The sequence below is a fragment of the Cannabis sativa genome, chromosome 6, assembly GCF_029168945.1.
Source record: "Cannabis sativa cultivar Pink pepper isolate KNU-18-1 chromosome 6, ASM2916894v1, whole genome shotgun sequence".
NCBI lineage: Eukaryota > Viridiplantae > Streptophyta > Magnoliopsida > Rosales > Cannabaceae > Cannabis > Cannabis sativa.
In genome coordinates this window covers 60,894,917-60,960,645 of record NC_083606.1, presented here as the reverse complement: position 1 = coordinate 60,960,645, position 65,729 = coordinate 60,894,917, and the positions used below count along the sequence as shown (strand labels likewise).

Sequence of the window (65,729 nt, the reverse complement as noted above, 5' to 3'; positions counted from 1 at the left end):
AGCACAAGGGATTGTGCATTAACAATCAGTGTTCTTGATTGTTGTTGGTAATTCATTACTAATTGCTGTTAAGGTTGTATTTGATTCCTTTAGAGAGAATTGGAAATTGTAATATGAACCTTTGAGAATTAGTGGATGAATTTACCCTGGTTCGGGGAACCCAAGCACTAGTCGGCTGAGATGTGTTCTCAGTGCAGATGAAGCTTGTAAAATTCCTGTGTTGAATCTTTGATTTTGTTCTTTTTATATTCAAGCTTAAATCAAGATAAAATCAATCTAAATATGAAAAAGATAGGTTAGACAAGAACTTGGGCTTACAAAAGTTACAGGAAAGGTACTTATTCAGTCAAAGGAAAGTTCTATACATTTTTGGCACCATTCCAAATTGCCTAAACTACTAGTGTTAATTTCCTGATTAACCAAAAGTAGTTCCCAAAAGTATAGAATCCAGTATCCCAAGAGAGTAGACATATAGAGAGGAATTTCACATTATCAATAATTTTGTGATTAAGGAAGAGTAATGGTGGAGAAAAGGTTGTGTTTAATTCAACCTTTCAGATCCTATTACGAGGAGTTTACTACTACTACACTTGATTTGTATATCAAGGTGTTGAGATTATTTGAAACGCACTTTTTTGTTTTATATTAGTGCAATTGGGAGTTTGTTGGGTTTTATGCCCTAAATAAAACTCATTTCAATATAATCAGATTTACTTATTAATATAGATCAGAAATATCATTTAATGTTGCATGGTTCACATGATTTATTTCATGATTATATGTACATAATGTATAAATTCATCTGAAACCCTTTTTACATACTTGATCCTGTTTATTGTGCCGTCAACACATTGGAAAGTAAACATGACTATGTGAATAAAGTTTCCTAGATTTATCAGACATAGGGTTTTACTGATATGATAATCTACAACAGAGTTTACTTGCATTTGGAGAAGTGCTATGTTCTTTCCAGAGCATTGGTTAAAGTAAAGCTCAGGTTGGATGCATGGAGTATGCATCGGAAGGGACCAATATTGAACTTTGACTTAGATTTATTAAACTTACCGTAATATCTATTCAAGTCAATATCGCCTAGTTGATCCTAGATCAAATGATCTTAATCCTGATATGATTAGGCTCAATCTTGAGAGGCTATTAGTGTTCTTTGATTTGTTAGTTAAGCCTACTTTTAGGTCAGGGTGATACGTACATTTTGGGAACACGGTAGTGCAATTGAGTGGGAGCGCTAGCATAAACATGGAATCTATAGCTTCTGTCTGGCGAATAGTAAGCAAAGGATGATCTCCTTCGAGCTTGACCAAACGAACATAAATGGTGGAGTACTCATTTCACATAAGCTGAAATATCATTTATACGGGTGTCAAGTGTTTTAAGGAATAAATACATTGTAGGGTGTAACGGTAATTTAATCCCTTTACAGTGTAGATCATTCATATAGAGGATCAGTGATCAAATTAGGGTTATAACAATGGATAACTAATGATGTGTCTATATGGTGGAACATATAGAGCATTCTATATACTGAGAGTGCAATTCTAAGTTCTATGCGTGGATTCAACGAAGAATTAATAAGTTAGTGAATTTTAGTGCTAAATTCTTGATCTACTTATTGGAAGCTCGGTTATATAGACCCATGGTCCCCGCACTAGTTGAGATAATATTGCTTGTAAGACTCATATAATTGGTTTTGATTAATCAATTATAATTCTCAAATTAGACTATGTCTATTTGTGAAATTTTCACTAAGTAAAGGCGAAATTGTAAAGAAAGAGTTTTAGGGGCATATTTGTTAATTATGATACTTTGTACGGTTCAATTAATAAATATGATAAATGACAATATTATTTAATAATTATTTATAGTTATTAAATAGTTAGAATTGGCATTTAAATGGTTGAATTTGAAAATTGGCATTTTTGAGAAAATCAGATGCAGAAAAGATGAAACTGTAAAATTGTAAAAAGTGAGGCCCAAATCCACTAGTATAGGGCCAGCCACTTTTGTAGGAAATTTAAACTGATATTGTCATTATTTTAATGCCAAATAATTCAAACCTAACCCTAGTGGAATGCTATAAATAGATAGTGAAGGCTTCAGGAAATTTACACTTAAATTTCTACACTTCTGATTCAGAAAAAACTGAGCCTCTCTCTCTCCCTATCTTTGGCCGAACCCACTTTCTCTTTCTTCTTCCTTCAATTTCGAAAATCTTAGTGTGAGAGTAGTGCCCACACACAGCAAGTGATACCTCAATCATAGTGAGGAAGATCGTGAAGAAAGACTTTCAGCAAGAAGGAGGTTTTAGCATCAAAGATTCAGAGAAAGAGATCCAGGTTCAGATATTGATAATGCTCTGCTACAGAAAGGAATCAAGGGCTAGATATCTGAACGGAAGGAGTCATTATGTTCCGCTGCACCCAATGTAAGGTTTCCTAAACTTTATATGTGTTTATTTCATCGTTTTAGAAAGTTCATATTTAGGGTGTTAATCAACATACTTGTGAGTAGATCTAAGATCCTGGTAAAATAAATCCCAACAGATGGTTGTATAGGCTTTCGGGAGATAGCCTTTAAGCCTTGAATCGAGAGGATTCAAGCACTCTTCAAGGTGATCGAAGGGAGTTCGAGCTCTTGGAGTTTTATCAAGATTCGGTTAGTAGGTGGAATACATCAAGCTTGCGGCATACAATAAGAGGGAGTCTATTTATGCATAAGTCAATTACTTTGTATTTTTGATACCGATCTAATGAATCTTATCTCTGGGCGTGGCCCCGTGGACTAGTAACAATCTGAAAGGATTGTTGAAACCACGTACAAAAATCTTGTGTGTTTTTACTTTTTATGCACTGTTTGTTTTTCTGGGTTTCTCTGGAGTTACAGAGTTGCATTCTGTAACTACAGAAAACTGTTTTCAGTACCAGTTTTATTATTCCGCCTTTACTTAATCATTTAATTAAATAATAAAATTGGGAATATTAAAATACGAAATTTAAATTGGTATCAGAGCAAGTCACTAAATTCTTAGTGAGATCTTGAGGTTATTCCGTTTAACTTGTTTTGTGTGAGATGTCTTTGTTTGCAGAAGGAAGTTCTATCTCTAGACCTCCTCTATTGAATGAGTCGAATTATCCTTATTATAAGGTCAAGATGAGAGCATTCATCAATAGCAAGATGAGAAGGCATGGAGAGCTATTCTTACAGGTTGGTCTCAACCTACTGAAAATGATTAAAAAGGTAATACTCAGGTAAAATCTGAACTCAGTTGGACCACTGAAGATGAAAAATTGTCTGGTTATAATAATAAGGCTTTACATGCTATTTTTAATGGTGTTGGTGAAGGCTTTATTAAATTAATCTCATCTTGTGAATCTACAAAGGAAGCATGGGAAATCCTTCAAATTCAATTTGAAGGTACTGCTGATGTAAAGAGATCACGATTTACCATGCTGCAAACTAGATTTGATGAATTTGGAATGTCAGATACTGAAACTTTAAATGATTTTTATGAAAGATTATCTGATATTTCTAATGAGTTTTTTGCCTTGGGAGAAAAACTAGATGAATCTGTCTTGGTTCGAAAAATTGTTCGAGTTCTTCCTGACAGGTTTGATACAAAATTGCTTGCAATGGAAGAGGGAAAAGATTTTGGCAAAATGAAGGTTGAGGAACTCATGGGATCTTTAAGAACCTTTGAGTTGAATCAACAAATCAAGAAAAAGAGTAAGAAAAGTCTCTCGAATGAGAAAAGTAAAGTTATTGCCTTTAATGCTTCTGAAAATATTGTTTCTGATGATGATAATGATGATGAAATGGTTCTATTGGCAAAAAATTTCCAAAAATTCATGAAATTTGCTGGAAATAAAAAGATCTTTTCAAAGAACCCAAAAGGTAACATTTCTGGTAATATTCCCTCTAAACCTTTTTCATCTAACAATAAAAAAGGTATTAAATGCAGAGAATGTGAAGGTTTTGGTCACACTCAATCCGAATGTGCTAATACCTTAAAGAAAAATAAAAAGGGATTTAATGTTACTTGGAGTGATGATTCTGAGAGTAGTGAGGATGAAAAAGAAAAGGTTGTCCTAACAAGTGTTTTGTCAAGAAATTTGCAGGAAAAAGGAAAGAGCATTTGCTTGAACAATATCCTGATCAATGACAACAAGGAAGAATCCAGATCCGAATCAGATGAGTCAGAAATTGATGAGGATTCCATGGTTGAATCCTACAAGGTAATGTTCGGTAAGTGGTTGGAAACTTGTGCTGAAAATCGCTCCCTGGTTAAAAATAATAAAATTTTGTGTAACAACATTAATGAGTTGGAAGATAAACTTAAATGTTGTGAATCTGAATTGTCTTTAAAAGAGTCAAAGATTATTTCTTTAACCAAGGAAATTGATAACATTAAAAAGAATGTTAAAATGCTAAATCCAGGTTCCACCATCTTTGAAAAAATTCAAAAATCTGGCCAAACCAATCATGCTGGGCTGGGTTATGTTCCAAATCAACCTGTTTCTAATACCACTCTTGTTAAAACTAATAGTTTTGTTTCTGGAAGAACTGTTTCTACCTCGCAGGTTTCTGGCTCTACAAAGAAAGCACTCTGTCGTTATTTAAAAGAAGCAAAGACGGTAAGTTTGACAATTTCAAAGGGACTGGAAGACGTTTCATTCCTATTTGCCATTTTTGTGGAGTAAAAGGTCACATTCGACCTAAATGCATAACCATGCATAACATGTTTAAATCTAATTACATTGGAAATAAACATGTTTTACAAAAACAAAAATGGGTTGTCAAAAACAAATGCTTGGTAGGTTCTACTTGTTTTAAAACTGCTGCTTCTAACATGTGGTATTTTGATAGTGGTTGTTCTAGACACATGACAGGTGAAAAAGAATTTCTTGTGAACATAAGACCAATGCACTGTGGAGAAGTTACATTTGGTAACGGTCTTACAAGTAAAGTCATAGGAATGGGAACTCTCAAGTTCGAAGGGCTTCCTAAACTAAAGAATGTCATGTTGGTTGAAGGACTAAAAGCTAATCTACTTAGCATTAGTCAGATTTGTGATCAGGGTTATACTGTGAGCTTTGATAGCAATCATTGCTATGTATATAATATTCTTGATGAAATTGTGTTACAAGGGCTGCGATCTAGTGATAATTGTTATACTCTCACTACGTATGCCACTTGTCATTCTGTCATTGAAAATGTTACTGACCTATGGCATGAAAAACTTGGTCATATCCATTTTAAAAATCTGAAAAAAATTGTCTATTTCAGGGATTGTTCGAGGATTACCTAAATTAGGTAAAGAGTCATTGGGAAAATGTGGACCTTGCCAGTTAGGTAAGCAACTGAAAATTTCTCACAAGAGTGTCCCGGATGTGAATACTTCTAGAGTTCTCGAACTCTTGCACATGGACTTAATGGGTCCAATCCAGGTAGAAAGCTTAAATGGTAAGAGGTATATTTTTGTTTGTGTTGATGATTTTTCTCGATTTTCATGGGTGGATTTTTTGAGAGAAAAATCTGATACTTTTGAAGCTTTCCAATCTTTGTGTTTGAAATTACGAGTTGAAAAAGATTGTAACATTGGTAAAATTGTTAGGATTAGGAGTGACCATGGTAAGGAATTTGAAAATAGCATATATGATGAATTTTGTAAAGCTAACGGTATTTCTCATGAATTTTCTGCTCCTAAAACTCCTCAACAAAATGGAGTGGTTGAAAGAAAGAATCGCACTCTAACAGAAATGGCTAGAGTAATGTTGAATAGCAAGAAGCTCACAAAGCGTCTTTGGGCCGAAGCTATTAACACTGCTTGCTATACCATCAACAGAGTATTCTTACGTCCAGGTACTCACAAAACACCATATGAAATCTGGAAAGGTAAGAAACCAAATGTAAGTCACTTTCATGTGTTTGGATGTGTGTGTTATATTTTACGAGATCGTGATTACATTGGTAAATTTGATGCTAAAAGTGGTGAAGGTGTTTTGTAACACCCTAACTATCTTAGGCGTATTACGTGATTTTTAAACGTACTGTGCAGCTCGTTGCTAATCAACGAGGTTTATGGAAAAACGTGATTAATTAAAATTTTGCTTTTTCATTAAACTTATAAACTATTTTACCAAAAAGTCTCGGGATCCCGATTTATAAAAAATATTTACAAACGTTTTTACTATTCAACTTTTACATCAAAATGAGGTCATCTAACGACCGTTACAAAAATCTCAGCCCTGCTGTCCCGAGGATCGTACGCTCCAGGCCTAACCGCCCCGACATGTACAATCCCATAAGCTCGCTCACGGTCCATCAGCAACTGCCTTGCCTTTACCTACACATGCAACGTAAACTGTGAGTCGACAGACTCAGTAAGAAAAGCATAATAATAACATACAATAAACTGACTGCCGTGTCCAACACGATACTGAGTCCCGCTACTGCCATGTCCAACATGGTACTGAGCACTACTGCCATGTCCAACATGGTACTGAGTTTTGAACGTTCAGGGGACGGCACTATTGACAAGTATCCTCCTGATCGGTCGAACCGGTCATACTCCGCCGCCGGTCATACTCCAGCTCGTACCGACGGGATAGGTCAATAAGATCGAACCACCAACCGGTGTCACTGATCGGCCGAACCGGTCATACTCCGCCGTCTTGGTCATACTCCACTCGTACCGACGTGACAGGGTTGGGTGGTTCGAAGCCTAAATACATATCTAATGTAAACTAACAGGCTTCCTACATGCACGCTAAACATGTAAACTACATATGCATACTGTTATACTAATCTTACCTGGATTCCGATTTCGTGTGTGCGTCAACCCGACCGGAACCGAAGCCGAACGGACATCGGCTCCTAAACCATAAAAATCACAACGCTATAAGCGACACGCTAAATCACTTCCCGGGGACTAAAACTTGAAACTAAAAGTTTCCCTATCGATAAAAAGCATGGCAATACCCCTAAAAACCCAAAAACGAGGAAAACTAGGGTTCTGAAAAATCCCCCATCCGAAGTCCAGGTTGCCCAACCGAATTCGGTTCCGGGAAAATGCGAACCCCATCCGAATTCCGGATGCTCAACCGAATTCCGGTTCCTCGCGAGCACAACCAAAAATTCCCATATCTTGACCAATTCGAACCCAAATGGTCCCAAACTTTCCAGACCTCCTACATAGGTCCCAAATGACCATTCCAAGGCCTCAAACCTACCCAGAAACCTCACAAGCAAATTTCACCATTGAAGACCAAGCTTTGAGTTCAAGAACTCAAACTTGGTTAAACCCACTAGCATGCACCCTAGCCTAGTTAATTCTACTTAACTAAGCAAGAAAAACCCTCTGCAAACTAACAAAAACACCCAGCAATTATACAGAAACAAAACATGCATTTTCTCACAAAAATCATCAATTTTCATATATAAATTAAAAGCTTGAACAACCTAGCTACTCATGCTTCACACAACTCATTTAACATCAAAAATCATGCTTTGAATCCATAAATAAACAACAAAATCACAAAGAAGAAGAACATTTCACAATCACATGCAATTTCATCCATTTTCATCATTTTATTCAAGAAAAACAAGGAAAGATTAAAGCCAAGAAATACCTTGATTAAAATCACACCACAAGCTGAAATCTACAAGAATTTGAAGAAGAAAAATCACCCAAGGGACTGCCTCTAATGGCCGAATAGAGAGAGAGAGGAAAAGAGCTTCTTTTTGATTTTTTTCTAATTTTTTCTAAGTTAAAAGAGAAATGAGTAAAAAGGAGTCTTTACACCATAAATCATTCAGCCAAATAACATGCATAATTTAAACATTTACTTCATTTATTAAATCATATAAGACAAAATACAATTGGGGCAAAAAGACCATTTTGCCCCTCCACCATAAAATCACTAAAATCATACTAAAGGGGTATTTTTGGGACATTCTAAATTCCCGGCCATTCCCGACATTCCCAATGTCTAAAACCCGTCCCCAAAATACTAACATACTAAGTTGTGATTTGAGCCAAACGCCGCGTTCCAAAATACCGGACACCGGAAATGCGAAATATAAAAACTGCTGATAACATACTCATGCATATCTGAATTCCATAATAAATTATTTAAATAGCTATAAATAATTTCCTGATTAACACAAATAACTGCTAATTTCCAAATTAACTAAGCGGGCTTTACATGTTTTCTTAGGATATTCCACAAATAGTAGGGCATATCCTGTGTATAACATGAGAACCCAAACTGTTATGGAATCTGCTAATGTAGTTGTTAATGATCTAAAAGATTTTTCTGAGTTTTCCACAGAAGAACAGATTGAGGATTTGCTTGAAAAGCCTGCTGCTGAGGAAAAGGAACCTGACGAAGCTTCAGAAGCAGTCGTCGAGGCTACTGTGCAAGAATCTGTTGCTACAGAAAAACCAACAACAAAAGAATCCGAGTATCCTTTAAATTCAATCACTGATCCAATACAGAGGGAACCATCCTCCAGGGTTAAAAAGAATCATCCTTCAGATCTCATCCTCGGAAACTTGGATGAGAGCATGGTTACAAGAAGAAAATATGCCAATATAATTCAATTTTTATGTTTTATTTCTTCTTTAGAACCTAAATCTGTAAAAGAAGCACTAATGGATGAAGATTGGTTTTTAGCTATGCAGGATGAGCTTCATCAGTTTGTTCGAAACAAAGTCTGGAAAATGATTCCAAGACCACCGTTTGTGAACATCATTGGAACCAAGTGGATCTTCAAAAATAAGAGTGATGAGTTTGGCACTATCATTTGAAACAAGGCAAGGTTGGTTGCCCAAGGATACACTCAAGTTGAGGGTGTTGATTTTGATGAAACATTTGCTCCAGTAGCTAGACTGGAATCGATCAGGTTACTTGTTTCCATAGCTTGCATTCTTCGTATTAAATTGTATCAAATGGATGTCAAATCCGCTTTTTTGAATGAGCTGTTAAAAGAAGAGGTGTATGTGGAACAACCTAAAGGGTTTGAGGATCCTCATTTTCCTGATCATGGTTATAAGTTAGACAAGGCGTTGTATGTTCTAAAACAAGCACCACGTGCTTGGTATGAGCGTCTAACTGAATTCTTGCTTTCTCATGATTACAAGAGAGGAAATGTTGATAAAACACTTTTCATCAAAAACATTAATTCTGATGTAATTGTTGCTCAAATATATGTTGATGATATTGTGTTTGGCTCTACCTCTAACTCTGAAGTGCAGGTTTTTGTTTCCTAAATGCAAAAGGAGTTCGAAATAAGTATGGTAGGTGAACTCACTTATTTTCTCGGTCTTCAAGTGAAGCAATCAGATGAGGGAACTTTTGTCACTCAAAGCAAGTATGCAAAGAATTTGGTGAAAAAGTTTGGTCTTGAGAAAGCCAAACATACCAACACTCCCATGAGCACAACTTTGAAATTAAGCAAAGATGAACAAGGAGTAAAGGTAGATCAAACTTTGTATCGAAGTATGATAGGTAGTTTGCTTTATCTTACTGCTAGTCGTCCTGACATTTGTTATAGTGTTGGTGTTTGTGCACGATATCAGGAAAATCCCATGGAATCTTATCTTTCTGCTGTGAAAAGAATCATTCGCTATGTAAATAGCACTATTGATTTTGGGATTTGGTTTTCAAAAGACACTAATTCTAACCTTGTTTGCTTTAGTGGTGCTGATTGGGCAGGTAATGCAGATGATAGAAAAAGTACTAGTGGTGGATGTTTCTATCTTGGAAACAATCTGGTTTCATGGCATAGCAAGAAGCAAAACTCAATCTCTCTGTCTACAGCTGAGGCTGAGTATATTGCTGCGGGTAGTTGTTGTACCCAATTGTTATGGATGAAACAAATGATGGCAGATTATGAGTTTGATTTGAAAACTTTAACCATCTTTTGTGATAACACTAGTGCTATAAACATTTCTAAGAATCCTGTTCAACACTCTCGCACAAAGCACATAGACATTCGTCATCACTTTATTAGAGAGCTGGTGGAAAATAAAATTCTTGTCTTAGAATATGTTGAAACTAGCAAACAAATTGCAGATATTTTTACTAAAGCTCTTGACTCGGTCCGCTTTATTTCTCTAAGGAAATCCTTAGGGGTTTTTACTGTTTAATGCTTTTATTTTTTCATAATCCTTGATATTTGAGTTGTCTTAGAGTTGATAATGTCTTGTCTTTGTCCTAGAAGAAAATTTCAACCTTATAAGAATTTCAATCATTATTTTATTGCTAATGTTGTAATATTACGATGTCATACAGGTTTGTCAGGAAAATTGTTCACTCCTCACAGGAATATTCAGGTTCATCAAACAGTGTTATGTAAGCTACCATTTTCAAATAATGTTGTTCAAAAACTGTGTGTTCAAGCTCCATTGGATGAATAGAGCTACCTATCTCAATGTGTGAAATCCATCTCTGAGTAAGTTGGAACTATGTAATTAGGAGTTATGTAGAAGATACGCTACCATTGAAAAGGGCTACCATTGAGGTAGTGTGACAGCGTCTCCTATGGGTACAATTTTTCAGAAAAAGTCTTTTTGACAAATTGGGCAATGTTCCCTGCTTACACTTTCACACACTAATGCTTGACACAGTTTGTGGTAAAAATTATTTATTCTCGAATATGGTGTTATAAAGTTGTTACATACTGGTCGATTTGCCTTAATATTCATGGTGACTGAGTCAATTTTTCTTGTGAACCGGTATGACCTCATTCTATTACTTCATTAGCTTGATAAAATAATTTCTGATTATTCTTATGAGTTTGATCTTTTCATCAGGGACAAAGACAAATGGACATTGTGAATTCTAGTTGCAAAAATATCAAGGTTATTTTATTTTTCTCTCTTTTAATCGAAAAAAAAGAAAAAAAAGAGTTCGTGATCGAGTTGTCAAGTGAGCTTTGTTAAAAATTCTTGTTATTTTTTGTTATGTTTCATTATGTTCTTAGACACAATTTTTTGCTCTTAAGTGGTGATTAGTGCTTTTTGTGTCTTTGTGTGTTCTCTTGTTCATTATTTGCAAATTTTTTTTGGGGAGCATTTTTTGAAAAAATAAAGAAAAAGGGGGGCATATTTTTTTTTCGAATTTTTTTTCGAATCCTTGTAAATTTTTTTTTCTTTTATTTTTTCATTTTATGGAAACATGCTTTAATTGTATTTTTTTTTAGAATGTTTCCTTTATTTGTGGAGATTTGGTGTTTTTGGTGTTTATAGAAAACTTGTACTTAAATAATTAATTATTTTTGGTTTCCTTTTTGGTGGCAATTTCGGATTTGGTGGGGTTTTTATTTCTTAAGATTTTGTGGGGATATTTGGTTTTCTTTTCCCATTTAAGGAAACATTGACTATTTTTGAAAAACCTTTTTTGGTTTCCTTTTTTCTCTCCACACGTGAGGCAAAGGTAAGGAAGTTACTTTCCTTTTCAATTATTTTTCTGATTTTGGGTATGTAATATCAAATGTTATATATGCTCAACTACCCACTCACCCACGATCACCACTCTCTCTTATCTTTCTATTCTTTTTTCTCTTAAAGGTCTAATATTGTTCAAAGTGTAAGAGTGTTTGTGTTCTAGGGTTTCAAAGAAAAATGGCCAAAACTAAGAATGCCCAACCGTCCAAGAAGCCCTCTCGTGGCTCTGCCTCTGCTTCTCCGGTCACCCCCCTGCGCCGCCCCTCGCACCAAAGAATCGAGCTTCTGGTTCGTCTTCTGCTCCGACGAAGTCTGCCAGAAAATCGAAGACCCAAGCTCGAAAATCAGTGGCAAATTTCTCCTCTCCACTTGTTGGTGCCTCTCCTATTGCTTCTTCAACACCTGGGTTTGGTGATCATGATGAATCCCATTCATCCGATCACACATTGTCGAAGTCCTCTTCTTCGAATGGTGTTCCTAATGTCGACCAAGCTTTGGTGACCTTGCCCACGGTGAGTTCTCGAACAAGGTCCAAGGTTGCCACTCCTAAAAAGCCTGGAGTGGTTAAACCTAAAATTGCATCCAAAGGGAAAAAGGTGGTTTCTTCATCTTCAAAGGCCAAAAATCTCAAGGAGAATCCCCCTTCGGTCTCTTCCTCGGATTCTGAACCAGAAGAAAGTGAGGAGGATCATGATTCAGAGGGCTTGTCCGATTCAAGTGAAGAATTTGTGCCCAAAGATCAACCTGCTGTTGATGATTCTGGATCCGAGAGTGAAGAACCAGAAACTGAGCCTGTCACTACAGAACCTGTTCCAGTCCCTGCTGCAGTTCCAAAGAAGGACAAAGGAAAAAGGCCCATTGTCTCTCCAAATCCTGTTCTTCCACAGAAAAGAAAGAGGCCCTCTGGTATTTCTCTTGATAACTTCAAGCCCCACTCTCATTATTTTTGTTATAATGATCATGCTAGAGATATGAAATTCTATGAGAATAGGAATTTTACTGTGGAGAAAAATTTTAATGTTATTGCTCATAAGCCTTTTGGAGTGTATAACATGTTGAAAGAAAGACAATGGGTCGATACCTTGATCGGTTTTGATGGGTATGTGGATAGAATTGTGAAGGAATTTTATGCTAACATCACTGATGAGTTTCTCGATGAGGACTCTTTCATGTTTGGCAAAGTTTTTGTCAGAGGACACTGGTATTCCTTTACTGTGAAGGATGTTGCTGAGGCTCTCAATTTGCCTATGGGAATTGAGACAACTGATGTGGAGTTTGATCGTCAAAAGGTGTTCGGTTATCTCTCTGGTGATAATGAAATTGAACTCTCCGTCTCCATGCATATGTCTCAACTCACCTATCAACATGCTGCTCTCATGAGGTTTGCCCTATCCAATTGGTTTCCTTGCTCCAATCCGGTAAATGTTTCAAATGAACTTGCTTTCTTTTTGTATAAAGTTTCAATTGGTGCTAAAATTGATTTGGCTGACATGATTTGGGAGCAAATTGTTTCTCTTCGAAAGGGTAAGAAACCTAGGCTCAATCTCATTTTTCCTCACTTAATCTATAAAATTTTATCTGATCAAGAGGAATTGATTCTTGAGAATGAATCAATTGAGATGCCTACTGTTGGAACCACTTTCAAAATTCTTGAGAAGCCTCCTCAAGGAAAAGCTGCTCAAAGAAAGGCTCGGTCCGCTTCCTCTGGTCTTACAAATGATCCTGCTACTGCATCTGCTTCAACTTCTGCTCCTACAGAAATGGCAGAATTAAACTTGCGTTTGGGAAGAATGGAGACAAGTCAGGCCTTGCTTCTTAGGAAGATGGACAGCATCATGAAATACTTTCGACCCAATGATGATGAATAAGTGGTTCAATCTTATATCTTTTGCTTTTTATTAATGTTTATTTGAACTTATAACTTTGTTCATGTTTGTTTTTGTTATCTTTGGCTCCTTGATAGACAAAAAAGGGGAGTAGTATTATTTTTTTTAATTCATTGAACTCTTTGTTACAACTCTGGACCCTTGGTTTTAGGGGGAGTTGCTTGTTTGTGGTTTAACACTTTTCCGTTTAAAAAGTTGTAAGCTTTTCCGTCCAAAAAAAGTTCTATGTTTTATGTGTTAGAGAGCTTTCATGCAGGGGGAGTATTTTCTATACTCTTGTATCTTTAAAAAGCTATTTGCTTTGGTTTCTAACACTTGATGCAGGTTTTCTCATAATAAAATGTTTTGTCAATCAAAGTGCCAAAGGGGGAGATTGTTAATTCCATTTTTGGCATATTTAATTGACAAAAATATTTTATTATTTAATGTATATTTCGGCTGGCATATATTGATATGGTTTCCCTATTTGTGTATATCTAAACTTGGAAGGAAAGTTGACTAGCTTTCCTATTTATGGAAATTGAGGTAAATATGGTAAGTTTTGATTACACATTGATTCTTTGCTAACCAGCTGTTATTCTGATCTTGTGTTGAGTTTCCCATTTTCTAAGATCAGGTTTCTTGAAGAGAAAACCAGAGCTAAACTTTCCTTTTCTATAAAAGGAAAGTTGTAGTTACTGCCCACGATTCTATAGGTACAGAAACGGAAATTCCTGGACTGATTGAAGAATTATTTTAGGGAAGTTTCTAGTGGGTTGAGGTCTTGTTCAGACCGAATGTAAGCTGTCTATGAGATGTATATTCATTATAAATACATCCTATAGCTGCTAGGTTTTGTATCTCTTTCATACATTTAGAATTGTATTCATATCTTAAGGAAAGAGTGTCTTTGTTTTGTAGAGAAGAGTTGTTCTACTCTTACTCTGTTTATTTGTTGTTTGTATTGTCTTGAGTCTGTATTCAAGTCTACAACGAAGAAGAACATCAGTGCACCTTCGGGAGAAGGGTATTTACAAGCTTTCGGGAGATTGCTTTTGAAGTCTTGCATCGGGAGGATACAAGCACACAACCTTCGGGAGATGGTTGTATAGGCTTTCGGGAGATAGCCTTTAAGCCTTGAATCGGGAGAATTCAAGCACTCTTCAAGGTGATCGAAGGGAGTTCGAGCTCTTGGAGTTTTATCAAGATTCGGTTAGTAGGTGGAATACATCAAGCTTGCGACATACAATAAGAGGGAGTCTATTTATGCATAAGTTAATTACTTTGTATTTTTGATACCGATCTAATGAATCTTATCTCTGGGCGTGGCCCCGTGGACTAGTAACAATCTGAAAGGATTGTTGAAACCACGTACAAAAATCTTGTGTGTTTTTACTTTTATGCACTGTTTGTTTTTCTGGGTTTCTCTGGAGTTACAGAGTTGCATTCTGTAACTACAGAAAACTGTTTTCAGTACCAGTTTTATTATTCCGCATTTAAGAAATCATTTAATTAAATAATCAAACTGGGAATATGAAAATACGAAATTTCAAATAGTAGCATACTGTTATTAGTCTATATCATTATCCGGTCTCATAAATTTTGATTTAGTGAATAATATAGGAAACCGCTAAGGCGCCAACTAATTATTAAGTGTCATATCCGTATAATGTTGGACATTTTAAAGTATGAAATAATAATGTTCTATTAATAATAAAAAAAATAATTCACTAGAAAAAATATTATACACAAAATGATACATAAAAAATCATTCATAAGAAAAAAAAAACAAAAAAATTAAGATCATTAAGAAAAAAATCTCACAAAAGTTGTTGTAAAAAAATTATCATTCATAAGAAAATGTTAAAAGATGTGCTAAATACCATAAATAGTGACATACCGTTATTGGTGTCAAGTACCACAAAAAATAGTAAAAAAAAAAAAAAAACCCACATAAGTTGTTGTACAAAAAAATTGTAAAATATATACAAAAAAAATTGTTAAAAAAATTGTGAAAAAAATATATAAAACAATTGCAAAAAAAAAAAAATTAGTGAAAAAAAATATATAAAAAAAAATCAACAAAAACAAGTCTCTTTACAAAATAAAAAAAATATATATATAAAAAATTCAACAAAAACAAGCCTCTTTACAAAATAATTGTAAAAGAAAATTGTGAAAAAAAATTATAAAAAAAATCAACAAAAACAAGTCTCTTTATTGTAAAAAAAAAAAAAAATTAGTAAAAAAAATATATAATAGAAAAATTCAACAAAAATAAGTCTCTTACAAAATAAAAAATATATATATAAAAAAATCAACAAAAACAAGTCTCTACACAAAATAAATGTAAAATAATTGTGAAAAAAAATTATTATAAAAAACAATTCAACAAAAACAAGTTTCTACACAAAATAATTGTAAAAAAATTGTGAAAAAAAATTATTAAAATAAATTATAAAAAAAATTCAACAAAAACAAGTTTCTTTATTATAAAAGAAATTGTGAAAGAAAATTGTAAAAAAAAATATATATATAAAAAAAGATTGTGAAAAAAAATATATAAAAAAAATCATAAAAATAAAAACAAGTCTCTTTTTTTAGTCATGTGATGCATTTTTCTATTGATGTTATATGATATGATGTTATATGATATGAATGATTATTTAATTACATATAGATATACAAATTGTAGAGTGATTTCATAGTTTATAAAGACTTTGAAATTCTTCTATCAATTTTGTTGTCATACATAGAAGTTTTTATTTTATAATTATTTCACAATATATTATTATTATTATTATTATTATTATTATTATTATTATTATTATTATTATTATTATTATTATCATTTATAATGATGCTAATTAAATTTAAAATATATATCATGAAAGTTGAATATGATTAATTAAGCCAATTATTTATTTATTGTGATTGTGCTTTTGCAGAAAACAATTAGCACAAGATTAATTAGAGACAATCACTAATTTAGTAGAAAATAAGAGAAATGCTAAGGGACACCATAAAATGTGACGTATTGTTATTGGTGCATTTCAAATATCAGGTCTTACACAAATTGAATTGCTAACAATTACGATGTGCTTGTGGTGTTGGGCATCATAAGAAACTTTTAGCTCTGATACCACTTGTTGGGCTGCACTCTTCCACTTTTGTTGTGCCGCTACCTCAATTTGACCTAAGCGGTCACAATTTTGTTTTTATGCACTTTCTTTGAAGGCCTCATACCAATAAAATAGTGTCTAATAAATTCATTTCTTTAATTTGTAGTGTCATTTATATTTGGGCCCGTTTGGTACACAGGACTGGATTGGATTAGACAAACTAATTTATCCAATCCAGTGTTTGGAACGTTAGAAGTCTGAATAACTAATCCAGCTAATCTCATTTGATTGGGATTATTTATCCCATCTAGCAGTGTGAGATAAATAATCCCATACAGGTGAGATTTTTTTTATCATTTTTTAAATTTTGATTTTATTTAGATATTTTAAATCTAATAAGAATTTAAATGAAAGAATTATCACACATTTATTTATAATTTTTTTTATCAAAAATTTATTCATTAAAATTAATAAAAATGTATAATTTTAAATTATTATACATAAGTTTTTAAAATTTAAAAATATTATTAATTAAACAATAATTCCTTAAATTGATTCTAAGAGAAACAATATGACAATAAAATTGTAGATTATTTTTAAATTATTAGAAAATTATATAAATATTTTATGAAATTAATATATATATATTAAATTAGTATTTAACATAAATAATTTTATATTATTCAAGTATTTTATTTTACTATTTTAATTATTTATTAAATAAAAAATATGATAAACTATTTTATTTTATATTTATGATATATAATTGATTATATAAGATATATATTTTATTTTATTTTATAATTTAATTATTTTTTTGCTGCGAATTATTCATTTTTATTTATTTATTATTACATATTTTAATTTTAATTTAATATTATATATTTTTATTTTAATTAATTTTTTTTTTGTAAAAGGAAATAAATAAAATAATCCAGTCTATTCTTAAACCAAACACAGTATTACTTTTAGCATAATCCAATCTTGTCCTGTCTAGTCCAATCCAATACAATCCTGCGTACCAAATATGCCCTTTATGTGTTTCAATAGTTTATGTATAGTCTCTTAGCGCGCATGCAACATTATTACATTAGTCCAAGGTGAAATCATTATTATGTAACATTTCATGTGTCTCGTATTTTCATATGGGTAAATAGCGGCATAAGTACCCAAAATTTTAAGTTTGTAAGCGGCATAAATCCAATGTTTATTTTTAGCGGCATAAGTACCTAATGTTTATAAAACTGTAATTTTTCTTCAGTTTTGTTAGTACAGACTCCGTTTTAAATTTATTAAAGGAACATTTGGAAGTAACCGATACTACATGTTTCTATCTAGACCCAATGATAAAAAATCTAGACCTTATATGTCGCCTGTTGTGATCGATGATCACCTTGCAATCAAGTTTGAACAATGAGAACCAATAGCCAAAAGGCAATAGAACTAACAAGAAGAATGCCGTAAAGAATGTCAGAAGAATACTGGTATAAAACCAGTCAAGAACTAATGAACAAAATGATGAACAAACTGAATAACCTTGAATGTTTTATTAATCTTGGAGAGAATTACAATGAGAGAGTATGTACAAGGCTTAACCAAAACAATAGGTTCTCAAGCTATTTATACAAGCTAAAATTAAAAATGGACAAAACAAAGAATACAAAACTGTCAAAAATAACAGTTAACAGAATTAACTGTCAAAACCGAACAACCAACTAACTCCAACTAACTCCTAGTTGCACGTGTGAGTTTGGTTTGTATGTGACAGATCATAAACAACAAATCCTCCTTGATCTGACACAGATAACCAAAAGGATCAACAGAAAATTGAAACCTATAAAATCTGGTCAGAATTAGTCTCAGCCTGCAATGTGAAGTAGATCGAGGCAGTGTTTGAATTTGGCATTAGGCACTGCCTTGGTGAACATGTCTGCAGGATTGTGATTAGTGTGGATTTTCTGAACTTGAACTTCCTTGCTTGAGATTATGTCCCTAATGAAGTGCACCTTGATGTCAATATGTTTTGATCTCTCATGAAACATAGGGTTCTTCATTAGGTGAAGAGCACTCTGATTGTCACAGAATACAGTGACATTTTTTAGTCTCGAAACCCATCTCCTTTGCTAGACCCTTTAGCCAAATTGCTTCTTTGATTGCCTCAGTAGCAGCCATGTACTCAGCTTCTGTTGAGGACAATGCTACAACCTTTTGAAGGTTTGCCTTCCAACTCACACATCCTCCTTGCATTGTGAAAACATAGCCAGTAATTGATCTTCTTGTGTCTATGCAGCCTGCATAGTCTGAATCAACATAGCCTGAAACTTGAATTTCTGGATTGTAGCTTTTGCTGTAGGTGAGGCCTAGGTCAAGAGTGCCTTTGATGTATCTCATAATCCACTTCAGTGCATCCCAATGCTTCTCTCCAGGGTCTGCAATGAACCTACTCACAATGCTCATTGCATATGCTATGTCTGGCCTGGTACAGACCATAGCATACATTAAACTTCCAACCCCACTGGCATATGGAATTGAATCCATTAGCTCTCTGTCTTGCTCTGTTTTGGGTGCTTGATCTTTAGACAGTTTGAAGTGAGCAGCTAATGGAGTTGACACAGGTTTTGAGCTGTCCATCTTGAACTTCTGTAGTACCTTTCTAAGGTAATTTCCTTGTGTCAAAGTTAGGGACTCAGGTCTATTCCTTCTTATTTCAATTCCTAGGATTTTCTTAGCCTTTCCTAGATCTTTCATCTCAAATTCTGAGCTTAGAAGTGCCTTCATTTCTTTGATTTCACTCTTGCTTTTCCCTATCAGCAGTATGTCATCAACATACAGGAGAAGAAAGAGTGTATCATTGAAGTAAACACAAGGGTCATAGGCACTTTTGGTGAAACCACTTTTCAGCATGAAATCATCAAACATGAGATTCCATTGCCTAGGAGCTTGTTTCAACCCATATAAGGACTTCTGTAGCAAGCATACTTTGTCCTTGTCCTCATCAAATCCCTCTGGCATCTTCATGTAGATGGTTTCATCTAATTTTCCATTGAGAAAAGCAGTCTTCACATCCATTTGCTCGATTTCTAGATCTTCAGATGCAGCCTTGGCCATTATTGCTCTAATTGAAGCTTGTTTCACAACAGGTGAGAAGATTTCATTGAAATCTACCCCTTCTCTTTGGGTAAACCCCTTTGCCACAAGTCTAGCCTTGTATCTCTTGCAATCATCACTTGACAGACCCTCCTTTTCCCTAAAAATCCATTTGCAACTGACCAGTTTGCATCCTTCTGGTTTTCCGACAACAGTCCATGTTTTATTCTTTAACAAGGATTGTTTTTCTTCATCAATGGCCTGCAGCCATTTGTCTTTATTCTTGCAGTTTATGGCTTCATCATAGGTTGCAGGTTCAGCATTTTCTATTTCACTAGCTATGGTTAAAGCATATGCAGTGTAATCTGCAAATCCAAACCTAGCTGGTGCTCTTGATTCCCTTCTAATTCTGTCTCTGGCAAGTTGATAGTTGTTAAGTGAGCTATCTTGTTGCTGATCAGTTTCTTCTTCAACTTCCTGATCAGTTATTTCACTGGTTCTTGCATCTGATCTGACTTCAACATGAACCTGTCTAGCCTCAGTGCTAGTTTCAGCTTTGTCTTCTGGTTTCATGGCCATTGCCTTTTCATTAAAAACCACATCCCTGCTCACTATGCACCTTTTGAAACCAGTTTCTAAACACCAGAGTTTGTACCCTTTAACTCCATCAGGGTACCCAATGAACATGCATTTAATTGCTCTAGGCTGCAATTTGTCTTGTTTGACATGCACATATCCAATACAACCAAAAACTCTCAGATTCTCTAGAGTAGGAACCTGACCTGTCCACATTTCTTGTGGAGTTTTAAATTCAATTACAGCAGATGGGCTTCTGTTTACCAAGTAGCAAGCTGTTTTGACAGCTTCTCCCCAAAACTTTCTCTCCAAACCAGCACCCTTCAGCATGCATCTAACTCTTTCAATAAGAGTTCTATTCATCCTCTCAGCCAAGCCATTCTGCTGTGGTGTTCTTGGTGCAGATTTGTGCCTTCCAATTCCAGTTTCTCTGCAGTAGTTTGTAAACTGTGTTGAGCAAAATTCCAAGCCATTGTCTGTTCTTAGCTTCTTAATTTTCTTGCCAGATTGGTTTTCAACCAATGTTTTCCATTCCTTGAAGGTCTTGAAAGCTTCATCTTTAGTTTTGAGCAAGTGTACCCAAACTTTTCTTGAGTAATCATCTACAATACTCAGAAAGTAGCTTGACCCTCCCAAACTTGTCACCTTAGATGGACCCCATAGATCTGAGTGTATGTACCCAAGTGGCTCCTTGGTAGTGTGTTTCCCAGTACTGAACTTTTGCCTGCAACATTTTCCATAGACACACTCTTCACAAAAATCAAGCTTACCACCAAGTTTACCCTTAAGAATTCCTTGCCTTTCTAATTCCAACAGACCTCTTTGACTTACATGGCCAAGCCTCAGATGCCATAATTTAGTTTGATCTATATCATGATTAGATGAAATTGTGTTGACACAGCCAGAGGCAGTTTCACCAATCATGATAAAGAGTCCATTTCTAAATTCTCCTTTGATCACTGTTTTGGAATTCTTCATGACTTTAAGAAACTTGTCATCAATTTCAACCTTACAACCAGTTTCAGTTAGTACACCAATTGACAATAAGTTTCTTTTGAGATCTGGTACATACCTGACATTCTGAATCCTCCTCTTGACACCATCATGCATTTTGAGCATAACTGATCCAGTACCATGTATTTAACAGGCCCTGTTGTCTCCAAGAAAGACTGTTCTTCCTCTTCTTTCTTCAAGATCATTGAACAGTTCCTTGTTTGGACAGATATGAAATGAGCATCCTGAATCAAGAACCCATTCATGACCAGAATCTGCATTAGAGGCCACCAATACATCTGCAGATTCATAGCCATCTGCTACAACATCAGCTTCTCCTTTCTCTTTGTTCTTTCTGCCTTCTTTCTTGAGTTTGGCCTTCAAAGCCAAGCATTCATCTCGAAAATGGCCTTCCTTCTTGCAGTAAAAACACTTCTTGTCTGTTGTTCCCCTCGAGTCATCCTTTGACTTTGTTTTCTGGTTTCCCTTGTAGCCTCCTTTCTGGTTCTTGAAGTCTTTCTTTTGTGTCTTTCCTCTAGCAAACAAACCCTCTCCATTTTCACCTTGACTGTCCTCTGTTTTCTTCTGAATTTCTTTTGAATTCAAAGCAGCCTTGACTTCGGACATTGTTAGAGTTTCTTTACCATAGAGCATCGTATCAACAAAGTGTTCATAGGATCTTGGCAAAGAACTCAAAAGTATAATTGCCAGATCCTCCTCTTCCTGTTTCACTCCAATATTGCAGAGATCAAGAGTGATCTTGTTGAACTCATCTAGGTGATTCCTCAAATCTTTCCCCTCATCCATTCTAAGAGTGTACATTCTCTTCTTCAAATACAATTTATTTGCCAGGGACTTCTTCAAGTATATGGAACTGAGTTTGTTCCATAAACCAACAGCCTTGTCTTCACTCGATACCTCCCTTAGGACTTCATCACCTAGACTGAGAAGAATAGCACTATGTGCCTTGGTTTCTATCTCTTTCTTCTTCTTCTCATCTTCAATTTCTTTGAGACTCTCTTCATCAATGGCTTCTGAAATTCCATTATGAACAAGCAATGCCTTCATCTTTATCCTCCATAACCCGAAATCATTAGTTCCATTGAACTTGTCGATTTCAAATCTTGCTGCAGCCATCTTCTTGAGTTTCTTGATGTCTTTGAGTTTCAATCTTGATTGAGCTAAACACCTTGCTCTGATACCACTTGTTGTGATCGATGATCACCTTGCAATCAAGTTTGAACAATGAGAACCAATAGCCAAAAGGCAATAGAACTAACAGCAGCAATGCTGTAGCAATGTTGCAGCAATACTGGTATAAAACCAGTCAAGAACTAATGAACAAAATGATGAACAAACTGAATAACCTTGAATGTTTTATTAATCTTGGAGAGAATTACAATGAGAGAGTATGTACAAGGCTTAACCAAAACAATAGGTTCTCAAGCTATTTATACAAGCTAAAATTAAAAATGGACAAAACAAAGAATACAAAACTGTCAAAAATAACAGTTAACAGAATTAACTGTCAAAAACCGAACAACCAACTAACTCCAACTAACTCCTAGTTGCACGTGTGAGTTTGGTTTGTATGTGACAGATCATAAACAACATCGCCTGTTTAAGAAAATAACAGGGTTTGTACGGACGAAATTAGAGAAAATTTACAGTTTTACAAACATTGAGTACTTATGCCGCTAAAAATAAACATTAGGTTTATGCCCTTACAAACTTAAAACTTTGGACACTTATGCCAATTTACCCTTTTCATATTGTTGTCATGATTATCGGGAATATAAATATATATATTAATGGAAGATCAAATATGTAATTAGGGAGAGTTGATAGCAGATGCAGTGGTTCTAATCTTTACATTACAAAGTTAACATTCCATTAATGGTTTGCATGCCATGGTACCAAGTTATTACCGGATAGATTTTGATGACTTTAGAAAAGAGTTCTATAACTTATTCACCAATAATGTTTTTCCAACTACACTATACTGATTTATCCGATGGCTTTCAATCTTGATAAGAAGATTTTCTGATTGTGTTTATTTGAAATATGTTGAAATATTGTTCCAGAAACTTGAAAGATTGAATATTACATTTAATGGTAATGCAGATGAAGTGACCTTAATTAGCTACAGCTTTCACAATGCCAAAGCTCCTTTATGGGAGTTACTAAAGGTGATGATCTTCTCCAAATACTCAACATTTGTACTCAATAACTTCAATATCTACACTAGCTATCTACTCATTCAATATATACTAATGAGTCTTCTACTTAAGACTGACTAGAAGATAAATTAATTATACATTTTCTCTGTTATTAAACTAGCTAGCTTGATACATGTCTCAACCTACCTCACATCTCAACATAGGAACAAGGATGGTTCTTCGAGTTGGGTAGTAGAACTAGCAGTATGATATTAACAAAATTGAGTACAACTATACCACATGTAAGGTAATAAATATATACATAATGATGGAATGAGATTGACAAATCATGATCATTAATTAGGGTACTATCAGTTCATTTTGGGTAATCAATAAGAAAAAAAAAATACTGTGTTAATTAATTAAAGATCATCAGCAACAAAATGTGAAGAGGTTTTGCTTTAAAAAAAAAAAGAAAAAAATTAATCATCAAATGATCACTAAATATTTAGGGAATTATCTTTTTCTTTCCCTAGTTCTAGATCTCAATGAAAATTAAGGAAGGATAGAATTCAACACAATTCTTACCACGGTTCTCCAAGATGAGATCTCCCAAAATGAATCTGTAAATGAAATACATTAATTAACATTTTTTTTTTCAATTTCTTATATATATATATCTTTATATATTAAAAGTGTCTATCTAACGGCATTTCTTGGTTTAACAGAATATACCTTAAAAATAAAAGAATATTCTGTTAAATTTAACGATGTTAATAGGTTTGATCTCCCGTTAACAAATAAACCCAATAATTAAACCAAAAAATTAAACAATCTTTTTTTAAATAAAAAAAAATCAAAAAATTAAACAATCTTTTTTTAAATTAAAAAAAAAAAATCATCTTAGCCACATATCTCTCTAACAAACCATATAAAATAATACATTTTTTTTTTCTAGAAACATAAAGTTACAAACTAATTTCATTAATAATCATCAATATAAAACTTAAACTCTATATTAAAAAATATCTTTTTTTTTTTCTAAATCCATAAAGCTACAGACTAATTTCATTAATATAAATATTCAAGTATGAATCCATCAGAACAATTCAAAATCAAAACCAATAAATATTCAAGTATTTCAATAAATTCATAAACAAATAAATCAGAACAATTCAAAATCTCAAATCAAGAAAATTAAAAGTTTAGATTTATAATCTTTACAAATATGAAAAACTTAAATAGATCTATCTACCATTATTGTTGCCGTTGCTCAGTTACTGGATTCTTAAACAAAAACCACTAAAACTTATATAAAACTAATATTTACGTGGCTCGCCACGTAACTCTCATCTAGTATAAATATATATATATATATTATAGTTAATAAAGGAATAATAAATCATTATAATTATATATGGGTGACTATTCAATGGTTACATTTTTATTGTAACCATATGGTTACATTTTTCTTTGACCTGTAATAGCAGGTTACTAATAGGTAAACTTTTCTTTTTTAGAATTAATTAATTATAATTAACTATTTTCTTAAAATAATTAATTAAATAGTAGATATTCTTTTTTTAGAATTAATTAATTATAATTAACTATTTTCTTAAAATAATTAATTAAATATTCAACAAGACCTCTTTTAGCAATTAATATTTATATTTAAATCCTTACTTGAATTATTTTAATAATTAAGCCATTTAATTATAATATTTACAATAAAATTTATTTTTTTTTACAAAAATCAAACTTCTTTTGACACAAATTAAAATTCTCTTCTTATAATAAATTTTCAAACAATTAATTATTTTTAAATGATATTTAATTATTTTGTTACAATTATATGAACTAAGTATGAGGTTTCAAGCTAATCAATAGATAACAAGTGCAGCCATTTTTTTTTCTAAAAAATCCTTTAACTTATTTCATTTTTTACTTTTTAAATATTTAAATAAAAAAATTAAATAATTAGGTGTAATAATTTAAAATTAAGATTACAAGTATAATAAAATTTAAATAATGAAATTATATGTGTATAATTTTAAATTATAAAAAGTTTTGCTATAAAATTTTAAATAATTTAAGTATAAAAAAATAAATTGCTAAAAGATCCTTATATAGTAATAAATTGCAAAAAAAAAAATAATTAATAATTATAATTAATTTAATTTTAAAATATAATTAATCTTAATTAAAGTTTTATAAGGAAATAAATGATTAGGTTACTTTCAGGTTACAAGTTATTTATTATTTATTTTTATTTAATTTCCAAATTAATCACAACCATTTAATAGTAATCTAATGGCTTAAAAAATTGTAACCATGATAGTTACAATAAAAATGTAAGCATTGAAACCTCTTCCAATTATATATATTTTGTAATAAAAAGAAGAAAAAAGAATACTAACCACTTAGCTTTGAAGATATCTCTTCAATTAAGAAGATGTTGACCATATGACACAAAGTCAACCTCCAAATTGATTCAAGTATCTCGAAAATAAGCAAGCCTTCAATAAGAATGAGTTTCGATACAAAGCTCCACAAACTCCAATAAAGCCAAGAGCAATTCCAACTTCGAGTCCAATGTAAAACCATGACATGTCTAACTATTTTTCATGATCAAAATCTGAATCATTAGGGTCATCATTCTTGAAAATTGGATGATTTCCAGGGCATTTAGTCAAGAGAGGAAGTCCACATAATCCATCCTCATTTCCAACATATGAAGAAGCATTGAAGCTTTGTAATTGAGTACTTATGGGGATACTTCCTGACAAATGATTATATGACAAGTCCAAGTATGCCAAGGAAAATATTTTGGCCAACCCAATAGGAATTTCACCAACAAAATTGTTATGTGACAAATCTAGTGATTCAAGTTTGTTTAAGCTCCCAATATTCAAAGGTATGGCTCCACTCAAATTATTTCTTGACAAGTTCAATTGAGCTAGCTCCACAAGATCTGTCAACTCCATAGGAACCTCTCCATCCAATCTATTACTTGAAAGGTTAATCACTCTTAACAAACCCAAAATACTTTCATATTCGTATTCCTTTCCTTTCCAAGTTACAAATGCCTTTATGTTGTATTCTTGTAATTCACTGAAATAGCCAATCTGATAGTATATTGAAATTTTGTTCATATCCAATGAATTTTGCTCTCCAGATATCTTGACCATGGATGTGAAATTATTTATACATGATGGTATAGCTCCATATATATTATTATGTGAAATGTCTAATATCTGAATATATTGTAGATGGCATAGACTTGATGGTATTGTTCCATTAAAATGATTAGATTTTAGTTGAAGTATAACCAAATTTGATAGTGTATTCCCTATCCACATTGGTATATTCCCTTTCAAGCTGTTCTCTCCAACATCCAAAAATAACAAGTGAGTGCAATTTTTCATGGATGATGGTAATGCTTCTGACAAGTTATTTTTGCTCAAATCAAGCATTTGAATTTGATAAAGAGAAGCAATTGAGCTTGGGATCACTCCAAACAATCTGTTGTTGCGAAAATTGAGAAAATTCAAATTCTGTAGACGAAACCAACAATTCGGAAGGTTTCCAAATAGTTGGTTATTAGAAAGATCAAGAACCTCCACATTCCCATTAAGTACTGAGTTGCAAAACAGAAGATCAAATCCTGTAAGAGTGTTGTTAGAAAGATTCAGCATAGTTGCATTGAAGAGGGAATTTAGTGGGATATTTCCATGGAATCTGTTGGAGCTTAAATCCACAATAGGAAAATGATTCGATTCCAATGGAATGTTTGGCAAGGTACTGTGAATCTGATTGAAAGATATATTCAAATATCTTAAATTGGAAGTTGTATTGAAAGACCATATAGGAATGGTATCAGATATTCCAGAACAAGATAAATCAATATAGGAAATATTTGATTGTGTTTGAAGCCAAGAAGGGAAATGTGGACCTATCATGCAAGATCTCAAATTGATATGTTGGAGTTGATGAAAAGGTGGAACCCAAGTGTTTGGCAATTTCATAGTCAAAGAGTTTGAAGATAAATCAAGGTGTTCCAATTTGGAGAGTTTCTCAAGATGTGATTGAGAGACAACTCCACTGAAAGAATTCCAAGAAATATCTAATAGCTCAAGACTAGAAAGCTTGCCCATACTTTCTGGTAGTGTGCCATTAAACTTATTGCTTGACACATCTAACTCTCTCAAGTTTAGAATCTTAGCAAAATCTCTTGGCAATGGTCCAGTTAGATTGTTATGAGACAAATTCAAAATTTCTAAGGAGTTGTTATTGCAATCAATGAGGCTTTTCAAGGTATCAATGATGGTGGAATTGAATTGGTTGTAAGACAAAACTAATTCTTTAAGGTTGCAAAGATTCCCCATCGATTTCGGTATTTCTCCTCCGAATTGATTCAACCGCAAGTTACAACGCCTTAGAGATTTCAAATTTTGAAATGAATAATGTGGAATAATACTATTACTAGGAGTAACTTCCACATTGAAATTATTAGAGTAGAGAGAGAGATCAACAAGATTATTGCTCAAATTAAGCAAGCGGGAAATTGTTGTAGACCCAAATATGCTCCGAGATACATCAAGGGTTGTGATGGAATTGGTAGAAGAATTTGTATGAGAAAAATAGGAATCATAATCTAGCTTTGGAAATTCACAATTAGATAAGTGTAAGCTTAATAAGGAGGGAGCTGTTTTAAATGAATGAAACCAATCTATGGCTTTGGTGAAATTTGTACTACTCATTTTAAAGATTGTCAAATTAGAGAGATGAGAAACCCATTTAAAACTATTAGAAATCAAACTACTCATAGCCATAGTGTCACTGAGATCAAGAATACACAACTTGGTGATATTTCCAAGTTGTGAAGGAATATTTCCTATTAGAGGATTCCCTGAGAAATTGAGATATTCTAAATTTGTGAAGGAATCTATAAAGTTGGGGATTTTAGTGAAACCATTGTAACTAAGATCCAAATACTCCAAATATTGGAGTTGAACCAAAGAGAGAGTAATTTCACCATAAATAGGACCCCAACGCATACCAGCATCATAATAGGTAAAATTAGGACGAAGATCAAGCATGATAATATGATTAGTTAAATCATGGCACCTGATTCCGCTCCATGTGCAGCAATTCTTGTTGCTGCTTGTCCAAGATGATAAGCGGTTCTGATAATCAACTAGACCTTGCTTGAAGGTAAGAAGAGCTTGTCTCTCTGTTTCTATACACTTGTATGCATGAGTAGTGATTGCATTGCCTACCAAGAACAGAAGCACCACAATAACTTTCATATTGACAATTCAAATTTATTACAAGTAATAATGCAAATGCATAATTGATATATATCATTATATATAGATATTTTTTTTCCTACTAACTTTTTTATTTATATATAAAATAAAATGTGTAAATACTATTTTATAAAAGTTATTAATTGGATTCTTTGTTTTGCTAAATAATAAAATACTATATTTTTTAAAATTGTACAAATAGAAATCAAAATAAAATTTAATAATAATATGATCTAAAGATGTTATGACAAAAGTAATTATATTTTTTATATTTGTTTGTGTTAGAAATTGTTTAATTAGTTATATTAAAAAAATAAAATTATTAAAAATTAAGCTCAAAATTCTATTTTTAAAAAAAAAAAAAAAAAATTGTACAATTGGTAACTTTTTTTTTAAAAAAAAAACAATGTCCAAACTCAAATAAAAATTTACATGGCATTCCTTGATTGATCACTGCCCACCACATACAAATGAATCGATTGATTGATTGATGAATAAGCTTGGAAAATTAGATAGACATTTCCGTATAAAACATATTTGTATACAGCTGGAGGATTCATTACTTCTTTTGGAAAATATGATTTGGATTAAGATATTTTCGAGAATGACTTCAATAATTGGGGCTGGGACCTCTTCAAACCAGTCTAATTTATTGTGTAATGTAACCTAATGCATGTTTAACCAAATTATCGACTAATATTATCTCTACAGGACACCTAAGATAAATTTGTCTTTCAAAATTTAAAGTTATGTCATCTTCTAACAACACATTATCTTATTAGTAAATACATTTCTATTATTAATAACTATTACTATTAAAAGAAAATCAGATTTAACCATTTCTAAGAGAATTTTAGACAAATAAACCTAATTTAATTAGTCAAAAAAGCAAAAGTTTCAATTTGAAAAGTAATAATACTACCTAAAAAAAACTAAACACCAAACAACAAAACAATATTAAGACAAGTTGGAAAAAATATTATTCACAAAACTAGAAAAAACCAAGAAGAGACTATCGACCAAATCAAAACCCAGTCTATACCAAAATTGAAACTACTATATAAAGCAAAGAAAAGAAAAAAAAAAAACAAACAACTAATGCTAATCAAAGTCCACACATTTAGTTAGTAACTGACAAAATTATTATAATTCATGTACAAACTTAAGGAGATAAAAATAACTCATACTACTTTATTTAGATTCCTTTAGTCAGTAATAATCCTTATAATTATTATATTATTTTCGAAAGTCTTTAAGACTTTTAGAAAATATAATTATCCACTATATCGAAACTATAAACCTTGAAGGTAAGAAGAGCTTGTCTCTCTGTTTATGAGTAGTAATTGCATTGACTACCAAGAACAGAAGCACCACAATAACTTTCATATTGACAATTCAAATTTATTACAAGTAATAATATCACTATACATACTAACATTTGATATTTTTTTTCCTATTAAATAAAAATTTATATATGTGGCATTCCTTGATTGATCACTGCCCACCACATACACATGATTGGTTGATTGATGAATAAGCTTGGAAAATAAGATAGAAATTTCCGTATTTGTATACAGCTGGAGGATTCATTACTTGAAAATTCAACTTTTTTTCTTTTTCTTGAAAATTCTTTGTTTGAATTTGTTCATTAACAAACCATCACCTCATTTAAATGGTGTTTAACTTTCATAGTTAATCTTTTTGGAATTCCATAGCATATATACTAATAATTAATTAGTGTTGGTCTCTTGTTCTTTTTCCAAGTCCTGTTGGTTGCAGTCTGGTGAGGATATGAGAGCTTCGAGTGATGATGATTTCTGTGATTCTGTCACTGGTTTGAGGACTTACTGCATAGGGGCGAGTTGATCTGGTGGAGGAGTAGCTTGGTCCCTTTGGAAGCTTCAGAATGATTTGTTATGGAGTAATAAAATTAAAGTTTTCTCCTTAAAATATTTATTAATTACATATTAAAAAATATAATTTTAAAATATTATAAATTATTTTTATCTATAAAAAAATAATTAAAAATGTATAAAAAAAATTATATAACATCATTTTTTATAAATATTTATAATTATCATAAATTAGAATATAACATTCTCATTATTATAATAATTATTATAATAAAATTTTAATAACTCACAACACTTTAAAATTTATAATTTACTAAACATTTTTATTTTAATTTTTTTTTACAGTTCTGCTACAACTGATTTTCTTTACAGCACGGCTATCCTGTTTTTCACTGTTCCAACACTAAAACTGATATCCAAATAGATTACCGAAGAGAGCTTCTTAGCTATAGTTTCAAATTAGGTAATATAATCGTCCTTGATGGTTTTAAATATTTGTTATTAAATTACTTTAGATATTTAATTTTTCTAATTATTAAAAAATAAAATATTTTTAAAATTTAAAATGATAAAATAAAAATTTTAATTTAAAATTTTAAAATATTTATTATAAAATCACTCAGATATTTAGTTGATATTTATTATGAAATTAAATTTATACATCATAAATTTTTTTAATAATATCTATTGAATCTAGTTAATTGGGATAATTTTTTATTTTTTTTATGTTAATTTACAAAAACAAACACATCAAATAAATCAAAATAAACCATTTATTTAGTTGATTGATACAATAAAAATTAAAAAATATATATATAATTTCAAAATCCGTGTAAATATTTAAATAATAAATCTTTCTAACTAAAAATAATAATAATAAATCACGTTTCTTGAATATGATTTATTAAAAATATGTTGAACACTACAAACTACAAAATTGATGTCATGTGAATAAAAAAGTTACAATATATTTAAGGCAAAAACTATGTTTTAGTTATGTAAATTGAAACACAAATACAAGTTTAAGTCGTTGGCCTCCTGCATTTCCCGCTTCAAAATCCTATAATTTTTCTTAATGTGGTCTGGCTTGCCACAGTGAAAGCAACCATCAATTCTGCTTCTGGATTTTGATCTGCCTTTGGACTTGTCATTTCTATTCCTACCTTCTTTGTTTAGACTTCTCCCCTTATTTTCAGAAATAAGGGCTTGAGACTCCACACTTCTCGCCTTGTTTTGCTTTCAAACGAAACCAAGACTTCTGCAATGACTTCATACTCCAACCTGTCTTTCCCATAAGTAAAAGTTGTGATAAGGTGATCATATGAAGGAGGAAGTGTTGCCATTATCAGCACAGCCTTTTCCTCATCACTAAACTTCACTTCGAACCGTATCAATTGAAAAATCATGCCATTAAAATTACTCAAATGCTGAAGCATATCCACATTATCTTGCTTCCGTATCTGGTACAACTCCTTCCACAAGTAAAACTTATTAGAAATATTCTTGGACATGTACAAATTCTCTAAAGTCTCCTAGATTTTTCTAGTCGTCTTGCACTCTTTCGATTCTATATTTTGCAAGACGCTATTTGAAAGATTTAGACAAATTGTACTAGTTGCAATCTCATCTATCTCCTCTCAGTCTTCGTCCTTCATCGTACTAGGCTTTTTTCTCTATGCCTAATTACACTTTATGAACTTTCTGCTAAACAAGGAGATCCTTCATCCTCCTTTGCCAGAGGGAAAAATTATCGCTGTCGTTGAAATTCTCAATTTCTAATTTTTGGCCTGTCATGTTTCTTGAGTCTCACCAACCTCTGTACTGGCTAGGCGATTCCCAGGAAAGACTGCGTATATATATATATATATCACAGTCCTATCAACAAAGGATGAGCCTAGATAATCTCCTAGACAGAATCACCCTTATAAGTGAATTCCTAGGATAGAAGTGGAGAATCACAAGCGAACTACTTAAATTCCAGTCTCCTAGACAGAACTACTTACGCCGTACGTAATCAATATTTACGGGAAAATATAATGGGGACTACAAAAAATTTTTCTGATGTGAAAGATCAGTCACAGCTGCAATCACAGAGCATATTCAGAATTTTCGAATATCTTCCAATGTTATAGTACTTTACGAATAATAATCAAAGTAACAAATGCATGCCAAGAAATTATCTCGTGGCAAATAAAAACCACGGTAAATATTCCACTACAACAATAATAATAGGTACATAATATTACACTCTCAAGTTTTAACAAATACTTGAGGAATACACTCAAAACTCTCACACTTACTAGTGTAATAATCTCACCATCTCTCTACAAAATATTTCTCACAATTTTACAGGAATTTTCTTTTTCTTCTCTCTTAGATTTCTCTCACTAAGAGGTAGCATCACTCTTCACTCTTGGAATAGCTTGTAATGGTTGTGATGGGATGAACAAATAATGAGATAGAGCTCTATTTATGGGGCATCTTTGGATGTATAAACAAGACACAAAAAATCAATCTTACATTAAATACATAATTAAATATGTACATATTCCTTAAGTAAAAAAATTACCATTGTAATTTTTCACATGGTTGAAACAACCATTACCCATCAGAAATTAGATTGAAGGAATCCCTAATATAAGGATACACACTAAACTTTAACTGTATATAAAGGGAAATTTACACCACATACTGTTTTTTCCTATTTTATTTCAATTTTACTGTTGTAAGGGAAATATTACATTTTTACTGTTTTTTTTTTTCTATACTATATATGTGTACTGTTTTTTATTTTATTTTTTTACTTTTTTACTTTTCACAATTGCCTATCCACATATTATATATATAAACTAAACAAAATTAAAAAAACGTGTGGGAGTGGTAGATTTTTTTTTTTTTTTCTTTTAATTAAAATTATATTATATTTTCCCAAAAAAAAAATTATATTATATTTTAAATGATATAAAAGTTTGATGTGAAAATTATATTATATTTTCCAAAAAAAAAAATTATATTATATTTTAAATGATATAAAAGTTTGATGTGACTTGTGTTGTCACTTTAGTGACATATTTCCTTTTTTTTTTTAATTAAAATTGATGATAAAAATATGATACCCTAAATTAATACCCATTTCTTTCATTTAATCTCACTTCCCCATTATTCTCTCTTACTATTCATCATCTTCTTCCTTTTTTTTCACTCTCTACTTCCTCAAGTTCTCCCTATTTTTTTCCATTAACATATAAATTTTTTATTTTTTTTCTTGTTCAGTTCTTCTTCTTCATCTTCTTTTTCATTTTTCTTTTATTTTTTTTGAAGTTCGTAGTCACGTTTTTGAAAAATATAAGAGTTAGTGTGATTTTTTTTTTTGTTCTAATTTTCCATAACTTTCTTGCAAATATAGTGCATCTAGTATTGAGGATGTGCATAAGATAGTTAATTTTTTAATCTTTTTTTTTTATTTGTTTTAGTGTTGTTTTACTGTTGTTTTTCATAATTTATTTATTTGACGCCGATTTCACTGCTCTTGCTCCATCTCGCTGGAATTAATAGTTATTTTTTGGGTATTTTCGTGTTGTTGTGGTGGTTTTGTCCATGGGTGTGGAAGATGAAGGCTATAAATACGTTCTCTTTGGTTATTTTTGTGGTTTTTTTATTCTGGTTCTCCTATAAATACATTTAACGAGCTCACTGACAAAAGAGTTTTGAGGTGTGTGGTTCTTTTATATTTTTCTAAGTGGTTATATTTGTTTCATTTGTTTTTGTGTTGTTTCAGTGTTGTTTTAGTAGTTTTTTTTATTATGATTTTCTAGGAATGAACTTGCAAATATAGTTGATTTTGCATCTAGTGTTGAGGCTCTGCAGCAAATTGTTTGTTTTCTTAAATCATTTTTTTCTTTTTTTTGTTTGATTGTTTTAGTGTTGTTTTACAATTGTTTTTTCATGATTATTTATTTGATGTCAATTTCACTGTTTTTGCTCAAAATTGTCGGAATTAATGGTTGTTTCCGGTTGTCCTAGTGTTGTTGTAGTGATGATGTCTGTGGTTGTGAAAGATAGAGGTCTCATACATTTTTTTTTTGTATTGACAGTATAAAAGAAAAAAAAAAGGAAGGACAGTATAAATGTAACATCTGCCGTGTAGCAGTAAAATTGAAAAGTATTAACCCAAATTCAATATTTTTGTAAAATGCCCTATATAAATTACTAGATAAGAAACTACAACAATTAATCAATCCAGCTCATATGAGCTATAATTATATAGATGGTTTATTTTGATGCGATTACTAATTTGTGAATCATAATTACAGAATTAGTTAATTGTCTGGTCCTTTTTATATAAGTACTAAACAAAAATCGAACATTGAAATGGTTAAGTTTGAATCCAAGATATATAATAGTATGTAACAAAACCAAAGGGCACCAGTGGTCTAGTGGTAGAATAGTACCCTGCCACGGTACAGACCCGGGTTCGATTCCCGGCTGGTGCAAATACTAAGCTATGATGATATTTGTGCTTCTGTGTTGGAGGGGTCCATCACAATTATCATAATTTGGTTGAAATAAAGCACTTCTGAGCTTCAAATTCTTTTTTTTTTTTGTCTTTCTCTTTTGGTGTAATTAATTCCAATGGAAACTTAATCAAATATGTGTAAATAGAAAAACAAACAAATATATTATCTATAAATACTATTAACTATTATTTAATCAGTTTGTATTAATTGTATGTATATGTAGACATATGATGTTCATATTCCTATAATTATATTCACTTGATCAACCAAAACCAAAGATAGATAGGCGCTACTTAGATTTAATTTTGTTGTGATGTTGTTTGCTTGTTTAATTTTTTTAGTCAAAATTGTCTAAAGGAGTTAGCAACTGCTCTTGTTAATTTGGAGGGTTTTCATCTTTTGTTACTGAATTTTGTTGCTGAAATGAAAATATGTGTGAAATGCCATGATTTGTGTTTTAATTGTATGTTGAATGAATGAGTTCATTTTGATGAATTTGTGTGTTGTAAAAGCTTCAATTTTGTGGTTTTCCTTTAGATTATTTTGCATGAGTTTTGGGTTGTTAATTGGGATTTAAGGCTATTGAAATTGAGGTGGATTCTTTGGAGTTTAAGCTTGGATTTCTGAGTTTTAAGCTTGAAGGTTTGAAGCTTTGAAGTTCAAGCTTGAATTTTTGAGTAATTGTGGCACTTTGTGATTTTTGATTTGGTTTTAGTTTCTGTTAATTGGGCTATATTCCATTAAAGATTTAGACCTAATTGTGATGTTGTTATTATTTAATCGTGTGGTTGAACAAGTTTGAGTTCAAGAACTCAAAGTGTAACACCCTAACTAGCATAGGCGTATTACGTGATTTTTAAACATACTGTGCAGCTCGTTGCTAATCAACGAGGTTTATGAAAATCGTGATTAATTAAAATTTTTCCTTTTTAATTAAACTTATAAAATATTTATACAAAAATACTCGGGATCCCGATTACAAAACACTTTACAAAAGTTTACTGACTAATCAAAATACTTGTCGCCTAGCGACTAATTACAAAAAAGCACTGTTGTCCCGAGGATCGTACGCTCCAGGCCTAACCGCCCCGACATGTACAATCTTCACCGGCTCGCTCTCACGGTCCTTCAGCCTTAGCCTTGCCCTTACCTACACATAAACATAGCACTGTGAGTCGACAGACTCAGTAAGAAAAGCATAATCAAATATCATACATAAATCCCGAGTTATGATCAGACGCCCATACCCCTGACCATAACCCTAACTGCCGTGTCCCACACGATACTGAGTCCTGAACGTTCATAAGACGGTACTATTGACAAGTAACAGCCTATACTCGGTACACTGGTCATACTCCAGCTGCTAGTCATACTCTAGCCTGTACCGATGTGTTACAGTATCAGCCTATACTCGGTTCACTGGTCATACTCCAGCTGCTAGTCATACTCTAGCCTAACCGATGTGATACGGTCACATAGCACTGTACCACCAACCCTAGTATCAGCCTATACTCGGTATACTGGTCATACTCTAGTTGCTAGTCATACTCTAGCCTAACCGATGTGATATGGTCGGATGGTACGAAGCCAACATACATATCTAATGAATATAACAGGCTTCCTAACATGCACGCTAAACATGTAATATATATGCATACTGTTATACTAATCTTACCTCAATTCCGAATTCAGGTGTGCCGGTCAACCTGACTGGAACGAACTGCACGGCGGTTTACAGGCTCTTAAACCATAACAATCACAACACTAATAAGTGATACGCTAAATCACTTCCCGGGGACTTAAACTAGAAACTAAAAGTTTCCCTATCGATAAAAAGCATGGCAATACCCCAAATAACATAAAAACAAGAAAATCTAGGGTTCCTGAAAATTTCCCAACCGGCAGACCGGTTGCACAACCGGAATTCCGGTTCTGGAAATTCCTGAACCCCATCCGGAATTCCGGATGCACAACCGGAATTCCGGTTCCTCGCAGGAAACCTTCAAAAATTCATACTTTGCTCAAATCAATTCCAAACCATACCAAAACTTCCGGACCGGTTCTAAATACCCTAAAGAACAAGTCTAAAGCAACAAAACCATCTAGAAACCTCAAATACCAAAAATGCCATGTGAGCTCCAAGCTTTGAGTTCAAAACTCAAACTTGGCTAAAGCTCACCTACAAGCATTTAAACTTGATTTAAACTGCATAAACATGCATTTAGAAACTGCAGAAAACATACACAAACTCATGCAACAATCACAGCAACCAATTTCAAAATTTCTCTTTGAAAACTTAAGCTTTTGAATAGAAAATCCATAACTTTAAACAATACCACTAATCATGCATTACCAGCAGCTCAATTCAACTCAAATAACCTAGAATAAACTTCAGAACTTAACCACAACATACAGCAACAAGAACACTTCAAAATCAAGCATGCAATTCACTAACTTTTTCTTAAAACACAAGAAAATATTAAGAAAAGCTACAAGGAAAAATACCTAAAGTTTAAGCACCTCAAAACCAAGATGATTCTTGCTGGAAATGTAGAAGAAACAAATCAATTCCAGCTGCTCAAGAAGTGGCCGAAAGAGAGAGGAAGAGAGAAAGCAATTTTCCAATTTTTTCTAATTTTCTTACTTTGAACCAAATGAGAATACAATGCATAACCCAACTATATTCAGCTAATAATATAATTAAAATCACCACTTTTCACCACATAAAGTCCACAAAAGGACAAAACAATAATGGGGCAAAATGACCATTTTGCCCCCTCACACTAAAATAGCATAAAGAGCACTAAAGGGGTATTTTGAGAAATTCTAAATTCCCGACCAGTCCCGACATTCCTAATGTCTAAATAGCTGCCCCTAATACTAACATACTAAGTTGTGATTTTACTGAGCCAAACACCGAGTTCCATGTTACCGGGCACCGGAAATGCAAAATTATGAAAATCACTAAATGACATATAATGCATTTCAGAATTCAATAATAACAGCATAATAATTATTTAAATAGCTATAAATAATTTTCCATAATTAAACATAATTAACTGCTAATTTCCAAATTAAACTAAGTTGTCTTTACACAAAGCTTGCTCAACAATGACCCTTTTTAATTCTTGGTGTAATTTGTAACGCATGTACTTTTATAAAAATATTAATTTTATTTACAAGCGTTAAACGCGGAAAATCATAATGTCGCATTTTTATTTAATACTTGAAAATGTTCACAACTGGCCAGTTTTCGTACAAAAGACATAATAAATAATAACTAAAATAATTGCGACATAAACTTAATAGCGTAAATAAATAAACAGAGCACCTTAGACCGCCCGCAGTTATATGGCCCTCAGCGAGTTCACACACACAAGCGTCCAAAGTTCCACTCGCCACCGGCATTCTAGACTTTCAGTTACCTTGGTCTGCACATGGTAATTTGATAAGGGTGAGATACTAAACTCAGTAAGGAAATGTGTGTCAGGTAGTCACATAAATAAAAATAAAACTTAGTTAAAATGCACATGCACCTATTTAGACAGATAGCAAAACATAAACTTAATTATGTCACCGGTCACTAATAATATGTTTCTAAGCTAAATCACATAATAATGATTATGCCCGAGTCCGATTTTGGCAAATAAACTCGAGCTATTGGACTAAATGGTGGAGGGCTGGGTTCAGTAAAATCGTACCCACTACTAAATGGCCCCCTATCTACCATATAGACCCAACAGTCAAGCATTTAACCATTATCTTCTCGGTCAAACCATGTCACATAAATTATAATCTATTTAATGGCAAACTACTATACATTATTTAAACAACATAACAATCATAATTAAATAATGTGAATCTTATAAACACACTATTTACATACATACTTTAATAACATGAATCTTATAAACATATTATTTAAATATATACCTTTAGCAATGGCCATGCTCTAATACTGTAAACATACATAAATAACATGACTCTTATAAATATATTATTTAAAAATATATTATACAGTACATTAAATAACAAACAATAAAGAGTCAGGCAGAAGACTTTAGTTAACTTCTCTTTTACTATTCTCACTCTTTCTATGAATGTTATTACATACAGAAAACTTATCTTTTTCTACTTAATTTCCTTACCTCGATTGTGGAGATCCTAGCTTGATTGCAAAAGTGATCCTTGAGAACCAAAAATTTGTTGGAAATTATTTTACTAGGATCTTAGATCTACTCACAAGTATGTTGATTAACACCCTAAATATGAACTTTCTAAAACGATGAAATAAACACATATAAAGTTTAGTAAACCTTACATTGGGTGCAGCGGAATATAATGACTCTTTCCGTTCATATATCTAGCCCTTGATTCCTTTCTGTATCAGAGCATTATAAATATCTGAACCTGGATCTCTTTCTCTGATTCTTCGGTGCTGAAACTCCTTCTTGCTGAAAGTCTTTCTTCACGATCTTCCTCACTATGATTGAGGTATCACTTGCTGTGTGTGGGCACTACTCTAACACTAAGAATTTCGAAATCTCAAGGTGGAAGAGAGAGAGGGAGTAGTCGGCCAAAGATAGGGAGAGAGAGAGGCTCAGTTTTTTCTGAATGAAAAAGTAGAAAATTTAAGTGTTAAATTCCTGAAGCCTTCACTATCTATTTATAGCATTCCACTAGGGTAAGGTTTGAATTATTTGGCATTAAAATAATGAAAATATCAGAGGTAAAACCCTACAAAAGTGGCCGGCCCTATACATGTGAATTTGGGCCTCACTTTTTGCAATTTTGCAGTTTTATCTTTTCTGCATCTGATTTTCTCAAAAACACTAATTTTCTAATTCAACCATTTAAATGCCAATTCTAACTATTTAATTTTATAAATAATTATTAAATAATATTGTCATTTATCATATTTATTAATTGAACCATACAAAGTATCATAATTAACAAATATGCCCCTAAAACTCTTTCTTTACAATTTCGCCCTTACTTAGTGAAGAATTCACAAATAGACATAGTCTAATTTGAGATTTATAATTGATTAATCAAAACCAATTATATGAGTCTTACAAGCAATATTATCTCAACTAGTGGGGGGACCATGGGTCTATATAACCGAGCTTCCAATAAGTAGATCAAGAATTTATTACTAAAATTCACTAACTTATTAATTCTTCGTTGAATCCACGCGTAGAACTTAGAATTGCACTCTCAGTATATAGAATGCTCTATATGTTCCACCATATAGACACATCATTAGTTATCCATTGTTATAATCCTAATTTGATCAATGATCCTCTATATGAATGATCTACACTGTAAAGGGATTAGATTACCGTTACACCCTACAATGTATTTTGTAACGCCCGTATTTTAATAATAATAAACTCGGAAATTAACTTTAATAATTTATATATTAATAAACATATGGATCGGGATCCCGAGTATCAAAATTTAGGTTAAAAGTACTTTACTATTAAATATGCATATATATTTTTTTTTTAAAGTTTTGCGGACATGCATCATCAAAATACAGACTCCAAAATATTTATAAATCGAAACCCTCCAGGTTGCACTGCCGCAATATGTACAATCATGCCGAGTTCCACCTCACTGTTCCTCCAGCTTTGCTTTTCCTTTACCTACACAAGGTAGCAAACTGATGAGTCAACAAACTCAGTAAGATATGCAAGAAATAATAAGATAGCACGATGCCAGCTTTATGATCAAGCTGCCCTGAGCTTCACAACGAAGCTCACCAAATGATTAAGAACGTTCTTAAGGGTAGTACGACTACTATACCAAATGCACTAAAGTACCAACTCCGTACTTGTGTTGGTAGAGCCCTGATTGTACTCCCGAGAATTACTAAGTGTTGTACCACGAACACGACGTACCCTGGGTACTTGTGTTGGTAACACCGTACTTATAATAACATCCAAAACAAGCGTACACATTCATATATATAAATATTCTTACGCTATCTTACCTCGTTCCTTGCTCAAGTGTGCCGGTCAGCCTGAGTGGAAGTGCAGCTCGACGTTTTACAGGGCCCTAAACCATAATATTCAAAATTCGATGAGAGACTCGCTAAAATACTTATCGGGGATTTAAAACGCAAACTAAGCTTAGCCCTATCGATGAAAAGGATGACAACACCCTAAAATACTTAAAAACGGAAAAATTAGGGTTCGGGAAAAAAACCCCAACCGGCAGGCCGGTTCCCAACCGGAAGTCCGGTTCCTGGGACCAACCGGTCGACCGGTTGACGCAGGCTCCCAGGAACCGGAATTCCGGTTCTGGTCTGGGAACCAAAATTCCAACCCCCACAACTCAATTCATCCCCAAATTTTCCAATACTTTCTAGAACACCTGTATGCACTAAAATAGACCAGTTCCAAGCAACAAATCTCAGCAATTCATTAAATTTTCAAAAACACCATTAGAGGTCAAGGTTTGAGTTTTCAAACTCAAACCTTGTCAAAACCTTACTACAAGCAACAAGGACAGCAAGAAACAACTCAATTAAACTCACCTAATCAACAGAAATCAGATTCAAACAACAACTATAGCTACAGAACCAAAGATCCTAATTTAAACCTCAAAACCTAACCTTATACTAACTAGAAACAAAGAGAAGAAGACAAGGAAACCATACCTTAAGCAAATTCTCCTTCAAGAGATTAGGAAGTCAGAACAAACAGCAATCCACACCTTAATCTTGCTGGGTTTTCTAGGGTGCACGAAAGAGAGAGGGAGAAAGGATAATTCCCAAGCTTGATCATCAATTCTCACTTAATTCATTCTCCTTAATAAATTGCTATTATTTATCTATGTATTACTTAACTAAAGGAAGCTTCTACTTCCACTAAAAGCCAAGACTCTAAGGTAAAAAGACCCATTTACCCTTCAATTAAAATATCACAACCAAACAACTTAAGGGCAATTTGGTCAACTACTAATCCCCGAAAATTCTAACGCCTCTACTAATAAACAATAATACCCCGATAATATTCTAAATTATAAAATGCAACTTTCTAGGCCCAACGTCGCTTTCCACAGCTTCCGAACACAATCAGAGAAATTAGGTAATTAAGCATAAAACACATATGATATATAATATATTTCTAAAATATGCATTCCATAATTATTAATACATAATTCTTAAATAATTAATAATACAAAGTATTCTTTCATAGGCGGTCTTTACATATTTAATCCTTAAAACACTTAACCCCGTATAAATGATATTTCAACTTATGTGAAATGAGATCTCCACCATTTATTTTTCGTTTGGTCAAGCTCGAAGAAGATCATCCTTTACTTACTATTCGCCAGATAGAAGCTATAGATTTCATGTTTATGTTAGTGCTCCCACTCAATTGCACTACCGTGCTCCCAAAATGTACGTATCACCCTGACCGAAAAGTGGGCTTAACTAACAAATCAAAGAACACGAATAGCCTCTCGAGATCGAGCCTAATCATAACAGGATTAAGATCATTTGATCTAGGATCAACTAGGCGATATTGACTTGAATAGATATTACGGTAAGTTTAATAAATCTAAGTCAAAGTTCAATATCGGTCCCTTCCGATGCATACTCCATGCATCCAACCTGAGCTTTACTTTAACCAATGCTCTGGAAAGAACATAGCATTTCTCCAAATGCAAGTAAACTCTGTTGTAGATTATCATATCAGTAAAACCCTTTGTCTGATAAATCTAGGAAACTTTATTCACATAGTCATGTTTACTTTCCAATGTGTTGACAGCACAATAAACATGATCAAGTGTGTGAAAAGGGTTTCAGATGAATTCATACATTATATACATATAATCATGAAATAAATCATGTGAGCCATGCAACATTAAATGTTATTTCTGATCTTTATTAATAAGTAAATCTGATTATATTGAAATGAGTTTTATTTAGGGCATAAAACCCAACAAACTCCCACTTGCACTAATATAAAACAAAAAGTGCGTTTCAAATAATCTCAACACCTCGATATACAAATCAAGTGTAGTAGTAGTAAACTCCTCGTAATAGGATCTGAAACGTTGAATTAAACACAACCTTTTCTCCACCATTACTCTTCCTTAATCACAAAATCATTGATAATGTGAAATTCCTCTCTATATGTCTACTCTCTTGGGATACTGGATTCTATACCTTTGGCAGCTACTTCTTGTTTATTCAGGAAGTAACACTAGTAGTTTAGGCAATTTGGAATGGTGCCAAAAATGTGCTGACTTTGTAAAACGATCCACCACGACCCAAACTGAATCGTACATTCCTGTGGTTCTAGGCAAACCAACCACAAAGTCCATTGCAATGTCTTCCCACTTCCATTCTGGAAGTGTTAATGGCTGAAGTAACCCCGCTGGTCGCTGATGTTCAGCTTTGATTTGCTGACAGGTTAAACATTTAGTGACATAGTCTACTACATCCCTCTTCATCCCATACCACCAGAAATAGGGCTTCAAATCTTGATACATTTTGGTGGTTCCTGGATGTAATGAGTAAGGGGTAGTATGAGCTTCTTCCAGAATTTCTTTCTTAAGCTCACTGATATCAGGGACACACACCCGTGCCTTAAACAACAACATTCCGCTGTCAGAAATAGAGAAGTCCTTAGCTTTGCCTGCTAAGACATCTTCTCGGATTTTTACCAATTCAAGATCTTCTAACTGGGCCATTTTGATTCTTTCTAACAAATCTGACTGAAGTGTCAGATTAAATAATTCCTCAGTCACCAACTCGATGTTTGCTCTAGTCATTTCCGAGGCTAACTGAGAGGAAATCATAACCATGTTGGATATCTGATCAGGTCCTTTTCTGCTTAAGGCATCAGCCACAACATTTGCCTTTCCAGGATGATACAAGATTTCACAGTCATAGTCTTTCACCAATTCTAACCACCTTCTCTGTCTCATATTCAAATCCTTCTGAGTGAAGAAATACTTGAGACTCTTGTGGTCAGTATAGATCTCACACCTTTCACCATACAAGTAATGTCGCCAAATTTTCAAGGCGAACACCACTGCTGCAAGTTCTAGGTCGTGAGTTGGGTAACGCTGCTCATAATCTTTCAATTGCCGAGAAGCATAAGCTATGACTTTATCTGCTTGCATTAACACACAGCCTAAACCCTGCCTTGAAGCGTCACAATATACCACAAACTTTTCTTGATCAGAAGGCAAGGCTAGAACAGGAGCTGTGATCAATCGTTGCTTCAGCTCTTGAAAACTCTTTTCACACTTATCTGACCATATAAATCGCTGATTCTTCCTAGTTAACTCAGATAACGGCATGGCAATTTTGGAAAATCCTTCCACAAAACGCCGATAATAACCCGCTAAACCGAGAAAACTTCGAATTTCAGTGACTGTTTTAGGTCTAGGCCAATTCTTCACCGCTTCAATTTTTCCTGGATCAACCATAATTCCATCTTTTCCAACAATATGTCCCAGAAAAGACACTTGTGACAGCCAAAACTCACACTTTTTGAACTTTGCATAGAGTTTATGATCTCTAAGTCGCTGCAGAACCATTCGAAGATGTTGCTCATGCTCTGCTTCTGACCGAGAGTATACAAGAATATCGTCGATAAATACAATTACAAAATTATCGAGGAAATCCTTGAATACCCTATTCATGAGATCCATAAAAGCTGCCGGAGCATTTGTTAACCCAAAAGACATAACCAGGAATTCATAGTGACCATACCTGGTTCGAAAAGCTATCTTCGGAATATCCTCTTCTCGAATTCTCAATTGATGATACCCAGACCTCAAGTCAATTTTTGAGAATACAGTCTTCCCCTGGAGTTGGTCGAACAAATCGTCAATTCTGGGCAGAGGATATTTATTCTTAATGGTTAACTTATTCAGCTCCCGGTAATCGATACACATACGAAGAGTTCCATCTTTCTTCTTCACAAATAACACAGGGGCTCCCCAAGGTGACACACTAGGCCGAGTGAACCCTAGATCCAACATCCCTTGGAGTTGTATCTTCAGTTCTTTTAATTCAGCAGGTGCCATTCGATAGGGTGCCTTTGAAACAGGTTGTGCTCCAGGAATTAAATCAATAATGAAATCTATCTCCCGCTGAGGTGGTAATCCCGGCAATTCCTCTGGAAACACATCCAGGAATTCCTTAACCACATTAACCTCTTCTGGGCCAAATAACACAGGTTTACTGGAATCCACTACCACTGCGAGAAACCCAACACATCCTTCTCGAAATAAATCCCTAGCTTTCAATGCTGAGATTCTAGGGACACGAGAACCTTGAACTGAACCAACAAAAACAAAAGGTTCCTCATTTTCCGGTTCAAAAGTCACCATTTTCCGTTTACAATCAATACTAGCAGAGTATTTAGACAAAAAGTCCATACCAAGTATAATGTCAAATTCAGCCAATGGCAACTCCACGAGATCAGCACTCAATTCTCTATCTTCAATTCTAATTATTACTGACCTAATCCACTTTCTTGAAATAATTAATTCCCCATTAGGCAACAGGGTTCCAAACCCCGTCTCGAGAATATCACTAGGTCTATCAAACTGATCAAGAAGTCTTGATGACACATAAGACCGAGTAGCACCCGAATCAAATAAAACAGTATAAGCAAAACCATTGATTAGAAGCTGACCTGCAACCACTGAAGGACTGGCAGCAGCATCTGCCTGAGTTATAGCAAAAACACGAGCAGGAGCAGATACAGGTTTGACCTCGGGCTTCGGTTCCTCTTTCTTCAACTGAGGGCAGTCTTTCCTGAGATGTCCCACCGAACCACACTGAAAACAGGCTCTCCGGTTACAAGCCCCGGGATGATGCTTTTTGCAACGCGGGCACTCAGGATAAGAATAAGTCTGACGTCCCCCTCTATTCTGGTTTCCTCGAAACCTTTTTCCTTGCCCTGAACTTCCCGAAGATGGAAAAGTTCTTTTCCTCTGTTCAAGGGTAGAACCCCCACTCTCTTTTGCAGGACCTGACAAAGGGAGAATAGTAACCCCACCAACACCCGAAGACTCTCGGGTTTCTTGTAAAAATTTCACTGCCCCTTCTGCTCGAAGAGCCTTATCAACCATTTCTGCGTAAGTCGTTGTATCGCTTGTTGTGATAACCAGGTCATGTCTGATTTTGGCATTCAGTCCAGCCAAATACTTTTCTTTCTTGCTGAAATCTGTTGGTACAATTCCGGAGGCTAATTTAGCCAAGCGATCAAACTTGGTGGTATACTCAGTTACTGACATACCCTCACTTTGTACCAACTCAATAAATTCCTTCCGCTTTGCACTGCGGACCGCCTCGTTGTAATACTTGGCATTGAACAATTCCCGGAACTCCTCCCAGGTCATTCTGGTCACATCCCTAGTAAGGGATACCATTTCCCACCAAATCAGGGCATCCTCCTGAAATTGGAACGTGGCACATGCCACTCTATCATTTCCAGCCACTCCCATAAAGTTCAGTATTCTCTCAACAACAGTCAACCACTGCTCAGCTTTAAGAACATCAGGGCCTCCCAGAAATACTGGAGGCGCTTGCTTTCTGAACCTTTCATACAAAGGCTCCATGCGGTTACCAGCAACATATTGCTCAGCTGGCACCGCAGGGGCTGCAGGGATTGCAACAGCCGGTTGCAGGGGAGGCTCAACAGGGGCATCCCGTTGCCTGAGTCGCCGGATCTCTTCCTCTTGTTGCTCAATTCTAGTTTGCATCTCAGCAAACCTTTGTTCCCAATCAACAGGGGCCTGAGGTGGATCCTCCTGTCCACCTCTCGGGGCTCGACCGCGGCCTCTACCGCGTCCACGGGGGTTTTGGGGATTTCTAGCACCCCGACCACCTCCGGTCTCAACCAATTCACCCTGCCTTCTAACGTTTCGCTGGTCGTCCATTATTTAGGACTTAGCCTGCGAACCCACAAGGCACGTAGGTCAGACAGTGGTCAAAATACTTTCAAGACCGCAATTAATATTTATTTAATCATATATACAACACCACATATCTTAAAACAGTTTGCAAAAAGAAGTAAAGCTTACGGAACCGTGAGTTGAACTCGACACTGGCCTTGATTGTACATATCTTGACGGTCTTCAGTGGACAACCCAGTGGCTCTGATACCAAACTGTAACGCCCGTATTTTAATAATAATAAACTCGGAAATTAACTTTAATAATTTATATATTAATAAACATATGGATCGGGATCCCGAGTATCAAAATTTAGGTTAAAAGTACTTTACTATTAAATATGCATATATATATTTTTTTAAAGTTTTGCGGACATGCATCATCAAAATACAGACTCCAAAATATTTATAAATCGAAACCCTCCAGGTTGCACTGCCGCAATATGTACAATCATGCCGAGTTCCACCTCACTGTTCCTCCAGCTTTGCTTTTCCTTTACCTACACAAGGTAGCAAACTGATGAGTCAACAAACTCAGTAAGATATGCAAGAAATAATAAGATAGCACGATGCCAGCTTTATGATCAAGCTGCCCTGAGCTTCACAACGAAGCTCACCAAATGATTAAGAACGTTCTTAAGGGTAGTACGACTACTATACCAAATGCACTAAAGTACCAACTCCGTACTTGTGTTGGTAGAGCCCTGATTGTACTCCCGAGAATTACTAAGTGTTGTACCACGAACACGACGTACCCTGGGTACTTGTGTTGGTAACACCGTACTTATAATAACATCCAAAACAAGCGTACACATTCATATATATAAATATTCTTACGCTATCTTACCTCGTTCCTTGCTCAAGTGTGCCGGTCAGCCTGAGTGGAAGTGCAGCTCGACGTTTTACAGGGCCCTAAACCATAATATTCAAAATTCGATGAGAGACTCGCTAAAATACTTATCGGGGATTTAAAACGCAAACTAAGCTTAGCCCTATCGATGAAAAGGATGACAACACCCTAAAATACTTAAAAACGGAAAAATTAGGGTTCGGGAAAAACCCCAACCTAAGTTGCCCCCAACCGAAGTCGGTTCTCGGGACCAACCTGGCCGACCAGGTTGACGCAGCTCCCGTGAACCGGAATTCCGGTTCTGGTCTGGGAACCAAAATTCCAACCCCCACAACTCAATTCATCCCCAAATTTTCCAATACTTTCCAGAACACCTGTATGCACTAAAATAGACCAGTTCCAAGCAACAAATCTCAGCAATTCATTAAATTTTCAAAAACACCATTAGAGGTCAAGGTTTGAGTTTTCAAACTCAAACCTTGTCAAAACCTTACTACAAGCAACAAGGACAGCAAGAAACAACTCAATTAAACTCACCTAATCAACAGAAATCAGATTCAAACAACAACTATAGCTACAGAACCAAAGATCCTAATTTAAACCTCAAAACCTAACCTTATACTAACTAGAAACAAAGAGAAGAAGACAAGGAAACCATACCTTAAGCAAATTCTCCTTCAAGAGATTAGGAAGTCAGAACAAACAGCAATCCACACCTTAATCTTGCTGGGTTTTCTAGGGTGCACGAAAGAGAGAGGGAGAAAGGATAATTCCCAAGCTTGATCATCAATTCTCACTTAATTCATTCTCCTTAATAAATTGCTATTATTTATCTATGTATTACTTAACTAAAGGAAGCTTCTACTTCCACTAAAAGCCAAGACTCTAAGGTAAAAAGACCCATTTACCCTTCAATTAAAATATCACAACCAAACAACTTAAGGGCAATTTGGTCAACTACTAATCCCCGAAAATTCTAACGCCTCTACTAATAAACAATAATACCCCGATAATATTCTAAATTATAAAATGCAACTTTCTAGGCCCAACGTCGCTTTCCACAGCTTCCGAACACAATCAGAGAAATTAGGTAATTAAGCATAAAACACATATGATATATAATATATTTCTAAAATATGCATTCCATAATTATTAATACATAATTCTTAAATAATTAATAATACAAAGTATTCTTTCATAGGCGGTCTTTACATATTTAATCCTTAAAACACTTAACCCCGTATAAATGATATTTCAACTTATGTGAAATGAGATCTCCACCATTTATTTTTCGTTTGGTCAAGCTCGAAGAAGATCATCCTTTACTTACTATTCGCCAGATAGAAGCTATAGATTTCATGTTTATGTTAGTGCTCCCACTCAATTGCACTACCGTGCTCCCAAAATGTACGTATCACCCTGACCGAAAAGTGGGCTTAACTAACAAATCAAAGAACACGAATAGCCTCTCGAGATCGAGCCTAATCATAACAGGATTAAGATCATTTGATCTAGGATCAACTAGGCGATATTGACTTGAATAGATATTACGGTAAGTTTAATAAATCTAAGTCAAAGTTCAATATCGGTCCCTTCCGATGCATACTCCATGCATCCAACCTGAGCTTTACTTTAACCAATGCTCTGGAAAGAACATAGCATTTCTCCAAATGCAAGTAAACTCTGTTGTAGATTATCATATCAGTAAAACCCTTTGTCTGATAAATCTAGGAAACTTTATTCACATAGTCATGTTTACTTTCCAATGTGTTGACAGCACAATAAACATGATCAAGTGTGTGAAAAGGGTTTCAGATGAATTCATACATTATATACATATAATCATGAAATAAATCATGTGAGCCATGCAACATTAAATGTTATTTCTGATCTTTATTAATAAGTAAATCTGATTATATTGAAATGAGTTTTATTTAGGGCATAAAACCCAACAAACTCCCACTTGCACTAATATAAAACAAAAAGTGCGTTTCAAATAATCTCAACACCTCGATATACAAATCAAGTGTAGTAGTAGTAAACTCCTCGTAATAGGATCTGAAACGTTGAATTAAACACAACCTTTTCTCCACCATTACTCTTCCTTAATCACAAAATCATTGATAATGTGAAATTCCTCTCTATATGTCTACTCTCTTGGGATACTGGATTCTATACCTTTGGCAGCTACTTCTTGTTTATTCAGGAAGTAACACTAGTAGTTTAGGCAATTTGGAATGGTGCCAAAAATGTATAGAACTTTCCTTAGACTGAATAAGTACCTTTCCTGCAACTTTAACATTTAGTCCCTTTTTGGTAGACCTAGAGACTTCAGATAGGTTTTTACACTTCTCCAAAATCACTACTCCACCCCCAGAGTAATCACCATCTTATCAGCAGACTTTCTAGCACAAAGGCAAGTCTCGAAATCTGTTGTGGTGTAGTCTAAGAGTTTTAAACACACCCTTATCGACTAACATATAGTTCCTCTTCTTAATCTTAAGATTTACTTGATTGTCTTCCAATGTTCCTCTCCTGGATTAATCCGATACCTACTCATTACTCCCACTCAACAACAGATGTCTGGTCTAAGGCATACTAAAGCATATCTGAGACCTCTCACTGTTGATTTAAGAAATTCTTTCATGGCTTTATCTTTTCTGGAATAGTTGAGACTTTTCCTTAGATAAATAAAATCTATGCCTAGAAGTCGAGAAGCTTCTATAGATTGCCATTAGAAAGAAAATGCTTCAGCTTCTTACTAAAGTAAGTTGCTTGCATTCAAGTAAGTAATTACCAGGTATACCATAAGCCATAGGTTTAGATAAACTCAAACCTATAATACCACGAACATGAAGTTTTGTTAAGTCCATTGAATAGACTTATTAACGAAAAATTTCCTTTTATGTCCTTGTAATAGAAAAATTTAGGTTACTCCACGTGAATGGATTAAACCATAGTTCTATTGGCTTTTCTTCTTAGTTTCTTATCTTGACAATCCATTACTTGTTTAAACTCACAATGGATTTTAATCACTAGTGTCTTCCAAGTCATAAGAAGGTGAGTTCCTAGAAACTCTCCCACTACGACAAGGTACCGTGAATTATGTCTAAGAAAACTAAATGGTATTAACCTTTTTGGTTGTGACAAGACAACAGAGGCAGTGGGATCATCATATGTCAAATAAGATGATAGAACACTTTTGGAATCAAGAAATAAATATCTCCTTTATTTGCTACTTTATTTTCAGACTTAGTCATTATCTTAGAAAAGTAGTATTTGTTTGAACAAACACTTTCTTATCTATTGACTATGGGATGGTCCACCCCTAATCACTTAGAATAGCTAACAAACCATGGTTAACAGTTCTAGCTTTTCTTAAGATTTTGATTAGGTCATCCGTGAATCTAGTAATGATTTACATTAAGTATACAACCATTACATCATTCTGAAATTGTATTACCATAGAAGGAATTAGGCAACGACTAGTAACTAATCATCAATATGCAACTCGAAATTTCTGGGGAGGTAAGTTTGGATATAATTCAAAAATCAATTTAATAATTTTTGAACTGCATATCTACGAACTATTTCTCCACCCCTATTAGTTCGCAAGATCTTTAACCACTTACCTTAATGGTGTTTCACCATTGCTAGAAATTAATGAAAATTTTCAAACATTTCAAATTTCTTTGCATAAGGTATAATCTAGAGTTATCATTTTAAGAATACAACGAAAAACTCATATGCACCCCTGAATGTACATCCATCTGCGAATGAGATGAATTTTTTTCGGTAGATATAGGCTTATTTACTCTTTGCAGAGATTGATCTTTTCAAAACCACTATGAACAAGATACAAAAGCCATAGATTAATAAAATGTGGTTGTTTCGTTTGATGACTTAGGTTTAGTTACTTCAATGAGTTCATAGAATAGTGCAAGTGGATCCTGGTCACAGAATATTAAACTCATATTCCATACTTTAATATACAGTTTTGAATCCATTAATAGAAGATGGATATTAAACACTTGTGAAAGTGTAACTGTATTGTATTCTGGAAATAGAAATATAAGAAAATTTCTGTTTGGATTCTAAAATTAAAGTCAAAGACTTAAATTTATACCAAATATAATGAGTAATTCTTTCTTGGACCACCACTACTAATTCTAAGTCGGATTTGCCATACAAGTAGGAGATTTCTAAGATTGAGGATTTATATCATTGTGGAATAGAATATCGGGTTATAATCATATGTCATTTAATTTCTTAAAAGAAAATAGAAGGACATTAAATGATTTATAGACCATTCATCCAATGATATGTTATTAAGCTAATTCGAAATGAATAAGTTAAGAGGAATTAGGATAATTTCGTTTATAATTAAGAATCCAACGATGCTTCGATTAGCGAGAGTCAAAGTAATCTTATTTATACAATCTTCTTGTTTCATATTGTAAAAATACTAGTCTAAGGTGTCATCAATTGATGAATAGCTAGATGTTGCATATACAATATTTATCTTTCGAGATCTTACACTATTATGTATGTCTAATGGTGAAAATCCATTAGGGATTTATCTCATTAGAAAAACAAACATGTTAGACCAACAATGAAGATTCGAAATTAAACTACAATTTAATAACAGAAAATAACATGGTTCAATATAAATTCATACACAATTCAGAAATTATTAAACATATAGCAAGTAGGAATGACAAGTGAAAATACTAAAACTTACAATCCTAAATAATTTCCAAGGTTTCCAACAAACTGATACAGTGTCCCTGTAGGCGAGAGTCAAAGTATCATTCATTGAATAGAGTTGTCAGCTCATCTAAAATGCAAACCATTCTATCAACCTTTTATTTGATCAAAATAAGAATCCAACATTGTCCCGGTAGGCGAGAGTCAAGGTTATTCTCATTTTATGAGCTTCCACCATTGTTTCATGTTTTATAAGTTTATCTCTAAGTAGTCACCGTAGGGGAGAGTCTAATAGAGACGAAAACTTACAAAACACTTATCAAATGAGATCTTACGGTGTTAAATGCTTTCAACGAATAACCATCCATAGGGGGACGAAGTCTAGCGTCTCGAGGTTATATTGAAAATATTTAACTATTGTAAGACCAACAATGGAGATCGAATGTCCTAATAATAATAAAGCTCATTATTTAAAGAGAGTTGTATTTTCTTTGATACTTATTTTAATCTATTTATTTTAAATATATATTTATTTAATTAAAATTTCTAATTTAGAATGAAAAATTCTAAATATAAATTTTAATTTAATATTTATAAATTTTACTTAGATGGATATGAAAATAACATGAATTTCTTCCATCTTAGTAATAATTTCCAATAAATATTTAGAAAAATATTCAATTTAAGTTGTTACAAAATTAATTTAAATTAATTTACAACTCAAATTTAATTTTCTATAAATATATATCGCATTTCGAAAAATTAAAGTATTTAAGAATACAATTTTCGAAAATGCATGTTAAAATAAAAATCCTGGAAAAAATATTCTAATTTAATGTTGGCCCAAAATTAATTAATAAAATTAATTTACAACAAAAAAAATATAATTTTCCTATATAATTAAATATATAAGAAAAATTTCAAATATTTAAGTATGATGATGAAAATCAACTTAAATATTAATTTTCTATTTAATTAAATACACTAGAAAAAAAAAATACTTCAAGCAAAAACAGATAATATCTATCTAGATTTTCATGGACTAATTAATTCAATTTCTAATAATATAATTTAATTCATTTATTTTAAATTAATCAATAAATGAAAAAGTCATTGATTTAAGTTGGTCCAAAATTAAAATAAATAATTTACAACTTTAATCTATTTCTCAAATAAAATTCGAAATTCCAGCATTTAAGAAATGCAATTTCGAAATTTGATTAATAAAATAAAGAAAAAATATATTTTGAAAATTATTTAAATTTAGTTGAAAAAATAAATTTCAACTAAAAATAATTCTCTATTTAATTAAGTGTCATGAAAAAGAAATATTTAAGTATCACGATGAAAATCAACTTAGATATTTAATTTTCAAATTAATTAAATGTATTAAATTCAAGAAATAAATAATTAAGTGTAGAGAAGGCTTAATTATTAATCTCTAGTTTAATACTAGGAAAAATATACTTAAAATTAATTGTACCAAAATTAATTATTTAAATAATTAATTTAACAATGTATAATATTTTCCTATTTAATATTAGAAATAATAAGTAGTCTAGAAATAACTATCTAGAAAATATCTTATTTGACTAAGTATCTTTTCCACAAAATTTGAAAAAATATCTAATTTAAGTTGTATTACAAAAAATCTAGAACTTAAATATTTTCAAATTTAAATTTAATTAAATATCAAAAATTAAGTTGTAACCACTTAATTTTAAAATATTCCATTTTAAGTTAATATTCGAAAAGATATCAACTTAAAAAATATCTAAAGAACCTTAATAACCAATTCCTAAAATTCCTCAACTTAATTTTAAAATTTTAAATCTAAAAGATATTCAGATTTAAGTTGATTAGTTAGAGATAACTAAATATCAACTTAAATAGGAATATTTAATGAAAAATTTAAATTAAGCTTCAGAAAGAATCTAGATGGTTATAATTCTATATTTAATTAAATACAAGAAAATACATATAGTTTAGCTTAGAATAAAATTCTTTAAACTATGATTTTCTTAAATTAATTTCAAAATAAATGAAATTAATTATGTTGCTAATCAATTTTATTAGGTTAAACTAGTTTAATTAACCTAGTACAGTTATTCAAATCAGGCAAATGGGCCTTCACAATTGGGGTGGTTCATGTGAGGGGGTGCTGGGTTCAGTATGTCGTACCCACTACTATGGCTCCCAACTCTCACACAAGGCCCAAAAGAGAGGAATTTAACCTTAAAATGAACAACTGTTATTAATTGAATAGGCCCAAAAACTAAATGGGCCTAAATAAAATCTATCAAGATCTATGATATTTTATTTAGCAACAACAACCTATATGCATCTATAATAAAATTAAACATATAAACTCACACAGGCACACAATTTGGATGGATCCTATCATGTTGCTAGGTCATACACGGATGAAAGAAGATTGTAAATATACCTGTTACAAATTATTTACTTGACCAAGGGAGCCATGAGTTAAAATCAGATCATTGGATCTGTCAACAAGTTAACCATGGCTATTTGCAATCAAGGAATAATAGGTTTTAAAAAACTTACAAACAAGCTAAAACACATACTCCTGCAACAAGGTTAGCTGGATAGTTGGATGTAGGATTTATTTAATTTTAAATAAATAATTTCGAAAAATTAATTAAATAAAAAAAATTATTTTAGAAAATATTAAAATAAAATAAAATTTAAAATTTTTGAAATTAATAAAAAAAATATTTAAAATTAAACCTACAATTTTAAAAAATTAAGTTTCAACCAACCTAAATATCATTTCAAAATTTGCTAACTACTTTTAAATATTTATTGTTATTTTATAAATAAAAATTAAAAAAGATAAATAAATATCTTTTTCAGATTTTAAATATAATTTAAATAAATAAAATAACAAAATTTAAAAGTTAGCAAAATATCTTACATCTATTTAAAATTACATGATTATAGCTATCTTATTTTAAATTTAAATAAGGTCAAATTATTTTAAAAAAAAAATTAATTTAAAAAGTTTAATATGTGACCTTAAATTTAAAAATAAGATAAGATATAATCAAATTTAAAAATAAGATAGATAATTAAGCAAAGATAGATATTTAAAAAATATTAATTAAATTAATTATGATAATTAGAATTGAATTAGGAATAGTAAATGTATAAATACAGAACTACACAAAAAATCGGAAGTTAAATCCATGAAATAGCATGAAAAATTGAAGAAAAACGAAAAAATTGCGAGCTGTACGGACAGTATGCATTGCATACTGTCCGCGCGCGCAACAGGGAGTGCATGGGCAAGAGAACTCGGCGCAGGAGGCTGCCAGCAGCCTCTGCGCGCGCAGATCCCAGGAATTCAGACAAAATCTTTGTCTGTCCGCGTGCTGTCCGAGGGACAAGCCTCGTGCGCGCGCGCGTGTATAGTTGCACGACTCCGATATTTTTTGAAACTTCAAAAAATCATAACTAATTCAAATTAAATCGAAATTGAGTTCTGCAAAAAAAAATAAATTGCTTAATTTTTTCCATACTATCCAATAAAATAATTCCTGAAAGAGATATTCAATTAATTTTCACGAAAATTCATAAACATCAATCAATCATCAAATAACACTCAATACAACATGATACCATCCAAAACATCAAACAATCGTTTTAAAGTCCAAATTTCTTGCAAGCAAATCAATTACCATTGCTCTGAGGCCAGTTGTTGGAAATTATTTTACCAGGATCTTAGATCTACTCACAAGTATGTTGATTAACACCCTAAATATGAACTTTCTAAAACGATGAAATAAACACATATAAAGTTTTGTAAACCTTACATTGGGTGCAGCGGAATATAATGACTCCTACCGTTCAGATATCTAGCCCTTGATTCCTTTCTGTAACAGAGCATTATAAATATCTGAACCTGGATCTCTTTCTCTGATTCTTCGGTGCTGAAACTCCTTCTTGCTGAAAGTCTTTCTTCACGATCTTCCTCACTATGATTGAGGTATCACTTGCTGTGTGTGGGCACTACTCTAACACTAAGAATTTCGAAATCTCAAGGAGGAAGAGAGAGAGAGGGAGTGGTCGGCCAAAGATAGGGAGAGAGAGAGGCTCAGTTTTTTCTGAATGAAAAAGTAGAAAATTTAAGTGTTAAATTCCTGAAGCCTTCACTATCTATTTATAGCATTCCACTAGGGTTAGGTTTGAATTATTTGGCATTAAAATAATAAAAATATCAGAGGTAAAACCCTACAAAAGTGGTCGGCCCTATACATGTGGATTTGGGCCTCACTTTTTGCAATTTTGCAGTTTTATCTTTTCTGCATCTGATTTTCACAAAAACGCCAATTTTCTAATTCAACCATTTAAATGCCAATTCTTACTATTTAATAACTATAAATAATTACTAAATAATATTGTCATTTATCATATTTATTAATTGAACCATACAAAGTATCATAATTAACAAATATGCCCCTAAAACTCTTTCTTTACAATTTCGCCCTTACTTAGTGAAAAATTCACAAATAGACATAGTCTAATTTGAGATTTATAATTGATTAATCAAAACCAATTATATGAGTCTTACAAGCAATATTATCTCAACTAGTGGGGGGACCATGGGTCTATATGTTAGAAATTATTTTACCAGGATCTTAGATCTACTCACAAGTATGTTGTTTAAACACCCTAAATATGAACTTTCTAAAACGATAAATTAAACACATATAAAGTTAAGAAAACCTTACATTGATGCAGCGGAATTAATGTCTCCTTCCACTCAGATCTCTAACCCTCGAATCCTTTCTGTAGCAGAGTATAATCAAGATCTGAGCCCGAATGTCCTTCTTCTTCAAGTTTGATCCTTCACAGTCTTCCAATCTATGATTGAGTTACTGCTTGCTGTGTGTGGGCACTTACTCTTTCACTAGGGTCACGAAAAAGATGAAGGGAAAAGAGAGAGGTATTTCGGCCAAGGTATAGAAAGTGGGGAAGGCTCAGTTTTTCTGAAGAGAGAAATTTCTGTCAGAAAGGCATATTCAAAGATGTGTATTTGACTGAGCCATCACTTTCTATTTATAGGCAACTACTAGGTTTAGGTTAGGAATTATTTGGCACTAAAATAATGAAAATATTAATTTGAAAAACTCCATATAGTGGCCGGCCAAGGTGTATAAATGGGCCTCACTTGATTTTGCAGTTTTATCAAATTTTATCTCTATTTTCTCAAAAACGCCAATTTTCCAATTCTAACCTTTTAAATGCCAAAACTAATTATTTAATAACTAAAATAGATTATTAAATAATATTGTCATTTAATTTAATTATTAATTAGACATATAAAGTCCATTAATAAATAAATAAACCTAGAAACTCTTTTCTTTACAATTTCACTCCTGCTTAGTGAAAATTCATAAAATTAGACATAGTCTAACTTTAGAATTATAATTGATCAATCACGAATCAATTAATGAGTCTTACAAGCAGAATGTTCTCAACTAGAATGGGGACCATGGATCTATATGCTGAGCTTCCAATAAGTGAACCAAATTTACAAAGTAAATTCCTACTTATTAATTCTTCGTTGAATTCACTCTTAGAACTTAGAATTGCACTCTCAGACTTATATAGAGCATATTGTATGTTCCACGATATCAATATACTATCTTATTTAACCATTGTTATAATCTTATTGTGATTTAAAGATCCTCTATATAGATGATCTACATCGAGATGGGATTTCTTTACCGTTCTCACCCCTCAATGTATTTTGCCCCTTAAAACACTTAGCTACCTGTAAATGGTGTTTAGTGATCTAATAATTAGTCAGTTAAACAAGAGCTCATCCATTTACTTCTATTTGCTAAGCTCGAAGGGTATCATCACTTGACTTCTATACACCAGTAGAAGCTATAGATTCCATATTTATGTTCAGCACTCCCACTCAATCATACTATCATGTTCCCAAAATATACGTATCACCCTGACCCAAAGGTAGGCTTAACTAATAAATCTAAGAACATGAATAGCACTCCTGAGTTACGCCTAAGCATATCAGGATTTAGATTCTTTTAATCTTAAGATCAACTACTGATATTTACTTGGAAAGATATGTATAACGGTAAGTTTGTAATATCTTAACTTAGTTGCAATATCGGTCCAGTCCAATGTATACTCCATACATTCGAAACTAGTATACTTTACTAATGTCCTGGAAAGAACATAACACTTACTCCAAGTGTACGTACACATCATCGCTGATTATCACATTAGTGTAAATCCAATAACACTGATGAAACAGGGACCAAAACTTTTGATTCATATGATCACAATCACATTCCACTGTGTTGACGATACTGTAATTGTGAATAAACATATGATCTGGATTTAACTGATTTTGTGTGTATGAATGTAATAAACATATTAAACATATTAAACCATTAGCATGTAGAATTCATGCAAACATCAATCACTTCAAATTTCTTATATTGATAACTAATCAGATTGTAAAGAGTTTTATTTAGGGCATAAAACCCAACAAACTCCCACTTGCACTAATATAAAACAAACTGTGCAAATAGGTCAATCTGATGTCTTGATCTTCAGATCAAGTGTAGTATATTTGAATCCACCCAAACTTCTGGAACTAGTTCATAAAAACTCTTATGAAACATCCTTTACTATATGCTTTACTTATCAAGGGATACTGAAATCTTTACTGTTTTAAAAGTACATCTGAATTAACAGAAGACATATCTCTCATATTTTAAAATATGTAATTGAGATAATACAGTGTAGACTTTTCTTCAGTGATATAACTTTCTGGTATTTTCGAATAGACCAAGTTACAATTCTTCTCTGGTAGAGCTTGAATTATTATTCAATAATTCCTCCACCCCCAAAGTAAGCACCATCTTATAGAAATCGAAATTAGATGGTGAGATACAAAGACAACTGATACACAGTTCCTTAATATCTAACATATAGATCACTTTCATAAATCCTTCTTGAATATCTTCTAATGTTCCCTATTTGATTACATCTCAGATAGCTCCCACTCAATAGCAGATGTCTGGTTAAATAATACTTTTAACCTCTGATTGTTTAGAGAGTTACCTAGTTGTGACTTTTGTATTAGTCTGAAACTTTAAGTCAAGACTAAGTCATCAACATAGCAGACTAGTATTTGAAGTGAAAAATACATGCCAGAGATAAAGTAATCAAAATTAAGATACCATCAAATTTTATGAGGATTAAGAATTCTTGGTTCAAGTCATTCGAATGGACTGAACTAGAGTTCTTTATCTTATTCTCATAATTCTGATAAGCTATTCCTATCCATGTGAATGGTTAGATTTGCTTTTCAGTAGTGTTCTTAAGTATCTATCACAATTATCAACCTAATGAAGATGGGTATAGAACTTTAACATTCTCCCACTCAATTAAGGTAGTGTGAAACTTTAACAAAGAACTTTCAAAGGTATCATACTCTTACTTACAACAGTAAAATCGAAATGGAACATACAATCAAGATCAAGAATTTATATTGACAATAGCTGACTCATTATATTACTTCCATGTTTAAAGAAGATATGTGTTTCATAGGGAATTGTGGAATAGACTCCACCCCTAAGAATATACATATAGGGTACTATGGATAACCTCCACTCCTAAGTATATAGAGATTATGATCCACCCCTAAAGGTTGTAAAGATCATGATTCTCTAAGTGTGTTTATGTGGAGTTGAATACTATCCAGAGTTCATTAGATATAAAAGATCGTTGAACTGCACAGTTTTCTTAACTTTTCTCCACCCCTATCAGATCATAAGATCCTTTTATTAAACAAATTCTTAATAATTGTATGAGAATTAACAATTATTGATAAACATAGAAATAATTTCTAGTGTTTATATAATATAACTCTATGAAGAGTTGTAAATATTATAGAATTTGCATCAATAATAAAAACACTTACACATACAAACATACAAATATAATGTGGTAATAATTGATGAAGATAAAATTAAATGAAGCTCAATCTCATAAAATGCAATAGTGAATTTAAAAAAAAAAAGAAATTTTATTAATAAAAAAAAATGTATTGCAACAATATGAGAAAAACAGGGATAAATATCCCTAAACTAAAATTTGAAATCCAAATTGTCTTTAAACTAAAACAATTAATTCAAAAAATAGATTGAAGAGCTTCATCTTCATCTGGACGATTTCACCCTTGGTCCAGCTTTCTGATCCAACTCAATTGAGTTCAAGTAGCTTGGCCTATAAGAAGAAGAAAAACAAATAAACAAAGTTTAGTCCAGAATCATAAATCCAATTGGATAATAATTCACTAAACTCTTAAAGTTTATAAATGGAAATACCTTGTTTCTTTGCAAGAAGTTTAGGACATTGGGGTTTCCAATGACCTTTCTCATTGCAGTAGAAACACTTTCCTTTAAGTGTAGCATCACCAGAAGGAACAACCTTTTTATTCTTCATGGCTTTTGTTCTCTTCTTGGTGTTGTTCCACTTCTTCTTCGATTTGGGCTTTGAAGCAAAGGCAATATTTGCTTCAGGTTTCATCGTCCCATTACCATGCCCAGGATTGTGAGGTTTACTCCCTTTCTTCTTGGGTCCTCCAATCAAATTTTCATAAGTTTGAAGGTCATTGACTAATTCATGAAAGTCAATTTCCATCTTATTCATGACATAATTTGATGTGTATGGTAGAAATGCTGGAGTTAGGCTATTCAAGATAAGACTTACTTGAGTAGCACTGTCCATTTCAGCACCATGATCCTGGGCTTCTTAGAAATAACTAGACATGAGGAGAACATGGTCACGGACGTTTTGATGAGGTTCCATCCGTGCATTAATATACTTCTTAGTCGCGTCAAAGCGTAACTGAAGTGATGCCTTACCGAATAGCTTATTTAACTTCGTCATAACTTCAGCAGCCTTCTTAGTTTTAGAAAACCGAGTTTTGAGGGTGTCAACCATGCTAGAAAGCATAAAGTATAGAGCTTTGTCATTTGCTTTCTGCCAACGCTCATACTTTTCTTTCACAGCTTTGGAAGCATTTGTTGGGTTTTATGCCCTAAATAAAACTCATTTAAATATAATCAGATCTACTTATTAATATAGATCAGAAATAACATTTAATGTTGCATGGTTCACATGATTTATTTCATGATTATATGTACATAATGTATAAATTCATCTGAAATCCTTTTCACATACTTGATCATGTTTATTGTGCCGTCAACACATTGGAAAGTAAACATGACTATGTGAATAAATTTTCCTAGATTTATCAGACATAGGGTTTTACTGATATGATAATCTACAACAGAGTTTACTTGCATTTGGAGAAGTGCTATGTTCTTTCCAGAGCATTAGTTAAAGTAAAGCTCAGGTTGGATGCATGGAGTATGCATCGGAAGGGACCGATATTGAACTTTGACTTAGATTTATTAAATTTACCGTAATATCTATTCAAGTCAATATCGCCTAGTTGATTCTAGATCAAATGTTCTTAATCCTGTTATGATTAGGCTCAATCTTGAAAGGCTATTCGTGTTCTTTGATTTGTTAGTTAAGCCTACTTTTAGGTCAGGGTGATACGTACATTTTGGGAACACGGTAGTGCAATTGAGTGGGAGCGCTAACATAAACATGGAATCTATAGCTTCTATCTGGCGAATAGTAAGCAAAGGATGATCTCCTTTGAGCTTGACCAAACGAACATAAATGGTGGAGTACTCATTTCACATAAGCTGAAATATCATTTATACGGGGTCAAGTGTTTTAAGGATAAAATACATTGTAGGGTGTAACGGTAATCTAATCCCTTTACAGTGTAGATCATTCATATAGAGGATCATTGATCACATTAGGATTATAACAATGGATAACTAATGATGTGTCTATATGGTGGAACATATAGAGCATTCTATATACTGAGAGTGCAATTCTAAGTTCTATGTGTGGATTCAACGAAGAATTAATAAGTTAGTGAATTTTAGTGCTAAATTCTTGATCTACTTATTGGAAGCTCGGTTATATAGACCCATGGTCCCCCCACTAGTTGAGATAATATTGTTTGTAAGACTCATGTAATTGGTTTTGATTAATCAGTTATAATTCACGAATTAGACTATGTCTATTTGTGAAATTTTCACTAAGTAAGGGCGAAATTGTAAAGAAAGAGTTAATAGGGGCATATTTGTTAATTATGATACTTTGTATGGTTCAATTAATAAATATGATAAATGACAATATTATTTAATAATTATTTATAGTTATTAAATAGTTAGAATTGGCATTTAAATGGTTGAATTAGAAAATTGGCGTTTTTGAGAAAATCAGATGCAGAAAAGGTAAAACTGCAAAATTGCAAAAAGTGAGGCCCAAATCCACTAGTATAGGGCCAGCCACTTTTGTAGGAAATTTAAACTGATATTTTCATTATTTTAATGCCAAATAATTCAAACCTAACCCTAGTGGAATGCTATAAATAGATAGTGAAGACTTTAGGAAAATTACACTTAAATTTTCTATTTTTCCTTCAGAGAAAAACCTGAGCCTTTCTCTCTCCCTATCTTTAGCTGCCACTTCTTTTTTCTCTTCCCTCTTGAATTTCGAAATTCTTAGTGTAAGAGTAGTGCCCACACACAGCAAGTGATACCTCAATCATAGTGAGGAAGATCGTGAAGAAAGACTTTCAGCAAGAAGGAGTTTCAGCATCAAAGATTCAGAGAAAGAGATCCAGGTTCAAATATTGATAATGCTCTTCTACAGAAAGGAATCAAGGGCTAGATATCTGAACGGAAGGAGTCATTATATTCCGCTGCACCCAATGTAAGGTTTCTTAAACTTTATATGTGTTTAATTTATCGTTTTAGAAAGTTCATATTTAGGATGTTAATAAACATACTTGTGAGTAGATCTAAGATCCTGGTAAAATAATTTCCAAAAACTGGCCTCAGAGCCATGGTAATTGATTTACTTGCAAGAAATTTGGACTTTAAAACGATTGTTTGTATGTTCTTTGGATGGTATCATGTTGTATTGAGTGTTATTTGATGATTGATTGATGTTTGTGAAATTTTCGTGAAAAATAATTGCGATATTATCTCTGGAATTATTTTTATTGGATAGTATGGAAAAAATTAAGCAAGTTAGCCTTTTACAGAACTTAATTTGGATTTTATTTGAATTAGTTATGATTTTTTGAAGATTTGGAAAAATCGGGGTTGTGCTGATTTTTTCCTGCGATCGCAAATCTGTCCGTACAGTTTCGAATTTTTTTTGTTTTTTTTTCAATTTTTCATGCTTTTTCATGGAATTTACTTCCAATTTTTTATATAGTTTTGTATTTATACTATTACTATTCCTAATTCAATTCTAATTATCATTTTGAATTAATTTAATATTTTTTAAATTTAATTCAAGATATTAGTGTAATTTGAATTTGAATAGAATTAGTATCTATCTTCTTGCTTAAAAATCTATCTTATTTTTAAATTTGATTATATCTTATTTTTTTTTTAAATTTAAGGTTAGATTTTATAAGATATTTATAAAATCTTTTAAGATATTTTTAAGATATTTTAATTATATCTTATCTTTTAAGATTTTTTTTTAAATTAAATCTTTTTAGATATTTTGACCTTATTTAAATTTAAAATAAGATATTTATAATCATGTAATTTTAAATAGATGTAAGATATTTTTCTAACTTTTAAATTTTGTTATTTTATTTATTTAAATTAAATTTAAAATCTGAAAAGATATTTTATTTATCTATTCTAATTTTTATTTAATTTTTAATTTTAAAATAACATTTAATTTTTAAAAGTAGTTAGCAAATTTTGAAATGATATTTAGGTTGGTTGAAACCTAATTTTTCAAAATTGTAGGTTTAATTTTAAATTTATTTTTTTTTAATTTTCAAATTTTCAAATTTTTTTTTTTAAATTTTTTCGAAAAATTATTTTTTAATTAATTAATTATTTCGAAATTAATTATTTAATTTAAAATTAAATAAATCCTACATCCAACTATCCAGCTAACCTTGTTGCAGGAGTATGTGTTTTAGCTTGTGTGTAAGTTTTCAAAACCTATTATTACTTGATTGCAAATAGCCATGGTTACTTTTTGCCAGATCTAATGATCTGATGGCTCCCTTGGTCAAGATAATAATTTGTAACAAATATATTTACAATCTTCTTTCATCTGTGTATGACCTAGCAACATGATAGGACCCATCCAAAGTGTGCCTGTGTGAGCCTATGTGTTTAATTTGATTATAGATGCATATAGGTTGCTGTTGCTAAAATAAATTATCATAGTTTTTGATAGAATTTATTTAGGCCCATTTAGTTTTTGGGCCTATTCAATTAATAACAGTTGTTCTTATTAAGGTTAAATTCCTCTCTTTTGGGCCTTGTGTGAGAGTTGGGAGCCATAGAAGTGGGTACGACATACTGAACCCAGCACCCCCTCACACAAACCACCCCAATTGTGAAGGCCCATTTGCCTGATTTGAATAACTGTACTAGGTTAATTAAACTAGTTTAACCTAATAAAATTGATTAGCAACATAATTAATTTCATTTATTTTGAAATTAATTTAAGAAAAATATAGTTTAAGGAATTTTATATTCTAAGCTAAACTATATGTATTTTCTTGTATTTAATTAAATATAGAATTATAACCATCTAGATTCTTTCTGGAACTTAATTTAAATTTTTCATTAAATATTCTTATTTAAGTTGATATTTAGTTATCTACAACTAACCAACTTAAATCTGAATATCTTTTGAATTTCAAATTTCAAAATTAAGTTGAGGAATTTTAGGCATTGGTTATTAAGATTCTTTAGATATTTTTTAAGTTAATATCTTTTCGAATATTAACTTAAAATGGAATATTTTCAAATTAAGTGGTTACAACTTAATTTTTGATATTTAATTAAATTTAAATTTGAAAATATTTAAGTTCTAGATTTTTTCTAGTACAACTTAAATTAGATATTTTTTCAAATTTTGTAGAAAAGATACTTAGTCAAATAAGATATTTTCTAGATAGTTATTTCTAGACTACTTATTATTTCTAATATTAAATAGGAAAATATTATAAATTGTGAAATTAATTATTTATATAATTAATTTTGGTACAATTTATTTTAAGTATATTTTTCCTAGTATTAAACTAGAGATTAATAATTAAGCCTTCTCTACACTTAATTATTTATTTCTTGAATTTAATACATTTAATTAA

At 32.5% G+C, this 65,729-nt stretch overlaps 1 protein-coding gene, 3 long non-coding RNA genes and 2 other non-coding genes across 6 annotated transcripts; 2 read left to right on the top strand and 4 right to left on the bottom strand.

Annotated features, from left to right (window-relative positions):
* Positions 1-23,608: 23,608 nt before the first annotated feature.
* On the bottom strand, positions 23,609-28,614 carry LOC115724734 (receptor-like protein EIX2). The gene is made up of 2 exons (XM_030654069.2): positions 25,687-28,614; positions 23,609-23,892 (listed from the first exon to the last, which is right to left on the bottom strand). Exon 1 carries the CDS (start codon positions 28,576-28,578, stop codon positions 25,885-25,887), a length of 2,694 nt encoding a protein of 897 aa, XP_030509929.1. The 5' UTR covers positions 28,579-28,614; the 3' UTR covers positions 23,609-23,892; positions 25,687-25,884.
* A 6,239-nt stretch (positions 28,615-34,853) lies between these two features.
* On the top strand, positions 34,854-34,924 carry TRNAG-GCC (transfer RNA glycine (anticodon GCC)). The gene has a single exon. It is a non-coding gene; the product is annotated as a tRNA-Gly (tRNA).
* Positions 34,925-34,930: 6 nt separating this feature from the next.
* LOC115696137 (small nucleolar RNA snoR114) lies at positions 34,931-35,015 on the top strand. The gene has a single exon (XR_004007730.1). It is a non-coding gene; the product is annotated as a small nucleolar RNA snoR114 (small nucleolar RNA).
* A 3,132-nt stretch (positions 35,016-38,147) lies between these two features.
* LOC133039499 (uncharacterized) lies at positions 38,148-39,152 on the bottom strand. The gene is made up of 2 exons (XR_009688644.1): positions 39,097-39,152; positions 38,148-38,379 (listed from the first exon to the last, which is right to left on the bottom strand). It is a non-coding gene; the product is annotated as an uncharacterized LOC133039499 (long non-coding RNA).
* Positions 39,153-40,349: 1,197 nt separating this feature from the next.
* On the bottom strand, positions 40,350-41,346 carry LOC133039498 (uncharacterized). Its single transcript, XR_009688643.1, has 2 exons — positions 40,944-41,346; positions 40,350-40,596 (listed from the first exon to the last, which is right to left on the bottom strand). It is a non-coding gene; the product is annotated as an uncharacterized LOC133039498 (long non-coding RNA).
* A 5,765-nt stretch (positions 41,347-47,111) lies between these two features.
* LOC133039497 (uncharacterized) lies at positions 47,112-47,895 on the bottom strand. The gene is made up of 2 exons (XR_009688642.1): positions 47,729-47,895; positions 47,112-47,381 (listed from the first exon to the last, which is right to left on the bottom strand). It is a non-coding gene; the product is annotated as an uncharacterized LOC133039497 (long non-coding RNA).
* Between the last annotated feature and the right edge of the window lie 17,834 nt (positions 47,896-65,729).

Excerpts from the sequence above, each read along its gene's own strand:
- LOC115724734 (XM_030654069.2), bottom strand. The coding sequence starts at position 28,578 with ATGAAAGTTATTGTGGTGCTTCTGTTCTTGGTAGGCAATGCAATCACT.